General features: G+C 41.4%; 1 protein-coding gene and 1 pseudogene across 1 annotated transcript; one reads left to right on the top strand and one right to left on the bottom strand.

Annotated features, from left to right (window-relative positions):
- Positions 1–15822: 15822 nt before the first annotated feature.
- On the top strand, positions 15823–17035 carry LOC120024598 (annotated as a pseudogene).
- A 1792-nt stretch (positions 17036–18827) lies between these two features.
- On the bottom strand, positions 18828–58912 carry LOC120024369 (5'-3' exoribonuclease 2-like). Its single transcript, XM_038968597.1, has 31 exons — positions 58714–58912; positions 58059–58186; positions 57771–57882; positions 57538–57649; positions 57330–57388; positions 55087–55176; positions 54784–54856; positions 54538–54588; positions 53240–53397; positions 52274–52348; positions 51745–51878; positions 51571–51628; positions 51174–51281; positions 50842–50886; positions 50002–50145; positions 49710–49754; positions 49011–49099; positions 44632–44767; positions 42133–42240; positions 41960–42049; positions 41677–41749; positions 41386–41469; positions 37343–37440; positions 36921–37000; positions 36757–36813; positions 34962–35030; positions 31360–31494; positions 29556–29686; positions 24664–24727; positions 22191–22323; positions 18828–19173 (listed from the first exon to the last, which is right to left on the bottom strand). Exons 1-31 carry the CDS (start codon positions 58786–58788, stop codon positions 19111–19113), a joined length of 2877 nt encoding a protein of 958 aa, XP_038824525.1. The 5' UTR covers positions 58789–58912; the 3' UTR covers positions 18828–19110.
- Between the last annotated feature and the right edge of the window lie 13177 nt (positions 58913–72089).

Here is a 72089-nt window from a genome sequence, read left to right as displayed (position 1 = left end):
GAGACCCCTATGACGACACACCAAATGTGTTTGATGGATCGCGGGAAAAGAGCAGGAATGGGATTTTGTAGGCTACAGTCCAAGCTATGTCTTCCAATGGTGCGACTATCCAACTTGAATAAACGCTTGGAGGTAAGGACGACAGCAGTGGTGTAGTCTACGGCGATAGAGATATCACTTATTGTTGATATCTACATAGTGCATTGATGTGAATCACACTGCTGCTCTCATTTAGCTATTTGCGATTTACGGATTGTGGTTGTTGTGGATGGTTGTTCACAAATCTAAATGCATATTTGAACCCAATAATGGTTGAATTCAAGAAGTTTAACCTGCCTATCAATCATTGTTTTTGAAACCAGCGGACAGCCAGTGAAAATGCGCTCTTGCAGCAGCTGCATAGTGCGGATCCCAGCCTATGGAATACAAGTCTGGCTTCTATTACTGAGTCTAATTCATGCTGATAAAAAATACATCCATAGGCCTGATGGACACATGCTCAAACTCGCACTCTTTGGATAGACTTAATGGAGCAATCTGTCGTTGCTACAGTTTGTGGACTTATGAATTATATATATTAATGTAAAGATATAATTTAATCTTATGTATTAGAAATGTATGTATGTAGTAGAAAGCGATGGGTTAGAAGTAGCCTATATAACCAATCCATAAAGTAAAATGTAACATCCATGTACGGCCAGCTATGTAAACTTTTACATTTTATCCTGCAATAGAAGTCGTTCAATTGGTAACATACATGTTTGTCTTCTTCTAATGCCTCTTAAGGGGAAAGTAATCTAAAAGTAACTGAATGTAATCAGATTATGTTACTGAGTTTGGGTAATCCAAAAGTTATGTTACTGATTACAATTTTGGACGGGTAACTAGTAACTGTAACGATTTACATTTAGAAGGTAACCTACCCAACCCTGTGTATGGCTTATAGGATTGTATATGTATGGATATTAATACATTCTGAAGTTAAAAAATACGAAGCATCCTCTGTTGTAATTATATAAAATACCCATTTGACTTTCTCTATTCCTATGAATAATGTTTCCTGTTGCAACAAATTAATTATAGTCAATATAAACACAATTGAAACTACATTATTTCTCACTCAGTTTCTCACAGAACTGCATTGCTTATCAATTCACAATGAAACCCCCAAATATAGAATAGAGTGCAGCTGTGGATGTTTAGCTGCACAGCATGGAACATAGAGGGGATGTTGTGGCAGTGGTGGATGGAGAGCTGTGGACGTTTTTGTTTCTATTTCAGCTGTGTCAGTTTGGTCAGCTCATCTCTCAGTAAGGATAAGGAATAAGTATCTCTGAGGTTTTGTAAAGGCTGTCAATTGGCTCTTTTGTGACCCTTGTTGGACACGTTGTATTCCGTATGGGCAGCTGGCCTTGTGGAGGGGATGGGGAGGCACCCCTAATAAAACCCAACTTGTGTCTGCTTTCAAACATCCCATTGTTACCTCCCAAGGGGGAAAATAATTACAAATTCATGCAGCATCTTTTCAGGGAGGGGGTCCTTATCCTAAGGTTCCTCTGTGCAACCCCACTCTTTCCATCTCTCCCTCTCTCTCTTACTCTCTCTCTAAATATTTGTAACCAGTTTTCCAGATACTTTGTACATAAAATATCTGTACTCACTGTCGTCTTCTAAAACACATGTTGTAGTCAGTGGATAACTGTACAGTCTTGTCCCATCGCTGCAACTCCCGCACTTCAAGCACAACTTTGAAGTGATAAATAACACATAATAGGTTTATAAGCTATAATGTTACTCACATTCCTTAAAGAGTACCACAGTATGATTCATAATACCCATAAAACCCAGCGGTCAAACAGGGAAATGGTTCTAATCGTTTTTCCACCATAATTTTTTCCCATATGGGATTTTAGAAACACTTCAAATAGGGGCTGTGTTTCGTGAAGGCTTACCTTGGCGGGAAGTTTTGATAACCGTGTAAATCTCATTAGGACAAGGCAACTTTTATCAATATATTCACCTGTATTTACCCCCAAAATGAAATGTTAATTAGCTGCTAATGTGAGTCTCATAAAGAACTACAAATGCCAGGATGATCAGGACGAGACTGACGAATCGAGGCAAAGGTAAGAATCTCTGGATTAACCATCTAATGTTAGCTAAATGTAGTAATTAACACATTGGCTACATTTCTTTAAATGGACAATTCTGTGAACTTTCTTGGACACGTTTTAAATTGACACAATACCTGTTAGCAAAGCTGTCAGCTAGAGATGACATGTAGGAGCTTTCAGGGATGTCTGCGTTTTATAGGTATTATGACACCTCCACTGTGGGGCTCTATTAAGTCAACCAGCAGCTGAGCATCAAACAACTATGTAGTATTTTTAGCCACAAGATGGCAGTATATGCCTTAATGAAAAGGGATAAAGATGCCTACAGTCTTCACAGGGGTTTTGTATTATAACCACTGTATATCCCTTACCTGCTCGCAGAACCAATATTACACATATTTTGTAATTGAGCAGTTAATAATTGGAATCTAATTTATTTGCATTGAGCATTTTAGAAAAACGTTGTTTTTTTCGTCAGTTGTTTCAGGAAGGTGTAGGTCTTTAATTTAATTAAGAAAAAATGTATTGATCATATCTATTTAAATCTAAACATGTTTAGAGGTTAAGAGTTTGAATATCCATTGACTAGTTTAACAGACAAATGACAGTTAAACGAGTGTCTGTAAAAAGCTTGTTTTTTCCTTAACATTCACCTCATTCAGTTTAGAACAGGCAGCAGGGGCACATGGGAGAGCTGTTAGGGGAGTGATTTGTCCACAGAGGGGAGCAGTTGGGCAACAAAGGACCTTGGATAAATACACAAGAATGTTCTCATTTACTAGTGATATATTTGAACCTACATGCAGTAATGGAGGTGGAATGGGGGGGGGGGGGGGGGATAGTGACATGCAGTGACAACATCTGTATGTCTATTTGTTTCTTTTTGAGGGGTTGAAATAAGTTTCCGTTGGACATCCGTGTCCATTGGACAATAAGGTAATCTTCTTCTTCTTCAACCTGCTCCACCTCCAGTCTCACAGTTTCTTAGACCCTCTAGACAAGGCTCCTCCATCCAGATAATCTATAGCGCCTTCAGAATGTATTCATACCCTTTGACTTATTTCACATTTTGTTGTGTTATAGCCTGAATTCATAGATTTCTTTCTCACCCCATCTACACACAATACCCCATAATGACAAAGTGAAAACATGTTTTTATACATTTTAGCAAACGTAATGAAAACTAAATACAGAAATATCTAATTTACATAAGTATTCACACCCCAGAGTTAATACATGTTAGAATCAAATTTGGCAAGGATTACATCTGTGAGTCTTTCTGGGTAAGTCTTTAAGAGCTTTGCACACCTGGATTGTACAATATTTGCACATTATTCTTAAAAACATTCTTCAAGCTCTGTCAAGCTGATTTTTGATCATTGCTAGATAGCCATTGTCAAGTCTTGCCATAGATTTTCAAGACGATTTAAGTCAAAACTGTAACTAGGTCACTCAGGAAAATTAAATGTCGTCTTGGTAAGCAACTCCAGTGTATTGGCCTTGTACTTAGGTTATTGTTCTGCTAAAAGGTGAATTTGTCTCCCAGTGTCTGTTGGAAAGCAGACTGAACCAGATTTTCCTCTAGGATTTTGCCTGTGCTTAGCTCTATTCCGTTTCTTTTTATCCTAAAAAACTTCCTAGTCTTTGGTGATGACAAGCATACCCATAACATGATGCAGCCCCCTCTATGATAAAAAATATGAAGAGTGTTACTCAGTGATGTGTGGTGTTGGATTTGCCCCAAACATAACGCTTTGTGTTCAGAACATAAAGTTAATTTCTTTGCCATATTTGTGCAGTTTTACTTTAGTACCTTATTGCAAACAGGATGCATGTTTTGGAATATTTGTATTCTGTACAGGCTTCCTTCTTTTCACTGTCATTTAGGTTAGTATTGTGGAATAAATACAATGTTGTTGATTCATCCTCAGTTCTCTCCTATCACAGTCATTCAACTGACACTGTTTTAAAGTCACCATTGGCCTCATGGTGAAATCCCTTAGTGGTGGGACACCTGTATCTTTGTAGTGACTGGGTGTATTGATACACCATCCAAAGTGTAATTAATAACTTCACCATGCTCAAAGGGATATTCAATGTCTGCTTTTTTAAATCCATCCACCAATAGGTGCCCTTCTTTGCAAAGCATTGGAAACCTTCCTGGTCTTTGTGGTTGAAATTCTTTGCTCGACTGAGGGACCTTACAGATAATTGTATGTGTGGGGTACAGAGATGAGGTTAAACACTATCATGTTGAACACTATTATTGCACATATAGTGAGTCCATGCAACTTAGTATGTACATTTTTACTCCTGAACTTTTATTTTACCAGTTACAGTCTTGTCCCATCGCTGCAACTCCCGTACAGACTCAGGAGAAGCAAAGGTGGAGAGCCTTGCATCCTCCGAAACACAACCCTGCCAAGCCACACTGCTTCTTGACACACTGCTCGCTTATCCCAGAAGCTAGCCGCACCAATGTGTCAGAGGAAACACCATACAGCTGGCAACTGATGTCAGCTTGCAGGCACTCAGCCCTCCACAAGGAGTCACTAGAGCACAATAGGACAAGGAAATCCCGGCTGGCCAAACCCTTCCCTAACCCGGACGACGCTGGGCCAATTGTGCGTCGCCTCATGTGTCTCCCGGTCACAGCCAACTGTGACACAGCCTGGGATCAAACTCAGGGCTCTAGTGACGCCTCTAGCACTGTGATGCAGTGCCTTAGAGAGCTGCGCCACTTGGGAAGCCACCTCCTGAACTTATTTAAGCTTGCCATAACAAAGGGGTTGAATACTTATCGACTCAAGACATTTTAGCTTTTCATTTTTTATTAATTTGTAAACATTTCTACAAACATAATTCCACTTTGACATTATGGGTTATTGTGTGTAGGCCAGTGATACAACATCTCTGTAACACATTTTGGGGGGAAAACGTCAAGGGATGTGAATACCTTCTGAAGGCACTGTACCTCCTGACAAAACTACAAATGTAGGATATTAATTTAATCTGTCTTTAGTTGCTGAGAAATGCAAATTTGTAGTGTATTCAAGGTTTAAAAATACTTTTAAGACTTTGTAATTTCAGACTTGATTTGCCCTAACAAAAAATGTATCAATCCCTACAAAAAATGTCCATTAATTATAATCCACATAATAATTCCCAAATCCTGTCGATTCAGGATTATTTTCCCTATGTAGCAAACTGGCTCAATTTAAAATCCTACATCTGTAGGAACTCCAGTCCTGACTGTAACTCTTCCACATATTCAGCATTCTTTACTTGTTGATTTAAACCATAACCATTTCAAGTGTGGTTTTCCCTTCTTTATAGAACATGATTGAGGTTGTCAAAGACAAAGCACATGTTTTTGTGTTAATTTCTTTCCTACACAGTGGGGGGGATGAAGAAGTGACCTTCGGGGAAGAAGTGAAACACCTACTATACCTCTGATATATGATCCAGAATGATATCCACATTGAAACCATACTATGTCCTTTGTGTTATGCTCATCCTTCGCAGGAAGAATAAATAACATATACGCTAGATAATGACTTTCCTCATAAGGATACTAGTCGTGCCTTATCCTATAGAACTGTCATACAGTGATATTCAATGGTTGATTTGACAACCCTGAGCTGAAGGACCATTGTATCCCAGTAAAAGAATGCTGCCTGCAGACTCCAGTAGCCTCCTTCAACCTCAGATCCTCAGGAAGGAGCATTGTGAACCGTCATCCATCCTCCCCTGGACAATGGATAGTCTCCCTTGTTTCCTCAGTGCACTCTCCACCTCTTTCATACCCACAGACAGACATGCTCTGTGAGCCTGGAGCAGCACATGGTTTGCATCCCAAATGGCACCCTATTCCCTACATTAGTGCACTACTTTTGACCAAGCACTACTTTTGACCAGAGCCCTATGACCTCTGGTCAAAAGTAGTGCACTATATAGGGAATAAGGTGCCATTTGGGACGTACAAGAGTTTCATTCCCTGCAGCCAGTGGCACAGATGTTAATCCCATGGCACAGTGGCACTCTGGAAATCTTGTCTACTCGTCTAAGCGTGGCCTCGCCTGGCTGCCTGGCTGCTGGTCGTCCACTCCCTCTCAAGAGCTCTTCACTAGCAATCTGACCGACGCCACAGTCCATACAGGCAAACGGATATGTCACGAATGGCACCCTATTCCCTACATAGTGCATTACTTTTGACAAGAGCCTTATTGGCCCTGGTCAAAAGTCGAGCACACTAAATAGGGAATAGGGTAACATTTGGGATGTAGCCTGTCTCACAACAAAACACGACACAACAAAACACGACACAACACTCAGGGGCTCCTGAGTGGCGCAGCGGTCTAAGGCACTGCATCTCAGTGCAAGAAGCATCACTGCAGTCCCTGGTTCAAATCCAGGCTGCCTCACATCCGGCTGTGATTGGGAGTCCCATAGGGTTGTGCACAATTGGCCCAGCGTCGTCCGGGTTAGGCTGTCATTGTAAATAAGAATTTGTACTTAACTCACTTACCTAGTTAAATAAAGGTTTCAGTAAAAAAACACAACAGCCCCAGGCTTTTATTTTGGACTGAATATACCTAGGTAGCGATGTAGGAGAATGTTCGCCTCTTGTTCATCATAAAGATGTCAGTGCTGTAACTTGCATGTAAGGTGAACTACACTGCTCAAAAAAATAAAGGGAACACTTAAACAACACAATGTAACTCCAAGTCAATCACACTTCTGTGAAATCAAACTGTCCACTTAGGAAGCAACACTGATTGACAATAAATTTCACATGCTGTTGTGCAAATGGAATAGACAAAAGGTGGACATTATAGGCAATTAGCAAGACACCCCCAATAAAGGAGTGATTCTGCAGGTGGTGACCACAGACCACTTCTCAGTTCCTATGCTTCCTGGCTGATGTTTTGGTCACTTTTGAATGCTGGGGGTGCTTTCACTCTAGTGGTAGCATGAGACGGAGGCTACAACCCACACAAGTGGCTCAGGTAGTGCAGCTCATCCAGGATGGCACATCAATGCGAGCTGTGGCAAGAAGGTTTGCTGTGTCTGTCAGCGTAGTGTCCAGAGCATGGAGGCGCTACCAGGAGACAGGCCAGTACATCAGGAGACGTGGAGGAGGCCGTAGGAGGGCAACAACCCAGCAGCAGGACCACTACCTCCGCCTTTGTGCAAGGAGGAGCACTGCCAGAGCCCTGCAAAATGACCTCCAGCAGGCCACAAATGTGCATGTGTCAGCATATGGTCTCACAAGGGGTCTGAGGATCTCATCTCGGTACCTAATGGCAGTCAGGCTACCTCTGGCGAGCACATGGAGGGCTGTGCGGCCCCACAAAGAAATGCCACCCCACACCATGACTGACCCACCGCCAAACCGGTCATGCTGGAGGATGTTGCAGGCAGCAGAACGTTCTCCACGGCGTCTCCAGACTCTGTCACGTCTGTCACGTGCTCATGTGCTCAGTGTGAACCTGCATTCATCTGTGAAGAGCACAGGGCGCCAGTGGCGAATTTGCCAATCTTGGTGTTCTCTGGCAAATGCCAAACGTCCTGCACGGTGTTGGGCTGTAAGCACAACCCCCACCTGTGGACGTCAGGCCCTCATACCACCCTCATGGAGTCTGTTTCTGACCGTTTGAGCAGACACATGCACATTTGTGGCCTGCTGGAGGTCATTTTGCAGGGCTCTGGCAGTGCTCCTCCTTGCACAAAGGCGGAGGTAGCGGTCCTGCTGCTGGGTTGTTGCCCTCCTACGCCTCCTCCACGTCTCCTGATGTACTGGCCTGTCTCCTGGTAGCGCCTCCATGTTCTGGACACTACGCTGACAGACACAGCAAACCTTCTTGCCACAGCTCGCATTGATGTGCCATCCTGGATGAGCTGCACTACCTGAGCCACTTGTGTGGGTTGTAGACTCCGTCTCATGCTACCACTAGAGTGAAAGCACCGCCAGCATTCAGAAGTGACCAAAACATCAGCCAGGAAGCATAGGAACTGAGAAGTGGTCTGTGGTCACCACCTGCAGAACCACTCCTTTATTGGGGGTGTCTTGCTAATTGCCTATAATTTCCACCTTTTGTCTATTCCATTTGCACAACAGCATGTGAAATTTATTGTCAATCAGTGTTGCTTCCTAAGTGGACAGTTTGATTTCACAGAAGTGTGATTGACTTGGAGTTACATTGTGTTGTTTAAGTGTTCCCTTTATTTTTTTGAGCAGTGTATTTAAATCACTAACTGAACGATTCCTATAAAATGTTTGAAACCCTATCCCTCAAAATAGTATCTTAAATAAGCACTTGTCTTTTCTTTTTGCACTGACTTTACTGATAACAACTTTATTGAGGAAAAATGTACTTACTATGACTGTGATATGTGGTTGTTTCACCTAGCTATCTTAAGGTGAATGCACTAACTGTCAGTCACTGTCGATAAGAGCATCTGCTAAATGTATTTTGTCCATAGATTTCATAGATTAGTGGGTAAGAGGTCAACGATTACCCTCCCCCCTCTTCCCCTGGCTGGGAGTTGGTTGCTGGGCTGGCCAGGGCAGGGCAGGAGCCAGGTGGTCTGGATCCCTCCTGTGAGTGGCTTGAGTGGCTGCCTTTCCAAGAGCCCCGGAACACAGCTGCTTGTCCTATGACTCTTCAGAAGAGCAGGGGATTAAATGGAGAAGAGAGAGAATGAGGGACAGAGACAGAGAGACAGAGAGAGAGATAGAGTAATAGGTAGAAATTGAAAAACAAAATGTATACGTGGCATGTGGCTCTCCCAACTTCTGTCAAGGTTCATGAAAGGTTAGCTTAGCGCGAGGAAGTTAACCTTAAAAACCTGGACAAAATGGAAGTAAGAAATTATATTTTTCCTACAGCTTCATTTCTAGAAACTCTAATGGTATTACGTGGGGAGTCACACAAGGTAGGTAGGGGCAACACAGAGAATGGCCCCGACGAGAAGATCTCCGGATGCAATTAACAAAATAGTAGTCAGAGTTTATTCAGCAAGGGTGCATGTCAGGAGACCACTCCTCCATATAAGACCGACACAAAATCAATAAAGCTTACATCGGGAGTGTTTATGATCATTCTCTCACAGGAGGGATAAACTGTGGGTGATGTTCTGCCAGATGGGTGTAAATCCACGTTAACTGTCTTTTCACATCATAATGACTGTGTAGTGTTCTCCTTAACACAAAAGAGAACACACAACATGATTAGTCTCGTAATATCCCAATATCAATACGTCGTTTCAAATACTGCATTTTTCCTGATCCGCAGAGGGCAATCTTCTTCAGTTAGCTGGGACAGAGATGTGGGTGATTTCGATGAAAATGCAATCACTCTCCTGAGTGTTTATGTGGTTTGCTAAATGAATTGTGACGTGCGCTGCAAAGAATAGGCGCGAGAAAATCAATTTAATTGCGATACCTAAACTGCAAAGTGCCACTTATCTTTATACTCGCTGTTGGGCACTTTGTGGCTTGTGCTTTTCATTACGGTCTACTAGATAGTAGCATAAAATCATATTACACGTGAATAACCTGATTGAAATAGTGATACTATCTATCACATTACACAGTCATATACAAAATAGCAGAATTTTCACATCCTCAGCATATTGTACTAAGCTCATAAGGCATTTTTAAGGTACATTCTTCAAGAATCAATGGGTATATCCTACATTTCATTACAATAGAACAGTAGTAAATCTTATAATCTATTCCTGTAATGCTCCTTACACAGTATGCTATGGCCCAGCTGTGTGATTTGAAGTGAACGGCCGTCATATTACACATGGCATCTGCAAACTAAATTGGCTAGCATGATACAATGGCTCACATCAAAGGAACCATCACAGTTAATTTCAAGTGCATGCACAATACACCAGGCCAAGGATCAGCCATGTCCAGCGAAGTAGTCTTCTTCATAGAATATAAAATCTTCCTTGTTCTTGGTGGACGTCTTTGCATATTCATCTATTTTCAAGTGGCCCTTAAATTATAGACAGCAGATTCATATTCATTGGATCTTTGTTTTAGTACAGATGTTTTCATGCCAATAATTGATAACAAATATTTCATTACTATAGCTCACAAGTCCTTTTGGCAATAGTTGACAGAATCACAATAGGACATGGTTATATATACATATATAAACATTTACATTCATATAATTAATCATTTAAGCCATTCAATGGCTTAATAAAGACATTGAAATAGGTGGTATGGAAAAGATATAAAGTCCCCATTCCCTATCATATCAGTAGTGATGCTTTTCCTCATGGTGTAAAAAAAAAGACTAAACATAGGCTATCAAAAGAGCTGTTGTGCAGTTGTGCTGCGATGTATGGTGTCCCAAATTTGGGGAGCAATATATGTAGAAATACCATGGACCTAGAAATGGGTCTTTATCTCCTTTTGGAGTTACCATGCTAGCCTGCCAATAGAATACCATCACATTGATGTGTGTGCCCTTGAGATGATTGGACCTGATATTGTTAGGTGTATCATAGAAACACCTTAGAAAGATGACCTTGAGATATGCTAGCTACATACAGGCTATATACTAGGCGTATATACAAGGCGTATACTAGGCTATAAGCCTATAATCATTATTATCCTCATCATTGGTATGTCTACTAGTCTAACAGCTTACTATGGCATTTGACCAATTTCGCTTCGAAAGGAAATATTTTGCTTAGTTTGCTATAAAATGCGCTATAAAAATAGAACCTGAAAGTTTCAGGTGTGTCGATAATGCACGTATTTCTTGGTGCAGGTGTATCAATTTTAATTTCTGCAACTGCTAGCCTACAGAAACACCATTCAACTCTAAATTATTATATACGATAATGTATTTGATATCGGCTGCTGATATCCTTTGATTGCACTATAATCAATACAGTTGTCCACACCTGGACAATATAGCCTACTGCAGAGTCCAACGCTAAAGCCCCAGTCCCCAACATATTAGCATTTCATTCCCTAAGAAACATGAATTGAAAGACAAAGAATACTGGAGCAGATGACAGGGTCTTGAGGAGGCTCACACTTGTATCACTTGGATATGTGTACAATGCAGACCCACGTACCTAGACGACTGCATGCGAAAAATTTAACAGTTTGGTGCACTAATCTGCCAAAACAATCAGCAGTTAATAAAAGGGTCAATCCATAAAATACACATTGGTAAAATCAAAATACAGTAAAGCAATAAATTAAAGCCCTCCATGAGCAGAAAGCTTGAGAATAATCTTATATTATACTTATACTAATATGTCTATATTTCGCTTTTAATTCGCCTTAAAGTAGTAAGTATATGCTACATATAGATGCCGCTTGAATTTCCGGATAGCACATAGTAGTCGATTATGTCTAGAATACAACTTTTTCTTAAAATGCTCTTTTACACGTTACCCAAGTGCTTCCATTAAATCAATTAAACATATTACAAAATATTTGTGTGGTATCTTATTAAATAGCCTGTTATCATGTTAAAACAATACTCTATTATACATAACTAAATTGAATATCAATTATAGGTCTATCTTCTTGTGATTTTGGTGCACTGCTGTAAGTAATTCTAACTTGTTTTCTCAGGTGGTCTTTGGTGACAGGTTACAATACGCGACAGGTCAGGTTACATTTGATTGCAAAGCATAAATGACTAGGCCTGACATCTCATCGTGCCATGATATTTCTCCTGAATGTCAAAATTAAGATTACGTTCAGTAGACTTTACTAATTTCACAACTGTATCAAGTCAATTCATATTCCAATTGTTGATTTATGCATTTAGGCTACCATGCTCTTTAGACCACCAACGAGATTTTGCTCGTGCATGCCCCCAAAAGCAATTTTTATAGGGCATAGACTACCTACCTACAAGAGAAGCCACCATGTGCCTGCAGTGGAACCTAATATTTAAATCTGACCTCTCCTCTTGTGAAACATATTGTCATTATTTACAATATTGTCAGACAGTGTAGTCGGCAAACATAGCCTCTAGGCCCTCCGTTGAGCAAATACCCAGGGGGTTTGGTGTAATTCAAATGAACTAATCGTTCATAAGGGATTGACTAAACAAAGAGAGCAGACATACAGGTTCGTCTCGTGCACAAGGAATGACGTCCCAACACGATTCGATAAGATTAGTAGTTTGTAGCACAGCTGCATAACTTAATATAGCTGCCCTTTGTCTTGCAAACAGGACTTCCATTTCTGTAAATGTCTCTTCTGCAGGAAAACGAATAGGCGCCAACTGTCCAGCAACATTCTGAAACCGTCGAACCGTGTAGGTTACAAAATATACTTCGGTAAATCATTTCTATCCATCTTGTTTCTTTCTTGTTGACCTCGACGTGACATGAAAGTTGAGATCATAGCTTTTCGTTTAGTTGAATTGGGTTAGCTAACAAGCACGGACTCCGCACAAGCTCATTTGCTTCACTTACATCTCCGGTGTATTAGCAGGAACGGTTCAGGACCCGGCCTTCACTCTAAGCGCACAAACCCTTTACTGACCTCTCCAAATCTCTCATGTTATTGAGCCAGTGATTCCGAAATGCATCAAGTGCCCCATTGATGGCAAATATGCCATCCCTCTACTGCAAGACATAGGGGTATTTTCAAATATAACCTCAAACGAATTGCATGCGTTTTTTGTTTATGATCCTAAAATATTTTATATGCATGTATAACCCCATAGAAAATGTGTAGGGTGTACTTTTATGGGGGATAGGGGATAGGTGATGCACAAGTATTATATAGAGGTAATAAATAGCATAATATTTGAACACAATTCAAATATCATTTAGAATTCACAATAATTCGCAATTTGGTTCGTTTCTGTCACCTCAAGAAAATCTGTCATTGTCGGAAAGCAAAAATTATGTAAAAAATAAAGGCCTATAATTTTCTTTTGGGGGGGGGGGTCATTGTTCTGCTTAGTGCTAGAGTGTCTCTTATTTTCTTTCCCAATCAAAATGTCTGTTGTGTTTTGTGCTATATTAGTTATGATGAAACAGACTATTTACATCCAGTGTCGATGCATCTAATCAAAAGTGAAATTGAGTTTACTGTTTTGGCCTATAGCTAGTATATACACAATTACCTAAAACAGTTTTTGGATTGTTTAATCATTTGAAATGTCTAGGAAAGTAATAGGCCTATATCGGCCATAGGTAGTCTATGGGCTATATTTTTGTAAACGATTATGTAATAATACCTTTCTATACAATTTGACCTATTTTGGGTTTAGCGTTTTGCTTCATAGGATGCTATTACATTATGTCAAGAATATAGCCAACTTGATACACCATAATCAGCTCAATATTCTATCGGTTTCTATTAATAATTGCCACACAAACGATTAGGTTACGGAACACCAATCTATCATAATAATTGCAGTCTAATTTGACCGGCTTCATTCATATTGATCAGGTATTCATGATAAAAAGTTATCAGTCAATAGAAACATGATTAAGACAAAAACAATTTACCTGCAATTCAATGGACCCGAGCTGAAAATATTATTTGTCACCTGCTGTAAGCCAGCACATGCGATAGGCTATTTGAATAATATTTTGTGTGAATAGGCATATGTATTGATAGCTATAAATGCATTTTAATGTAAATACCGAAGTCATTCGTTTTTTTCGTTGTCGAATGCTTCTCTATGGAGCCATGATAATAGGAGCGCGCACGTTGGAATGAAAGTAGTGAGAGCGCGGTGGTCCCTAGCCATACCCTCTGACTGAAAGGTCCACGAGGTTGAGAGGTTTGGTTATTTACATACAGAAACACACTGCGCGGTGATGGGTATCTGCGGTAATAAGGCTACTTCTGGTAGCCATCACAGCACAATTGGTTTATTATAAACTATGAAACAACAGGTGCATAGCCTACACATGAAAAGTAGAAGAATTTATCCAATCTGTACATTTGAATGAGATTTACGCTACAATTGTGCGAGGCAAACCTTGATGCAGGTCTGAGCAAAATTAGGAACAATGTTATCGAAATTAAATACTCTGGGCTTATAGCCAACAAGGGAACAAGAATAGAACAATATGCTACACAGAATAGGTATGCATTCGACAAGACAGAGAAGAGGACATTTATCAAGAAAACGTTTTTTTTTAATTGGAAAATTAACAAAACCAAAACCATGAGTAAAGAGTAAACAAGATATGTTTCAATAGGCCAGTCAGTATCTAGCAAACGTGACTGTTCTCAGCACTTAACCATTCTACGGCCTTGCGATCTCTTTCTGCTACAGGGACTTCACCGCTATGTGCACAGAATTTAGAAATGATCTATGAAGTTTTAATTCACTTTTATAAAGATTGACAAAAGAGAACATTAGGTGAAGTTAACAGACATTTTATTTAACTGAAATAAATTCACCTGTTATTAAGTCAATAATAGCCTGCACCAAAGACATTCCTGGTATAAAAAAAGAATTAGGCAGTTTTATAGTGAGTGACTTGAAAGTCACGAAATCACCATTACATTTGACCCTTTTCAAATGTTCAGATTAGCCTACTCGCATAGCCTACCTCTGAAGCATTCGATGAGTTAAAACAGGTGAACTAGAAATCGTCTACCTGAGATAAAATGACCATTATAGATCAAAGTCTAAATGACAATGAGTTATTAACAACATTAGCATGCTACTGGTGATCCATCATTTTTGTTTTAGAAAATATAAGGCCTTAATACGCATTTAATTGTCTTAGATGAATCTTGCTCACATCAAGACTGGATTGACATTGATTCGCGTTCTAGGAGGATATTGTGCTATATATTCTATTCATGAGCTGTCCAAAATTAAATGTAGGCCAATTCCAAATTATAAAAGTACCAGGATTACTGGAATACAAGTCAACAAGTGGCATTTGTCTGTCTTCCAATGAGTGACTCGTTAACCGCAGTGAACACAATGTCACTGGAAAACATAGGTAGTCTGTTTTTATTTCTTCACATCCACACATTTTAACATATCCATCCATTGTATTGTCAGAATGAAATGTAGTAAAGAAGAAGCAAAAATACATAACAGCTCATAAAAACGATATGGTGTAATGCACCCATTTGTCAACATGAGAAATCACACACATAAAAATGCAAATTGATCAGAATGTGGCAGGTTGGATGATGAACTAGTGTCTTCATTTTTGTGCCCGATTCTCCGTCTCGTGTCTGCTCCAAGAGCTCTCGAGTTAATAAAAAGGTTGCCATTTCATTAGGCTATGGCAACAGCGTTACCTAACTTCAACAACACTAGCTCGAGACCAAATAAACTTTTAAAATACGTTTCAAATCAAGTCCATATCCGAGGTATTTATGAAGTTGACGTTTAAAATTCAAACCATCTAGACGGCATCTTGCTGATCTTAACTAAAAAGTAGCATTTCCCTCAATTACCCCGGTAAAATGTCAATGGCCATTGTTGGATCGTTTGGCTCGTTGCTCCGCCCCTTGTGTTTGTCGTAAACCTGGCGCCTGGCTAGAGTAAACACAAGATAAGAGCGTCCAAGGCTCCCCTCCTTCTCCAAGGCGATCAATTGGATATCTCAGACGGACCCACAAGTACTCTATTACGTAGGTGTCCTGTGAGCAGTGAGGGGACAACAGCACCAGTCGGGCTTGTTCCGCGTTCAGCCATATTCACCTGCGGGCTAAACCATGTCCTTGAGCCCAAAGCACTCAACTCCTTTCTCAGTGACAGATATTTTAAGCCCGATCGAGGAGACCTACAGAAAGTTTGGAGGAATGGACTGTACAGGGAACCTCGCGTCTCCACTGGGCGCATATCGACAGACTCCGGTGTCTCAACCGGGACTGCAGCAGCACTCCATGGGCCATAACACCGGGGTGGCGAGCGCTTATCACATGCCACACAGCGTCTCCCAGTTTTCCAGCGCCATGGGTGGATACTGCAACGGCAGCATCGGTAATATGGGAGACCTCCCGTCGTACCAAGACACCATGAGGAACGGCGCAGCAGCAACTGCATGGTATAGCGCAAACACCGAACCCCGCTATCCAACAAGTAAGTTGAAAAAGCTCAGTCTTGTTTCTTTTCAATTAAATGCCAAAGACAATTCGTTTTCAATAAGACATTAAAATGAATGGAAACTACATTGTAATGGTGCATGATGCACAGCACTTAAATAAATTCATATTAGATGCAGTCTAAGTTAACAGCCTGTATCTGTGCGCTATTGCAGTTTCTAGATTCATGGGGGCTTCCAATGGGATGAACATGACCGGGATGGGGACGCTGGCAGGGATGGACGCCACCAAGTCCATGGTGACCCTACACTCTGCGCCCAGGAGAAAACGAAGGGTGCTCTTCTCTCAGGCCCAGGTGTACGAGCTGGAGAGGCGGTTTAAGCAGCAGAAATACCTGTCAGCACCCGAGAGGGAACACCTGGCGAGCATGATCCACCTGTCACCGACACAGGTCAAGATTTGGTTCCAGAATCACCGGTACAAAATGAAACGCCAGGCGAAGGACAAAGCCACACTGCAGATTCAACAGGAGAATGGCAATGTGTGCCCACAGCAGTCACCGAGGCGGGTGGCAGTCCCGGTTCTCGTGAAGGATGGCAAGCCCAGTCAGAACGGATCCAGCACACCGACGTCTGGGCATCAGCAGGTGCAGCAGCAGAACGTCTCTAGTGGAGCGATGACAGCTTCGGGCAGTGCGGTGGTCAACCACCATCAGAATCAGCTGGTGCATCATCCGTTATCCACTGCTGAAGAACTGGAGGAAATGTCCCCCAGTCCCCCTATTTTACACAGCCAGATTAACATGGCTCAGACAGAAGCGGCTCTCCTCGAGTATACCAATAACATGGTCAGTTCAAACCTGCTTTATGGCAGAACTTGGTAGAAGGAAGAAATTAACATTTTAATTCGGGAGACAATAACGTCAAGTGGATTTTAAGCCGGAAAGACATTGGTCGTTGATGACATTGAGGACAACAGAAGCACCAGCATTTCTTGACATTTTGGAGATGCATGGTGCACCTATTATTAATTAACAGTCGACAGTGCGTGTATACTTTTGATCAAGAGTATTTGATAAAAATGAGACTCCCAAGCGCTCCGTGACGGTATTATTCGGGTGTAAAAGGGAGTGAAGTTATTTGTTGGGATTCAATTCTTTAAGGACATATCAGTCCGAAGTATTGTAATATTTCGATGAATGAACCTTAACTGTATATAGCTAACAAAAATATTTCATGTGACTATGATTTTTGTTTTTAAACGAAATATTTGTTAAAAAATTGTTTTGGTAAATTACAAAATGTGATTACTGCTGCATAGCGTAAATATATACAAATCACATTCCTGTTAAACTTTAACAATATATCGCTTGGCATGTAAGCATTACTGCTTATTTATGTTGATAGAATAATTATGAAGCACATTGACTGGAATGCATCGAATTTCACAGGTATAGCACAATGATTTCAAACAGATCTAATGTAATTAAATTATTCCAATGATATTGTACTTTACATTATAGCAATGTTTCAATTTGTGTTGTTTATTTCTTATTACCACCACACAATTATTGAAAAAAAACAGATTTAATAACTGTAAATTCCAATATTTTCTGCCATTACAAGCCATCCTGGTTAAGTGCAGGTAAACATTTAAGCACCTAGTCTATACAGCATGATAAAGTCCTGAAACGCAAGGCTATTTGCAGGAGATTAAATTGGACCTGTTAGGCTACTGTTTGGGCAGAAAAGGTCTATTATCAGGTGATAAAAGGTTAGAATTTCCAAACAACTGTAACTGCACTCAATTGTTTCAGATTGTCATTTCCAATAAATATAATTTCTTTGTTATTCCTGGGTTCTTTGTGACTTTGAAATACAGGCTAGCAAAAATGCTAATTAATGTGAGGCTAAATTAGCCTACTTGATAATATGACCCAAATTAAATAAAGGAATTGGCACATAATTGAGACAAATAATAATAATTTTGGTGGGTGCTTATATTTGTCCTATTTCACACATGTACATATTATTGCATGTGTGAATTGCATATCCGAACTCCCCCTGAGACATCTTCACACAGTGGGGTGAAGGCCAGGGTTTGCCATTATCAACGGCGACCCAGGAGCGATTAGGATTAAGTGCCTTGCTCAACAGCTAATAACAGATTTTTTCACCTTGTCAGCTCGGGGATTCAAACAAGCGACCTTTTCAGTTACTGGCCCAACGCTCGAACCACTAGACTACATGCTGCCCTGTACTGCATGATCCCAGTTTCAGCACCAAAACGCCAGCAAGCCGAAAAAGTACATTGTGCTACCTGCCCGCTAAAATACCATTCAGCCATTCATCTACCTATGAAAATGGACCGTGACGATTTAATTAAACAAGACAGGATATAAAATAGGATGCTATCGGTTAATTACATTATTACGCCTCAAAAACAAAGGCCTGATGCAACTGCCGTCGAGTTCACCTATCTAAATTAATGACTAAGGAATTAAGTTGATAAAAAACCTAAATAAACCCATTATCTAAAGTGTTTTTAACTCCTTAATGATTTAGGTATTTTGAGTTTACAAACAAATGAGAATTATTTTTTCTATGAATGCTCGACAAAAAAAAAGCTAGAGGTAGATAGAAATCATCAGAAATGTGATTCTAAAAACCAAAAGATGTAGTTGATGCAAAAAGCTGAATTTGGTTTTATTTCAGAAAATAGAGTAACTTGTACACTGAAATATGGAGCTAATCTTTCCAAATGAATTGACAATGACAATTGTCTTGACTGACTTGTATTTCACAAATTTTACAGGTATTCTTAAAAATGCATTACATAAAAGAACATTTTAGGTAGAATTAAAAACAAAAACATCTTACAAGTAAACAGCCTGAAAAAGACGTGTATTGCGAAAAAATTAAAAATTAAAAACCGCCTTCAGCACTACTAGGTCTGAATTTAACTCCAATTGTATTTTCCTTCTGGGGGTGGCAAGTGGTAATTCCGTCCAGAGTGGTATCCCTGTAAAACACAGAAAACAAGGGCCAAATCAGTCAGACGTGCAGCACATGAAATTTGAGTATGAAGATCAAAGATGTCAGACATTTCAACAGTTTGCTTCATACTAGTCTTCTTCTAATGTATATTTTGAGAGGCTGAATTAGTAGTTACCCTCTGTCTCCCTGCCATAGACAGTGCCTTGCAAAAGTATTCACCCCACTTGGCATTTTTCCTATTTTGTTTCATTACAACCTGTAATTTAAATTGATTTTATTTGGATTTCATGTAATGGACATACACAAAATACTCCAAATTGGTGAAGAGAAAAAAATTACTTGTTTCAAAAAATATATATATAAAAAAGAAAAAAAAGAAGTGGTTTGTGCATATGTATTCACCCCCTTCGCTAGGAAGCCCCTAAATAAGATCTGGTGCAAACAATTACCTTCAGAAGTCACATAATTTGTTAAATAAAGTCCACCTGTGTGCAATCTAAGTGTCACATGATTTCAGTATATATATATATATACACCTGTTCTGGAAGACCCCAGAGTCTGCAACACCACTAAGCAAGGGGCACCACCATGCAAGCAGCACTATGAAGACCAAGGAGCTCTCCAAACAGGTCAGGGACAAAGTTGTGGAGAAGTACAGATCAGGGTTGGGTTATAAAAACAAATTCAGAGACTTTGAACATTCCACGGAGCACCATTAAATCCATTATAAAAAAAATGGAAAGAATATGGCACCACAACAACCCTGCCAAGAGAGGGCCGCCCACCAAAACTCACAGACCAGGCAAGGAGGGCCTTAATCAGAGAGGCAACAAAGAGACCAAAGATAACCCTGAAGGAGCTGCAAAGCTCCACAGCAGAGATTGGAGTATTTGTCCATAGGACCACTAAGTCGTACACTCCACAGAGCTGGGCTTTACAGAAGAGTGGCCAGAAAAAAGCCATTGCTTAAAGAAAAAAATAAGCAAAAACGTTTGGTGTTTGCCAAAAGGCATGTGGGAGACTCCCCAAACATATGGAAGGTACTTTGGTCAAATGAGACTAAAATTGAGATTTTAGGCCATCAAGGAAAATGCTGTGTCTGGCGCAAAACCAACACCTCTCATCATCCTGAGAACACCATCCCCACAGGGAAGCATGGTGGTGGCAGCATCATGCTGTGGCGATGTTTTTCTACCGACAGGGACTGGGTAACTGGTCAGAATTGAAGGAACAATGATGGCACTAAATACAGGGAAATTATTGAGGGAAACCTGTTTCAGTCTTCCAGAGATTTGAGACGGACGGAGGTTCACCTTCCAGCAGGACAATGACCCTAAGCACACTGCTAAAGCAACACTTGAGTGTTTTAACGGGAAACATTTAAATGTCTTGGAATGGCCTAGTCAAAGCCCAGACCTAAATCCAATTGAGAATCTGTGGTATGATTTAAAGATTGCTGGACACCAGCGGAACCCATTCGACTTGAAGGAGCTGGAGCAGTTTTGCCTTGAAGACCGGGCACAAATCCCAGTGGCTAGATGTGCCAAGCTTATAGAGACATACCCCAAGAGACTTGCAGCTGTAATTGCTGCAAAAGGTGGCTCTACAAAGTATTGACTTTGGGGGGGGAGGGGGTGAATAGTTATGCACACTCACAAGTTCATGTTTTTGGTCTTATTTCTTGTTTGTTTCACAATAAAAAATATTTTGCATCTTCAGTGGTGTTCTTCAGAGATCAAATGATACAAACCACCCAAAAATCAATTTTAATTCCAGGTTGTAAGGCAACAAAATAGGAAAAATCCCAGGGGGGGTGAATACTTTCGCAAGCCACTATCATACGCATGCAAAATAACTGATCACTATCCACATAAACAATGTTCTGACTTAAAGTCATAAACAAACATCAGTAAACAAACATGTGCATAGTATAGGTAAGCGCTCCTAATGCTCTGGAGGCGCGCTCCTAATGCTCTGGAGGCGTGCTCCTAGTAAGGTGGACATTGTTGACGTCAATAATAGTTACTATCCAGGAAAAAGTTCCAAAAGGCCTAATTCCTGGTAAACAGGAGTTAGTGCACTAAAACAGGCAAAAGTCTCTTATTTCGCACAGGCTTTATTCCATGATCAAATTAACACAGGTAGGGCTGGGCGATATGGCCAAAATCTCATATCCTGAAATAGGTTATTTCATATCCCGATATACACATTTCCTGTAAATTCAATGAATAAATAGTATATATAAAATGACCACATGTAAAGGCCTATTTCTTATTACATTTTGAATTATACTCAACAAATAAAAGGTATTTGCATTTGGTACCTTGGGTCGAGTGTTAGCACCAACTCACGAAACCCCCGTTTCTCGACCGTGTAAATTAGGGCCATGTCTTTGCAGATGTAAGTTGTAACGGCAGCTGTTATCTCCTTCCATCTTCGTGATTCTTTGCCATATGGTGTACCGCGGGCAAAAGCCCCTTGCAACGTCTGAGTCGGGGGTTTGTTTTTAGCCCTCGACTGTACTTTTTTGGGTCTCATCCATAGACTCTCCGTACTGTTTCACATGATTCTTGCGTAGGTGGTAAAATAGGTTAGTGGTGTTCGAGTTTGTTGTCGGGACCGGCCTGCGGCATATTTTGCGGAGGTTGGTTTTCTGGTCTGTGTCAGGCTTTTGATACCCAAACCACGTCTATGCGACCGAAGTTGCCCCTCTTTTAGGTACGAGCTCCCTGTCTACGTGCCACGTTCACTCTCCTCCATGTTTGTTGGTGTTGCAAATGTCCTTCCACACAGCACGTGTGGAAGAACGCAAAGTGTCGTCCAATTGACAAAAAATATTGCTGTAAAGAGTGTGATTTGCGACACAACGAAATAAACGATAGAGCATAATAGGAAACGATAGCTGTTTTTCTATCGTCACACGATATAAATCGTCATATCGCCCAGCCCTAAACACAGGTATATTGACATTGAGGTCACGTCTTCCTCATTGTTGATGTCATATGTTAGTCCTAAATAAAGTCAGCTGAATAATGTAGTTACCGGTTGTCCTCCACGGTCTCCTCTGCGGTCATCCTGACCACGCTGCTGATGGTAGCCGCCCTGGCCCTGCCCCCCTCCGGGGCCTCCTCTCTGCGTCGACCGGTCCCAGCCATGCCCACCACCATACTGCTGCCTGTGTGGGTACAAACATTGTTGTTTTGGACTTTAATTACTTATTTAATTTGTTAATTTCTGGACTGTAGGGTCTACATCACAAATCAACTCTTAACTGCCATGTTATAGAAGTTGACTAAACTAAATCACCGCTAACTTGCAATAATTTAGATGTTATCAGAAAGTAAATTAGACAAACCAGAACTTAAAACAGCTAACCAATGAACCGTTCAAGTCATCATATCAGAATATAGTACAATAAAAAATAGTTTCATAGTTTGCCGTATTGCACATTGCTCTCCGTTAGATGTATTTTTAAAATCGGCATTAGCACAGTTTACATTTATTCAGAGGGACTTACAGGAGCAATTAGGGTTAAGTGCCTTGCTAAAGGGTACAGATTTTTCACCTAGTCGGCTCGGGATTCGAACCAGCAACCTTTCGGTTACCGGCCCAACGTTCTTAACTGCTAGGCTACCTGACGCCCTGCATGATTCAAATTTCAGCTCCAAGACACCAGCAAACCGAATAAGTAGATTGTGCCGATTCATATCTAAATTCTGACATCTGTATGTGCCTTAGCCTTTCAGTACGTTTACATGCACAGTAATAAGTCAATATTAAAACAAATGTCAGCAGGCTGAGTATGGCAGTCATGTAAACGCCTTACTCTGCTTATTTTAAATCTGCGCAAGGTCATAATCGAAGTAAGCACATGCCAATTAAAACACCTGGTTTCTGAGTAACCTTTCAAATTAGGACATGTAAAGGCCTTAATAAACAGAGGTCTAGTGGTGTATTTGATCTGCGCATGTGACAGCACCGGTAGTGCAAGCTTCCCTCTTATGCATGAGTGAAGTGAGATCGGAAAACTGAAAGCATGCACTTAGTTTTCATATAAACTTTATATGTCCGAATATGCTTCACAAAAAAAAGTTGTTCGCGATTTTCTGCATTTATCATAGTCCCCTCGTAGCCTGATTTCAGATGTGTCCTTGTGAACAATATTAGGGAAATTGCAAAGCTTGTAAACGTTTAAGTCAAACTATTATATTAATCTGACTATCCGCAATTGTTTTGTGTGCATGTTAGCGTACTCATAGACAGCTACAAACACATTAGCCATGCTGGGCAATTTAGGCTTCAGGCCCTCCCTGCTCCAGTCCTACCCATTATTCAGTCTAAATATGTCAAAGCGCCTAATCAGGAGCAAAAAAACCCCCCAAACCTTTTCCAGTTCTATTGATGCAGCTTTCAATTGACCATGGTGACCTAGCAACATCCCTGCTAATTAGTATCGACCTGGAGATTTAATTCAGAAGAAAAAAATGGCCACCCATTTCACATGAATAAAAGTATAAGAATATTAAATGTATGCCAAAGTATGAAATAAACCAGACATTTACAAGTGACTTGAATCGTGAATTGCACTCATCCCTAAAATGAGGACGCCACATTGCATGTGTGTGACGCCCACACCATCACTCCAAGAATAATGCCTCAGCAATGTGTCCATCCATAAGCCAAGCCACCATATTAAGTCTCATATTATTCACTACAATGGCCGAAGGAAGAAGTAGGAGCCGTCCTAGAAGGGGCCATCCCTCATTATTGAACCATGTCACATTCATCCCCAATGCCAGACTTAGCCGTGCACTGGAATCCGTAATCCCTCCTACAGGTTCCTTATGCATGTAATTTCAGTCCAGCTGGTATAAGTAGTTATAGAAACAGTTTTCAGTTCACCACTAATAACTAGTGACCTAAGGTGACAGAGAGCCACAATGGACCTGGAAGGCCTGAAAAGTTGAACCAAAGAAGCTGATTAGTCCTTCAAGAGGTCTGGAGAAAGAATCAATGACGGGTCTGTGCGGACACTGTGGCGCCGAAATGATACTGCCGGAGCAGTATTAGTGATGCCTCATTAAGTTGGCCAAACCTCCTCAAGAGAAATTTGTTTAGCGCTCCCAAATTCTTAATTCATCTCTAAGCCCCCCCCTGGTGAAGCCCAGTGGCCTCAACTAATAAAGCAAGATGTTTCATCTACCTGTACATTTAGTGTGACTCAGTGGTCCCCCACTAAAGCACTGGAACAGTTTCTACTAACCACATATTACGCTAAACCACATGTGTAGTAAAAAAAACAAATGTGTATCAAGGTCAACTTAATATGCTGCAGCGAGCACCCTTAAAAAAAAAAAAAAGTACTACATCGGTTTATAAAGTTTATATAAAATTCTACTGCATAGAACTTAGCATGAACTTAGCAGGCCAAGGAGGCCTGGATGAGGCCAAGGATGAGGGAATACCTTGTAAATACATGCCTATGTATAAAAATCAGACAAAGCCGTAGACTCACCTTGGATATTGCTGCGGAGTGTTGTATGGGGGAGGTGTCCCTAGAAGACCCTGCTGCCTAGAATCTGTGGGTGACAAAATACTTTTTAAAAAAAGGGCCCCAACACACTATTAAGTGAACATAACGAGCGCAACTCTTAAAGAGCAATACTTTAAGTTCATCTACCTAAGAATTTTGTTCTGATGAGTTGCCATCAGTGTAATTTCTACACACACACACACACACAATTGCATAGATAAAATCAGCTATGAGATTTATTTCAGCAGAGTGTAAATGCTAGATTGAAAAAATTAGACACCACTTAATAAAAAATAATAATAATAAGACAATCCCTTTGAGTGAAAGTTAAAAGTTAAAGCTGCTGCACGGAATGTTTGCCAATCAATAGGGAAACTCAGGTTTGGTATACAACACTGCGACAGCATGTCAAAATGTACAAGTTAATTAACCCAATTAATTTCAGCTTTAACCTCAATATCAAACCCATAAATTTCAATCTTAAAACTGATCCAAGAGATAAAACAATCCCAAAGATAAAATGAAGCCCATTGAAGCACTAAATCACAATAAGATTTGAGGTGGGTGGAAAAGAGAAAAAATGCTTCATTTGCATTCCTTCCTTCAGGAAAATGAAATAAGCATTCAGTGGGCAGCATTGTGGATGGCTCAAGTACCCCTGGTTCTAGCGCAGCGAGCCCCTTTGAGAGCCGCTTCTTCTAGATCCGCTGTTGCCAAGGCAATGACCAGCTGCAAGCCTGGGACTTGTTTGTTTATAGGGGCAGGCCTGGTGAGTGGGTGAGACAGGAGGAGAGGGGGCGGGGTGAAGGGTGTGATGAAAAGAACTTCAGCAAAGAAAAGCCAGTCATTTACAAACCTGGATTGGAGGCTGGTGTTAAAAGAAATTTGATAAGAGGTGATGGGATCCCTGGGAAATAAACAGGTTTGGCCTGGTGGTACAATACCTAGTGCTCAATGTTATTACATGTAGAGAGTTTAACATGGTCTGAGATGACCAAGAGAGAATATAGACTGGTTGGTCAGTCTGACTTATGGTGGAGTAAAGTAGACCACAAGCCAACATAACTGAGCAAACTAAGGGTTTCAGATGTATAGTTTTCAGCCACTTGAGAAACGTAGAAAAAATAACTATGTATAACCGAAAAATACCAACAATGCATAACTGTTTGTCCAGACGAAGTGATTAGGTTGGATCTGTAGATGAGTAAATCTTGACAGTTAATAATCTCTTGGACCAACACAACCTTATTGAGGACCACCCACTCTGGCCTGCGTCTTCTGTCCTACTCTGATGACCAGCAGGCAGTCACTCAACGGAGGAAATTACAAGTACACACCTGTCAATCTCCTTAATTAACAATGCTCTAAAACTCTAGAGCCCTGGGCCATGTGATACAAAAGACAACGAAGGATTACACCTAAAATCCCCCGGTACAATATACAGTCACTGTATTAACCCAAGGGATTACAACTAGCTCAAACCAACTCACATGTCCCCCAATACACATGTTCTTCCATTACTCTAGTAAACAGTTGGTCAAGTTCTAGGTCTAGAACTTAGTTTGGAAATAGAATTCCATGGGATAAGACCATTAAACAGAAACTTTTAAATGGTGTGACAAAGTTGCTGCTAACACAATGTGACTGGACGTCAGAAGACTAATGGCGACCAGCGGTGTCTCCCCGGTGGGTCATTACACAGCAGCCATTTTGAATAGGCACAACAAAACCACACAGCATGTTTCAGAGACAGCGCGTTGACACATCACCACATGGGGGTAGAGGTGCAGTCAAAGGGGAAGTTAACTTTGGTTTCAACCCTCCCTAGTCTACCACACATCCAATCAAATGGGATCCTCCCAGAAGGCTTTTATCAGAGGGGCCAGTGTGTCCAGAAGCACTTGACAATCTCATTACCACCCCCAGTCTCCCAGAGCAGCTAGCACCACTAATCAGCAAACGGGGACACCGGGAGGGACACAGGAGCCCCCCCAACCCAACACAAAGGACCCAGCCGGACCAGGGTGATTACTGACAACCTAGTGGATCCTCTCAGAGAGAGACAGTTAACAGCAACAAAAGCATGTCTTTGAACTCCGAGCACACTACCGTCCTAGAGTTGTTTTCTAGTCTGGTCTCAATAACTAGTCAGGCTAATTGTGCTGTTGGGACCGATAATGCCAAGTCTGCATGTATACAGTGCCTATAGAAAGTCTACACAGCACTTGAATTTCTACACATTTTGTGTTACAAAGTGGGATTAAAATGGATTTAATTGTACATTTTGTCAATGATCTATACAACATACTCTGTCAAAGCGGAAGAACAATTCTACTATATTTGAAAGACTAATGAAAAATAACATTAATATATCTCCATTAGATAAGAATTCACCCCAGAGTCAATACATGTTAGAAACACCTTAGGCAGAGTCTTCTTGGGTAAGTCTCACCTGTATTGTGCAAAAGTATTCTATTTAAAATTATTCACGCTCTGTCGAGATGTTGGGGATCATGGCTAGACAGCAATTTTAAAGTCTTGCCATAGATTTAAGCATATTTAAGTCAAAACCGTAACTTGGCCACTCAGGAACATTTTCTGTCTTCATGGTAAGCAACTCCAGCGTAGATTTCGCGTTGTATGTTATTGTCCTGGTGAAAGGTGAATTCCTCTCCCAGTGTCTGGTGTAAAGCAGACTGAAGCAGGTTTTACTTTAGAATTTTGACTGCGCTTAGCTCCATTTCTTTTCATCCTGAAAAACTCACTAGTCTTTGCCGATGTCAAGCATACCCATAATATGATGCAGCCACCACCATGCTTGAAAATGAGGCAGTTAAGTTACTCAGTAATGTGGTGTTCCCCCCCCAACATAAGGTTTGCATTTATGCCCAAAAGTGTATTACTTAGCTATGTTTTTTTACAGTATTACTTTAGTGACTGGCTGTATATTTTTATTCTATAGATTTGCATTCTTTTCACTCTAATTGAAGTCATTACTGTGGAGTCCCTACACTCTCATTGAAGTCATTACTGTGGAGTCACTGCAATGTTGTTAATCCAGCCTCAGTTTTCTACCGTCACAGTCAATGAACTCTGTAGCTGTTTTTATAAAATCCCTAATGGTCTCATGGTGACATCCCTAAGCAGTTTCCTGCCTGTCCTGCAGCTCAGTTCAGATGCACGGCTGCATCTTTGATTTGTCTGAGTGGTTTAATACATCAGCCACAGCATCATTTCCATGCTTAAAGACATATTCAATGTCTGATTTATTGTTACCCATCTATCAATCACAGCAGTTTCTTTATGAGGCTTTTGAAAAGCTCCCTCGTCTTTGTAGACGAATCTGTGCTTGAAATTCAATACTTGACTGGGGAACCTTACAGATGTATGGGGAAAGAGGAAGGGGGTAGTCATTAAAAAAGTAATGTCAACCCCCATTATTTCACACAAAGTGAATTCATAACTTGATTTGTTAAGCCAGATTTTACTTCTGAACTAGCTCAATTTTGCCTAAACAAAGGGGGTGAATACTAATAATTTTTGTATTAATATAAAAATATATATTTTCACTTGACATGTGTATTTTGTGTAGATCAATGACCCCAAAAAATGACAAATCTATTTAAATCCCACTTTGTATACAACAAAATGTGAAAAGTTCAAGGGGGTGTAGACTTTCCATAGGGAATGTGGTTATTAATCTCATTAAATATAACAATTCATAATCATGAAACCTGTACATAAATTAGTTGACCAAAATGTCTAGATTCTCTTATTACGGATGGGCATGGGAATAAATACTACAATTATTTCATGCAAATTGCTCTTACTGACATAATGTGTAGGCCATCTGGTTATTCAAGGAAAGTGTCAAAGGTACAGTAGTTGGTGAAATTAAGCAGTTACAATTCACATCAACTAAATGTTAATATCAAGCCGCCAGAAGTGTAGAAATAATTACATCTCTTCAGGAGGACTAGAAGAACATGAATAAAAAAATCCCACCGTCACGTAAAGTGACAATTTGAAGAGAAACAGGCCCACAATCACAGATGGGCCAGAGTATTAACCCTGATTGCCTTAATCAAAATAACTCTCATATAGAAAAAGAGAGGATGAAGTTCGGTCCTACACTGCTAATTGGCAAGTTTACCATCAGGAATAAACAGCAGAGGCCAGGGGAGGCACTGGCTGCCACAATCCGAAGGAACCAAGGCTTATTTGCATCAAGTGCCACCATAATAGTCTCGACTCCCCCACAAGCTATCAGCAGACAGATGAGATTATTCATCCATTTGCAAATTGGCACATCAAAGTCAAATTGGAGAACCGAGCCAGCATCCCAAATGACAACCTATTCCCTATATAGTGCACTACTTTTGATCGGAGCTCTATGGGCACTATATAGGTCAAAGGTAGTGCACTATGTAGGGAATAGGGTGCCATTTGTAACACACACCTGCTGTCAGAGGAGCATGAGGCAAGGGCCCAACCAGGAGCCTCTGATTAGGGGCAGGGAAACAGAGAGAGAATGTCCCCCCTCCATACGTAGGTTACACCATTCTAACTTCCCAGTGTTGAACAAAGGGCCATTTAATTGTATAATATAGTTATTTTTCTTTTCAGAAGAGGTACGATATCTCAGCCAAGGAGAAAGGAAGTGAAATGTTGCCGCAAGTAAGGAATGATGAAACAAAAGGCCTTATCGGAACGGAGATTACTGGCCGTCTGACAGCCTTTCTATTGCCTATTTCAGATGGAGAGAGAGTTACTACTTGACACAATGTAAAGGCTATATTTTAGTTGATCAGAAATGCAGTAAAGGTGTGTTTGTCTGAGGCCTGCCCGGCCTGTGTGGGTGTAGGAGGTCTTACGTTGGAAGGGTGGGAGGTGACCAGCACTGCCGCTGTGGGGGGGCCTGTTGTAGTTCCCCTGGTGGTAGTTGCCAGGGGGCGGAGCGTTGCTGTACTGCCCACCTCCCTGCTGCTGTCTGTTCATGCTGTGACTGAAAACAACAGAACACGCAGAGTAAGTCACAGACGTTAAACATCAGTTAACGGCTGTTCCATACACACTTCTATAAGTGCCAGCTGGCAGCCAAATAGCTGACTACTAACCCTTGTGGCCGGGTAATTAATTGAGGAAGACATTTGGGTCCGGATGCCACGCCAAGTGCACCTAATACGGTGGCTACTTTAGATTCAGGAACACACCAAGTCTGAGGCATTAAACATCAGCTAGCGGCAGAAATCCTACACATACAGAACACATTTCATAAAACATTCCTACTGAAATTTTGTATATTATAGACATGACTGCTAATACTTACCATTTCCTGTCACAGCTACACACAAGCAACCCCCCCCCCCCCCAAAGTAGTAGTACCCACAAAACACCAACGTCAACAGTGAAGAGGTGACTCCGGGATGCTGGCCTTATGGGCAGAGTTCCTCTGTCCAGTGTCTGTGTTCTTTTACTCATCTTAATCTTTTATTTTTATTGGCCAGTCTGAGATATCGCTTTTTCTTTGCTACTCTGCCTAGAATGCCAGCACCCCGGAGTCGCCTGTTGATATTGAGACTGGTGTTTTGTGGGTACTATTAAATGAAGCTGCCAGTTGAGGGACTTGAGGCAACTGTTTCTCAAACTAGACACGCTAATGTACTTGTCCTCTTGCTCAGTTGTGCACCGGGGCCTCCCACTCCTCTTTCTATTCTGGTTAGAGCCAGTTTGCGATGTTCTGTGAAGGGAGTAGTACACAGCGCTGTACGAGATCTTCAGTTTCTTGGCAATTTCTCGCATGGAATAGCCTTCATTTCTCAGAACAAGAATAGACTGACGAGTTTCAGAAGAAAGTTCTTTGTTTCTGGCCATTTTGAGCCTGTAATCGACCCACAAATGCTGATGCTCCAGATACTCAACTAGTCTAAAGAAGGCCAGTTTTATTGCTTCTTTAATCAGAACAATAGTTTTCAGCTGTGCTAACATAATTGCAAAAGGGTTTTCTAATGATCAATTAGCCTTTTAAAATGATAAACTTGGATTAGCTAACACAACGTGCCATTGGAACACAGGTGTGAAGGTTGCTGATAATGGGCCTCTGTAACGCCTATGTAGATATTCCATTAAAAATCAGCCGTTTCCAGCTACAATAGTCCATTACAACATTAACAATGTCTACACTGTATTTCTAATCAATTTGATGTTATTTGAATGGACAAAAAGTGCTTTTCTGTCAAAAACAAGGAGATTTCTAAGTGACCCAAAACTTTTGAATGGTATGTGTGTATGTTCGTGCACACACAAGTCCAGAATCAGCCAGATGTTCAATTTCCCAGGTTCCTTAAAGGTGCAATCCGGGATAGGTACATTCATTTTTCGACTTCATGAACTTTGAACTTGGTTTAACAATTTACTTTGTTAATGTAACAGTAAACACGGTATAGTTTAAAACATCCCTCAGCTGTTTATCAAAAAAAGCATGGGGGGGGGGGTGTGCATTGTTTGAATTACAGACTGTAGATTTAAATGATAATTCAGTCAGACGTTCTCAGAAGGCTAAGTAAAATAAAAGAGCTTAGATGGCATAAATCAAAAGCTGGGTATTTAATGGCGACTGTTGAAGGGACATCATAAAAGTCGGTCAATGCTATCTAGTTTGAAGTGGTGTGCACGTACCCCAGGGCCCTGAAGGCTGACTGGTCAAGGTGGACCTGCTGCCTGTTGGAGTTGAAACCCAGTTGGGGCCTCCAGTTACCCCTGCCACGGTTACCTCTCTCCCAGTCCCCAGGCTTCAGAACCTTCTCAGGCATCCTGAGGAAAGATTTTTGTAAGTAACATTTTTAGATTTTTCAAACAAATGAACAGTAACAAACAATCAACACCATACAATGTCAGAGCTCCATGAACAAAAAAATAAAGACAACACACATTTTAGACCCCACATGAGAAAATACAGCACATTCGGAAAGTAGTCAGACCCCTTCCCTTTTTCTACATTTTGTTACGTTACAGCCTTATTCTAAAATGTATTAAATTAACCCCCCCCCCTCAATCTACACACAATACCCCATAATGAAAAAGTGAAAATAGGTTTTAAAATGTTAGCACATTAACTTAAAATAAATAACAGAAATACCTTATTACATAAGTATTCAGACCCTTTGCTACAAGACTAAAAATATCAGCTTGGGTGCATCCTGTTTCCATTGATCATCCTTGAGATGTTTCTACAACTTGATTGGGGTTCACCTGTGGTAAATTCAATTGATTGGACATGATTTGGAAAGGCATACACCTGTCTATATAAGGTCCCACAGTTGACAGTGCATGTCAGAGCAAAAACCAAGCCATGAGGTCGAAGGAATTGTCCATAGAGTTCTGAGACAGGATTGTGTCAAGGCACTGATCTGGGAAAGGGTACTAAAACATTTCTGCAGCATTGAAGGTCCCCAAGAACACAGTGGCCTCCATCATTCTTAAATGGAAGAAACTTCTAACCACCAAGACTCTTCCTAGAGCTGGCTGCTCGGCCAAACTGAGCAATCGAGGGAGAAGTGCCTTGGTCAGGGAGGTGACCAAGAACCCGATGGTCACTCTGATAGAGCTCCAGAGTTCCTCTGTGGAGATGAGAGAACCTTCCAGAAGGACACCCATCTCTGCAGCATTCCACCAATCAGGTCTTTTATGGTAGAGTGGCCAGATGGAAGCCACTCCTCTGAAAAAGGCACATGAGAGCACACTTGGAGTTTGCCAAAAGGCACCTAAAGGACTCACAAGATTCTCTGGTCTGATAAAACAAAGACTAAACTCTTTGGCCTGAAAGCCAAGCGTCTCATCTGGAGGAAACCAGGCATCACCTGGCCAATACCATGCCGACAGTGACGCATGGTGGTAGCATCATGCTGTGGGGATGTTTTTCAGCGACAAGGACTGGGAGACTAGTCAGGATCGAGGGAATGATGAACCCAGCAAAGTACAGAGAGATCCTTGATGAAATCCTCCAGAGCGCTCAGGACCTCAGACTGGTGTGAAGGTTCACCTAACAGGACAGCGACCTGAAGCACACAGCCAAGACAACGCAGGAGTGGCTTCGGGACAAGTCTCTGAATGGTCCTCGAGTGGCCCAGCCAGAGCCCGAACTTGAACCCGATCAAACATCTCTGGAGAGACGTGAAAATAGCTGTGCACCCCATCCAACCTGACAGAGCTTGAGGGGATCTGCAGAGAAGAAGGGGATAAACTCCCCAAATACAGGCTTGCCAAGCTTGTAGCGTCATACCCAAGAAGACTCGAGGCTGTAATCGCTGACAAAGGTGCTTCAAAGTAGTACTGAGTAAATGGTCTAAATGCTTACGGTTATGTGATATTTCAGTTTTAGATTTTTAATACATTCGCAAACATGTCTAAAAATATGTTGTTGTCTTGTCATTATGGGGTATTGTGTGTAGATTGATGAGCAAATAAAACAATATATTTTAGAATAAGGCTTTAACGTAACAAAATGTGGAAAAAGTGAAGGTGATCTGAATACTTTCCAAATGCGCTGTACGTCCATGGTATCACATCAGGTAAAGATTGTTTTTATTTGAAGTCCATCAGGCCTTGCCAGACAGTGACGTTAAAGTGAGTGACTCATTCACTTAGCTCCCTAATTTGCTTACTGGTTGACTTTTTAGCGATTATCTACAGATAAATTATGAAAACATTCAAAGAATATGGTGAATCCTTCACCGCAGGAACAATAGGTAGGCTAGTGGAGAGATATCATATTTTGCACCAGAGTGAGGCTAAAAGAAACCAGCTTGAATTGTTAAGCCAATGATACTTATATGGTATATTCAAAGATAGACATATGTCAAGTGTTCACAACGGACTAGTCAACTGCTGCTTTCTGTGTAGCAAAGCCCCTGTCAAAGGCCTGCTTCATTCATGCCTGTATTGCAGATGGCTGAGAAAACGCCTCAAAATGAAGCTTGAAGCCTGTGGAAGTCAGCAGACTGCTACAGGATTCTTTGAAGGCCCAATGCAGTCAAAATTATTTTTTTCTTGTGTTTTATATCATATTGTACAACAGCTGATGAAACACTTTTGCGCCCCTTGGGCGGTAAGTTGGTCTGTTGATATCCCTCTAGTGGTGTAGGGGCTGTGCTTGGACAAAGTGGGTGGGCTAATATCCTGCCAAGATGGCCCTGTCCAGGGGTATCGTCGGACGGGGCCACAGAGTCCCCAGACCCAACCAGTCTCAGTCTCCAGTATCTATGCTGTAATAGTCTATGTGCCGGGGGGCTAGGGTCAGTCTGTTATATCTGGTGTAATTCTCCTGTGTGAATTCTCTGGTGTCCTGTGTGAATTTAAGTATGCTTCCTCCAATTCTCTCTCTCCCTCCCCACCCGGAGGACCTGAGCCCTAGGATCATGCCTCAGGACTACCTGGCCTGATGACTCCTTGCTGTCCCCAGTCCAACTGGTCGTGCTGCTGCTCCAGTTCTGCCTGCGGCTAAGGAACCCTGAACTGTTCACCGGACGCGCTACCTTGTCCCAGACCTGCTGTTTTCCACTCTCTCTCCCTACCACAACTTCTGTCTCGACCTCTGAACGATCGGCTATGAAAAGTCAACTGACATTTACTCCTGATGTATTGACAGGTTGCACCCTCTAAAACCACTGTGATTATTATTTGACCCTGCTGGTCATCTATGAACGTTTGAACATCTTGAAGAACAATCTGGCCTTAAATGGCCATGTACTCTCATAATCTCCACCCAGCACAGCCAGAAGAGGACTGGCCACCCCTCAGAGCCTGGTTCCTCTCTAGGTTTCTTCCCAGGTTCCTGCCTTCCTAGGGAGTTTTTCCTAGCCACTGTGTTTCCACATTTTCGTTGCTTGCTGATTGAGGTTTTAGGCTGGGTTTCTGTATAGCACTTTGTGCCCTCTGCTGATCTAAAAAGGGCTTTATAAATACATTTGATTGATTAAAAGTTCTTTTTTTTTTTTTTCATCTGTTTTTTTCCCCCGGTTTAAAATACAATCTAGCATTAGAATGTACTAGACGGCCACCAACATAGAATAGAGATTGTTTGGCAAAAATGTCAACCTGGGGGGGAGCCTGGCTGGCTACATGTGTTTGTGGAAAACACTGAGAATATACACCAGGTGTTATACACACAGTAAGATTATATACAACACCGATGCAATGGGAACATGTTAATTATAAAAAAATATGTATTATAATAACTATATATATATATATATACACATTTAAAAAAGCTATTAACTTACTTAGCTCCAGGAAGAATGACAGCCTTGAACACAAAGGTCTCTCCGTACTGTGGGTCCTTATATTTCACTCTGCCAAGATAAAAAGGAACAATTTACACATTTATAAAACTGCATTTTTGCTACAATTGATTTTATGAATTATTAATGTGTTAGTTTATATCGGAACGTAACCTGTATTTAGCCTTAGTGAAAACAGAAAAAATTATTTTCGAGAACATGGATCCCTAAGACTACAGGCAAAGCTGACCCCAAACCTTGCATTGGCAATATATTCAATAACCATCCTGTCCCAAGGAGAAATACAGTGAGCCATGGTATTATCATCCTCCGATAATCCAGCGCTGGTCATAGAAAACGGTATCAATTCAAATTTGGCATGAGTCTTGTTCCAGCTCAGTGTGAATGAGGGACACGTCTTCAAAACGGCCCCCTATATCTGGTCAAAAGTAATGAACTATATAGGGAGCCATTTGGGACGCAGACCCGGTGTGAATGAAAGAGTCTCAGCTTCTCTTAGAACTGACCCCCCAGAGGGCCAGCAGGTCATTTCATCTAAGGACCCAGTGACAGTTGCAGCCCTCTTGTGGTAAATGAGAGTCTGAAGTCGACCATTGTAGCAGAAAAATTTGAATTTAGTTTCACACAGAAGTTGACCTTCGACTTCGCCTCCTGGTCGAGATCAATCACGAAGTGTTAGGCAGGAATGTGAACTTACGACTTAACACTAAGGATTGTCAACTTGCCCTTCCGGTGAAAATTCTTATGGAATTCAGCCTGTGTACAGCCAGATATGGTGAAACATTCAAGTATGAATCAATTGTAGCTTCCATCTAATTTAATTGTGGCAGATAAAAGGCTGTGCGTGATGACATAGGGCACATAAAAAAATCACTTTTGTGGTTATAGTCCCATGTACCGAATACAAAATTACAAGTTAAATGGGTTTCCATCACATTTTCAACTCTACTGATGGTTCTCACAAAAAAAGGCTTGCGTTATATAGCGAGTGTACCCACTCTGGTATTGGCATGTGTGCTCTAGCCAACAGCATGCAGGGCAGATGCAGTACTCTATCTACGCCGCTGTTGGCTACAGCATATGTATAGCCTACATGAGATTATTATGGACAAAAGAGCAAGAATATTTTTGTCAAAAACGGCAGCCAAGCGTCGATGAACATGTCAGCAGAATAAGACCCTCAATATTTATTGAAAAAGAGCGTCAAGCTCATCACCTTACACTTTCTCCACCCTGTGAAGTTCATAATTTATTTAATTTGTAGCCTAATAAACTGCATACTTTCCCTAGTGGGAGGACCACACAACATGTCATCACGTGACTCCAAATTTACTTTGTCGACATTTGGAAAATGTACATAAAAAGGTTCTGTTTCCATCAAGCCTGTCAAGACATTTTTTATCCTACAATTACTTAACTCACATAAAAAAGGTTGGATGGAAACCTGGTTAATGGGACTATGGAAGAACAAATATTGGGCCGCGGACCAGACTGAACACCATTTTGGTTACGTATACTGTTAACTCGAAATGACACAACGACAAGGTTCCAGTTTAACAAAGTTTACTATACTATATGAACACACTACAAGGTAGCCATTACACTCCAGGCTAGGTCCATCAACCACTAGACTTCCTGCGCATGCGCACTCTTGACTGAGTGATAGCCCCGTAATAACAGAAATACAGGGATACTTAAAACATGAACTTAACATATACCCCCTGGGAACCACCAACTGAATGAACAGAGGTTGTGAGGGTAAAATATGAGTCCTTACCCAATGGCAGTGTTCTGTGCAATGTCCCGCAGCATGGGGATGGGAGACTGCACTGGCCTAACAAATGAGGTTTCACAGTCATAGGTTAGCCAGGATTCTCTCCACAGAAGGATAGATAAATGGTAACTTCTAAAATGTATGATAATAAAATAGATATTCCTTACTTATCTGGTAGGATAGGGTCTTCGTCAAGATTTAATGTACCTTGAATTCCATGGCATAGTTCTGCTGGCATCTCAGTGCCCTGAGGAAAACACACACAGCAATGTTAATATCATACTATATTTAAGCAATAAGGCCCAAGGAGGTGTGGTATATGGCCAATATACCACGGTTAAGGGTTGTTTTTAAGCACAACGCAACGCGGAGTATATATATTGGCCATATATCACAAACCCCTAAGGTGCCTTATTGCTATTATAAACTGGTTAACAATGTAATTAGAGCAGTAAAAATAAAATGGTATACGGTCTGATATTCCACGGCTGTCAGCCAATCAGCATTCAGGACTCGAACCACCCAGTTTATAATACACTATACAATAAACTATTAATTGATCAGGCTGCAGGGACATGGCTTTACATACCTCATGAGATTCTCCATGGTACAGTTCCTGGATGAAGTCACAGCAAGGATGAGACTTCCCAACAAACAGCATATCACTGCCAAGGCTGTTCCTCTTGTCTGAAAGAAAGAGAGAAAACATCAGCTGGAGTGACTGACAGTCAATATTCAAAACGATTCCTAAAAGGGAGTTCTTTACATAATAAAACTATTGATTAGAACTAACACCAAGGTCATTCAAGATACACATTGCTATGTGAGTTCAATTAGTAATTTCACAGGTGGAGTACTTCAGTAATAAAGTAATGTTATACAGGTCATTCAGAAAGTATTTGACCCTTTCTCCACATTTTGTTCAGTTAGAGCCTTATTCTAAGATGGATTAATAAAATATCTACACACAATACCAAAAGTTGGCCAATTTAAAATAACAGAAATACTTTAATTACATAAGCATTTAGACCCTTTGCTATGAGACTCGAAATTGAGTTCAGGTGCATCCTTAAGATCTCTCCACAACTTGGAGTCCACCTGTGGTAAATTCAATTGATTGGACATGATTTGGAAAGGCACACACCTGTCTATATAAGGTCCCACGGTTGACAGTGCATTTCAGTGCAAAAACCAAGCCAAAGGCCTCCCGGGTGGCGCAGTGGTCTAGGGCACTGCATCGCAGCGCTAGCTGTGCCACCAGAGACTATGGGTTCGCGCCCAGGCTCTGTCGCAGCCGGCCGCGACCGGGAGGTCTGTGGGGCGACGCACAATTGGCCTAGCGTTGTCCGGGTTAGGGAGGGTTTGGCCGGTAGGGATATCCTTGTCTCATCGCACACCAGCGACTCCTGTGGCGGGCTGGGCGCAGTGTGCGCTAACCAAGGTAGCAAGGTGCACGGTGTTTCCTCCGACACATTGGTGTGGCTGGCTTCCGGGTTGGAGGCGCGCTGTGTTAAGAAGCAGTGCGGCTTGGTTGGGTTGTGTTTCGGAGGACGCATGGCTTTCGACCTTCGTCTCTCCCAAGCCCGTACGGGAGTTGTAGCGATGAGACAAGATAGTAATTACTAACAATTGGATACCACGAAATTGGGGGTAAAATTTATTAAAAAAAATAAATAAAAAAAAAACAAGCCATGAGGTTGAAGGAATTGTCCATAGAGCTCCGAGACAGGATTGTGTCGAGGATCAAATCTGGGGAAGGGTACCGAAAAGTTTCTGCAGCATTGAAGGTCCCCAAAAACAGTGGCCCCCATCATTCTTAAATGGAAGAAGTTTGGAACCACCAAGACTCTTCCAAGAGCTGTCTGCCTGACCAAACTGAGCAATCAAGGGGAGAAGGGCCTTGGTCAAGGGGTGACCAAGAACCCGATGGTCACTCTGGCAGAGCTCCAGAAGAAACATCTCTGCAGTACTCCACCAAATCAGTCCTTTATGGTAGAGTGGCCAGAAAGAAGCCACTTCAGTAAAAAGGCACATGACAGCCCGCTTGGAGTTTGCCAAAAGGCATCTAAAGGACTCTCAGACCATGACAAACAAGATTCTCTGGTCTGATCAAAAGATTGAACTGTTTTGCCTGAATGCCAAGTGTCACGTCTGGAGGAAACCTGGCACCATCCCTACGGTGAAGCATGGTGGTGGCAGCATGCTGCGGGGATGTTTTTCAGCAGCAGGGACTGGTCTGGATCGAGGGAAAGATTGTACTTTTTTTTTTTTATTGAACTTTTCAGGGATCCCTTATCCCTGAAAAGTTTGGATGAATAGCGTGCCCTGAGTGAACTGCCTACTACTCTCCTACTCCCAGATGCTAATATATGCAAATTATTATTACTATTGGATAGAAAACTCTGAAGTTTCTAAAACTGTTTGAATGATGTCTGTGAGTATAACAGAACTCATATGGCAAGCAAAAACCTGAGAAAAATCCAAACAGGAAGTGGGAATTCTGAGGCTGGTCGATTTAACTCATCGCCTTTTGAAATCCCAGTGGGATATGGATCTGTTTGCACTTCCCACCGCTTCCACTAGATGTCAACAGTCTGTAGAACGTTGAATGAAGCTTCTACTGTGATGTTGAGCCGGGTGGGAGCTGTTTGAGTCAGTAGTCTGGCAGAGAGCCAGGTCCTGGTCACGCGCATTCCACATGATATCGACTTGCGTTCCATTACTTCTATTAACACAAAGCAATTCTCCGGTTGGAAAGTTTTTGAGTATTTATAATAACAACATCCTAAAGATTGATTCTATACTTAGTTTGACAAGTTTATTCAACCTGTAATATAACTTTTTGAAGTTTTCATCCGAAGTTCGCCTGGACCTGCACGGGCGTTTGGATATGTGTACTAAACGTGCTAACAAAAGTAGCTACTTGGACACAAATAATGGACATTATCGAACAAAACAATAATTTATTGTGGAACTAGGATTCCTGGGAGTGCATTCTGGTGAAGATCAAAGGTAAGGGAATATTTATAATGTAATTTCGTATTTCTGTTGACTCCAACATGGCGGAGAAATGTTGTTGCTATCTGAGCGTCGTCTCAGATTATTGCATGGTTTTCTTTTTCCGTAAAGTTTTTTTGAAATCTGACACAGCAGTTGCATTAAGAACAAGTGTATCTTTAATTCTATGTAAAACATGTATCTTTTATCAAAGTTTATGATGAGTATTTCTGTTATTTAATGTGGCTCTCTGCAATATCTCTGGATATTTTGGCGGCATTTCTAAATATGGCGCCAATGTAAAGTGAGATTTTTGGATATAAATATGCACATTATCGAACAAAACATACATGTATTGTGTAACATGATGTCCTATGAGTGTCATCTGATGAAGATCAAAGGTTAGTGATGAATTTTATCTCTATTTCTGCTTTTTGTGACTCCCATCTTTGGCTGGGAAAATGGCTGTGTTTTTTGGACTTGGCGGTGATCTAACATAATCATATGTTGTGTTTTCACTGTAAAGCATTATTTTTTTATTTTTATTTTTTTATTTTTTTTTAAATCGGACACGATGGGTAGATTAACAAGATGTTTATCTTTCATTTGCTGTATTGGACTTGTTAATGTGTGAAAGTTACATATTTTTTAATTTCCCGCGCTGCCTTTTCAGCGGAATGTTGTCGAGGGGTTCCGCTAGCGGAACGTGTGTCCTAGAAAGGTTAACTAGGCAAGTCAGTTAAGAACAAATTCGTATTTACAATGATGGCCTACACCAGCCAAACCCGTACAACGCGAGGCCAATTGTACGCTGCCCTATGGGACTCCCAATTACGGCCGGTTGTGATACAGCCTGGATTCGAACCAGGGTGTCTGCAGTGACGCCTCTAGCACTGACCACTGTGCCACTCAGGAGCCCCTAGAGAGCTCCTTGATGAAAACCTGCTCCAGAGAGCTCAGGACCTCAGACTGGAACGAAAATTCACCGAAAAGGACAACGACCCTAAGCACACAGCCAAGACAATGCAGGAGTGGCTTCGGGACAAGTTTCAATGTCCTTGAGTGGTCCAGCCAGAGCCCGAACTTGAACACGATTTAACATCTCTGGAGAGACCTGAAAATAGCTGTGTAGAGATGCCCCCTATCCAACCTGACAGAGCTTGAGAGGATCTGCAGAGAAGAACGGGAGAAACTCCCCAAATACAGGTGTGCCAAGCTTGTAGCGTCATACCCAAGAAGACTCGAGGATGTAATCACTGCCAAAGGTGCTTCAACAAAGTACTGAGTAAAGGGTCTGAATACTTATGTAAATGTAATCATTTTATTTATAATACATTAGCTCAAATTTCTAAAAACATGTTTTCGCTTTGACATTATGGGGTATTGTGTGTAGATTGATGAGGGATTATTACTTTATTTAATCCATTTTAGAATAAGGCTGTAACGTAACAAAATGTGGAAAAAGTCAAGGGGTCTGAATACTTTCCGAATGCATTGTACATTCATCTTCTAAAGTTGTGTTCGTCACACTTGAAATATTTAATGAATAAAGTACTGTAACTGTACTACTGTGATACATATTCTGAAGGAGTCGTTTACAATGGTGGATTGAAGTTGAAGAATCCCATTACTCACTTTCCTCTGGAGAAAGGTTTGGGTAGACTTCAGCCAGGGCTGCCCTCAGCCTGCGCTCATCCACGAAGGGAAGCAATGCAACACCTACACACAGAGGGGTAAACGCATTCAATCAAATGTATTTTATAAAGCCCTTTTTAAAATCAGCAGTAATGCTTTACAGTTACCAGGCCTGGACCCCAAAGAGCAAGCAATGCAGTGAGTATATCATTCAGGACATAAACTAACCACCTGCATTCACTGCCATGTCAAGGTGTTCCGTTTAAATAGTCCATTATTCTGTTGACTTACCCTGCCAAGCGTATTTCTTTCCATTCAAGTCAATGGCAAAGTCATCAGGGTAGAAGTCAATGATGGAGGATTCCTGTTGGAGACGAAGCGACAGGTTAAGAAAACATGAGTGACAGAGCAGTTAAATCAACTTCTATGATCATAACATTGGTCACACTTTATTTGGATAGTCCCCTACATAGAAAATCTATCAGTTCCACATCTATGGTCCCTTATAGATTAGCTACATATGCTCAGACTACGCTGAAAAATAGTTAACATTTTAAAATGAAGTGAAACTTACTGGGTTGCTCATGAGTGACCGCCATGTTTGGGGCAGGAAGTTTCCACTGGCGGCAGGGAAGACACCCATCAGCTGTTCCAGGGGCTTGAACTGAAACGCAGGAACATTAGACCACACAAAACAGGCAGGCCTAACAATGGGAGAGAGAGAAGCCTGACGTCCTCCATTCTTACCGGCTTGGTCCCAAGCTCAAAGTCGGTGAACATGCCTTTGATGTCTTTGAAGTCCGAGGCAAATGGGGCGTAGTGGAACGGGAAGTACCACTTCCAGGACGCGCACCCCTGTCAATCAACACAGTTAATGAGACGACCAGGAGAAATGATCCTCCAATAACGGAATTTCCACTGACAGTGATTCAATTACTAGCTAGCTAGGGGTTCACTTATTCCAGATTTTACTTTACTTTTCATGTATTTACATAAATGACTGAATTCAACATTAGGAAAATAGTAAATCATTACTTTGATTTATTTGCGTAAATAACTGACAATTCAACAGGAAACATTTGAATAGATAGCCTACTAAATAAGAATGCCCAGGGATGAATAAATATCCCCTGGCCTAGGCCTACAGATGCGGTCAAATATATTGCACCCTTGCAATTTACAATGTAGTGCATTGAGGGCAAAGAAACACTTGACTCAAACCACATGCATTCAAATTTGGAATAATTGAGTTCAGGCCATTGATGAATTTGAAGTTTAAAAAAAATCTCAATATCAGTTTAGATGTTTTCTTCTTGGTCCTGTGCAGTTGTAAATCAAACAAATACATGTGTGAACAGCAAACGTTTTCTCAATTTCAATTCATTTTGAGAGAAAAATGGGGAGCCTATATGACCCTCTAATCTAGGTGACACTTGCCTGTGACTTAAAATAATTAAATGTCAGATTGCATACTTGGAAAACTGGTAGGCGAAGTAGAGGTCGTTAAACCATAAAGTTGAATCATTGGAAGGAATGGTGCAAATGGCTTGGAATTGGGTTTGGGAAGTCCGCCAACTGGCAAACGTACATGTCCCAAAACACTTTCCAATACCAGAGTTGATCAGGCTGTTAAGTGTGTCTTGTTGTCCCACTCCTCTTCAATGGCTGTGCAAAGTTGCTAGATATTGGCGGGAACTGGAACACAGTGCCGTACACGTCGATACAGAGCATCCCAAACATGCTCAATGGGTGACATGTCTGGTGAGTATGCAGGCCATGGAAGAACTGGGACATTTTCAGCTTCCAGGAATTGCTTACAGATCCTTGCAATATGGGGTTGTGCATTATCATGCTGAAACATCAGGTGATGGTGGCGGATGAATGGCACGACAATGGGTGTCTGGATCTCGTCACGCTCTCTCTGCATTCCAATTGCTATCGATAAAATGCAATTGTGTTCGTAACTTTTGTCTGCCCATACCATAACCCCACCACCACCACGGGGCACTCTATTCACAACGTCGATGTCAGAAAACCTCTTGCCACACAACTTCATACACGCTGTCAGCCATCTGCCCGGTATAATTGAAACCGGGATTCATCCGTGAAGAGCACACTTCTCCAGCGTGCCAGTGGCCATCAAAGGTGAGCAATTGCCCACTTAAGTCAGTCAAGTTAAGACCCTGGTGAGCAGGACGAGCACTCAAAAGCTTCTCTGAGACTTTCAGTTTGCACAGAAATTCTTCGGGTGTGCAAACCCAGTTTCATCATCTGTCTGGGTGGCTGGTATCAGACGATCCCGCAGGTGAAGAAGCAGGATGTGGAGGTCCTGGGCTGGGGTGGTTACACGTGGTCTGCAGTTGTGAGACCAGTTGGACGTACTGCCAAATTCTCTAAAACGAAGGTGGCTTATGGTAAAGAAATGTACATAAAATTCTCTGGCAAAAGCTCTGGTGGACATTCTGGCAGTCAGCATGCCAATTGCACGCTCTCTCAAAACTTGAGACATTTCTGGCATTGTGTGACAAAACTGCACATTTAAGAGTGGCCTTTCATCCCCAGCACAAGGTGTACACGTGTAGTGCTGTTTAATCAGCTTCTCGATATGCCACACCTGTCAGGTGGATGGATTATCTTGGCAAAGGAGAAATGCTCACTAACAGGGATGTAGTGCTTTTGGTGGATCATTTATTTTAACTCATGAAACATGGGACCCACATTTTACATTTTTGTTCAGTGTATATTCAAATTATATTTGTGCAGGGGCAGATTTTTTTTATTTTTTTTATTTTTTTCAACCAAAGAATCCAGGCTTGAAACACTTATCCTTGGCTAGTGATTTACCATTTCAAAGTCACACCAATGGTTGACTGTTGGCTGGATGGAATGCTTTCAAAACTCGATCTTATTGGTCTATTAATACATTTACTGCATGGTGATGTCACCATGGAAGGCTCAAACTCCATCCCACCAAAAAAGGATAAAACTTTTCAAACAGCTCTTACACTAAAAGAGTATTATCATAATTTTCACAATATTATTCCAACCTCAGTGTGGGAATATTTATTTTTTATTGCACTGGGCCTTTAAAGGCAATTTTGTCGAGGCCATTATGTTAATTCTCCACTGTGCATGTTAACTTTTTCAAGTAAGACCTTGCAAGTAAGCATTTCATTAGATTGTGTACACTACATTGTATCCTGTGCATTTGAAAAATAAAAGTGGATTTGAATCAGAGTGGCATACCTGGTAGTAGTATCGGAGTACCCAGCAGAGACCCTCCACGTAGGACTTCACCACCTTTTTGCGGAAGTCATCGTCAGTCGCGTCAACGTCAAACTTGGTTTTGTAGTATCTTTGCTTCCAGCCATCCTCCCACAACCTAACACACATGGACAGTCATGTTCTATTGTAAGAGTGGGATGACAAAGCTATCTAAACAGCCAGCAAGGACAAAAGACTTGGGCCTCCTCAGAGTTCTATTGATTAGAAGGCCATACTCAGTCTTGCATGTCTATCACAATTCTGTGTAACATATACTATATGCAGTGCATTCTGAAAGTATTCAGATCTTGACTTTCTCCACTTTGTTACATGACAGCTTTATTCAAAAATTGATAAATTGTTTCCCCTCCATCTACACACAACAACCCACAATGAAAAAGCAAAAACAGGTTTAGAAGTTTTTGCAAATGTATAAAAAAAAGAAACTGAAATATTACATTCACATACATTTGAAGTCTGAAATTCACATACACTTAGGTTGGAGTCATTAAAACTTGTTTTTCAACCACTCCACAAATTTCTTGTTAACAAACTATAGTTTTAGCAAGTCGGTTAGGACACCTACTTTGTGCATGACAAGTAATTTTTCCAACAATTGTTTACAGATTATTTCACTTATAATATACTGTATCACAATTCCAGTGGGACAGAAGTTTACATACACTAAATTGACTGTGCCTTTAAACAGCTTGGAAAATTCCAGAAAATGATGTCATGGCTTTAGAAGCTTCTGGTAGGCTAATTGACATCATTTGAGTCAATTGGAGGTGTACCTGTGGATGTATTTCAAGGCCTACCTTCAAACTCAGTGCCTCTTTGCTTGACATCATGCGAAAATCAAAAGAAATCAGCCAAGACCTCAGGGGGAAAACAATTGTAGACCTCCACAAGTGTGGTTCATCCTTGGGAGCAATTTCCAAACGCCTGAAGGTACCACGTTCATCTGTACAAACAATAGTATGCAAGAACAAACACCATGGGACCATGCAGCCGTCATACCGCTCAGGAAGGAGACGCGTTCTGTCTCCTAGAGATGAACGTACTTTGGTGCAAAAAGTGCAAATCAGAACAACAGCAAAGGACCTTGTGAAGATGCTGGAGGAAACAGGTACAAAAGTATCTATATCCACAGTAAAACAAGTCCTATATCGACATAACCTGAAAGGCCGCTCAGCAAGGAAGAAGCCACTGCTCCAAAACCGCCATAAAAAAAGCCAGACTACGGTTGCAACTGCACATGGGGACAAAGATCGTACTTTTTGGAGAAATGTCTGTCCTCTGGTCTGATGAAACAAAAATAGAACTGTTTGGCCATAATGACCATCATTATGTTTGGAGGAAAAAGGGGGAGGCTTGCAAGCCGAAGAACACCATCCCAAACGTGAAGCATGGGGGTGGCAGCATCATGTTGTGGGGTGCTTTGCTGCAGGAGGGACTGGTGCACTTCACAAAATAGATGGCATCATGAGGCAGGAAAATTATGTGGATATATTGAAGCAACATCAAGACATCAGTCAGGAAGTTAAAGCTTGGTCTTCCAAATGGACAATGACCCCAAGCATACTTCCAAAGTTGTGGCAAAATGGCTTAAGGACAACAAAGTCAAGGTATTGGAGTGGCCATCACAAAGCCCTGACCTCAATCCCATAGAAAATTTGTGGGCAGAACTGAAAAAGCTTGTGCGAGCATGGATGCTTACAAACCTGACTCAGTTACACCAGCTCAGGATTCAATGTCAGGAATTGTGAAAAACTGAGTTTAAATGTATTTGGCTAAGGTGTATGTAAACTTCTGACTTCAACTGTAAGTATTTAGAAACACCTTTGGCAGCGATTACAGCCTCGAGTCTTCTTGGGTATAAACAATACAAGCTTTGCACACCTGTATTTGAAGAGTTCCTCCCATTCTTCTCTGCAGATCCTCTCAAGCTGTCAAGTTGGATGGGGCGTGTCACTGCACAGCTATTTTCAGGTCTCCCCAGAGATATTCGATCGGGTTCAAGTCCGGGCTCTGGCTGGGCCACTCAAGAACATTCAGAGACTACTCCTGCGTTGTCTTGGCTGTATGCTTAGGGTCGTTGTCTTGTTGGAAGGTGAACCTTCACCCCAGTCTGAGGTCCTGAGCGCTCTGGAGTAGGTTTTCATCAAGGATCTCTGTACTTTGCTCCGTTCATCTTTCCCTCAATCCAGACTAGTCTCCCAGTCCCCGCCTCTGAAAAACATCTCCACAGCATGCTGCCACCACCATGCTTCACCGTAGGGATGGTGCCAGGTTTACTCCAGACGTGACGCCTGGCATTCAGGCCAACGATTTCAATCTCGATTTTCATCTGACCAGTGAATCTTGTTTCTCATGGTCCGAGAGTCCTTTAGGTGCCTTCTGGCAAACTCCAAGCGGGCTGTCATGTGCCTTTTACTGAGGAGTGTCATCTGTCTGTCCACTGTACCGTAAAGACTTGATTGGTGTGGTGCTGCAGAAATGGTTGTCCTTCTGGAAGGTTCTCACATCTCCACAGAGGTACTCTGGAGCTCTGTCAGAGTGACCATCAGGTTCTTGGTCACCTCCCTGACCAAGGCCCTTCTCCCCGATTGCTCAGTTTGGCAGAGCAGCCAGCTCTAGGAAGTCTTGGTGGTTCCAAACTTCTTCCATTTAAGAATGATGGGAGGCCACTGTGTTCCTGGAGACCTTCAATGCTGCAGAAATGTTTTGGTGCCCTTCCCCAGATATGTGCCTCGACACAATCCTGTCTCGAAGCTCTACGGACAATTCCTTCGACCTCATGGCTTGGTTTTTGCTGTGACATGCACTGTCAACTGTGAGACATTTATAGACAGGTGTGTCTTTCCAAATCATGTCCAATCAATTGAATTTACCAAAGGTGGACTCCAATTCAATTGTAGAAACATCTCCTAGATGATCAATGGTAACAGGATGCACCCGAGCTCAATTTTGAGTCTCATAGCAGAGGGTCTGAATACCTATGTAAATACACTTTTTATTTTTTTATCTGTAATACATTCGCAAAAAAATCTAAAAACCTGTTTTCAGATTTGTAATTATAGGGTATTGTAGGGTATGTGTGTAGATTGATGACTTTTTGTAATATATATAAGGCTGTAATATAACAAAACATGGAAAAAGTCTAGGGTTCTGAATACTTAATAAAATCTCCAGACAAACATTGGCTGTAAAATGGTCCATTCTAAATTAGTCTGACTTTCAACATGGCACCGTCACAGGATGCCACTTTTCCAACAAGTCAGTTCTTCAAATTTCTGCCCTGCTAAAGCTGCCCCAGTCAATTGGAAGTGCTTTTATTGTAAAGTGGAAACGTCTAGGAGCAACAACAGTGTAGCCATGAAGTGGTAGGTCACACACAAGCTCACAGAATGGGACCGCGTAAACATAGTCTGCCCTCGGTTGCAACACTCACTAGATTTCCAAACTGCCTCGGAAAGAAACGTCAGCACAATAACTGTTCGTCTGGAACTTCATGAAATGGGTTTCCATGGCCGAGCAGCCGCACACAAGCATAAGATCTCCATACACAATGCCAAGTGTTGGCTGGAGTGGTGTAAAGCTCACCGACATTTGACTCTGGAGCAGTGGAAATGCGTTCTCTGACATGACTCACGCTTCACCATCTGGCAGTCCGACGAACACATCTGGGTTTGGTGGATGCCAGGAGAACGCTACTTGCCCCAATGCATAGTGCCAACTGTAAAGTTTGGTGGAGGAGGAATAATGGTCTGGGGCTGTTGTTCATGGTTTGGGCTAGGCATACTTTCGGTCATATAGTGCATTATAGCCAGTAGGAGACCATTTCCTCATCTTCCATACAGGATTTGGGAATTACAATAGTCCCTTGAAGACATGGAAGAGTAACTAGTTTGCTGCTTTAGGAAGCAGCTGAAAGGTTTCGACATTAGTGGATTGGCGATGCACTGCACACATAATGAAAGATGAGCAGCATCTGTCTAGCCAATCCTTCACACTGGCCCACAGGGAGAGCAGCCTTGTAACAGCAAAGCCTCCATGAATACCAATTTAGCCCAATGGATTCAACAGCCTTCGCGAGTACATCACAGAGGAATTTATGAGAATATGCCTCCTTTCCATATTAATAACTTGCAGGAGGGAGGGGGTGATAGGGGGTTTGGAGGTGGTAGGAAACCACAGAGGAGCTCCTAAGGGAACCATGCTGCACTGGAGAGGCATAAATCAGACCATCACACCCTTGCTGAGAGGCCTGCCTGGTTGGTTTGACTGACTGGCTACTTGGATGAGACTGTCCTGGTTGGTTTACTCCCTAGTTGACTGACTGTAGCGTAGCCATTTACCTGACGTTATCCTCAGGCTCTGGCTCGCTGTCACTGTCCTCGGCTTTCCGCTTCACACCATGGCCATCCTGCCCATCACTGCTTCCTGCCTGGAAAAAACACACATCCTTACAAATAATTATACATAAACCATCTGGCAGCAGATCGGTTTCCACCAATTGGCGACAGATTTTCATGCAAATATTCTAAAATCCACATAGAACAAATATGCACATGTCCCTCCAGAGGTGTTTCCATTAGACTTTTGTGCATAAATTACTTTGGCACTTAAGTTAATGTACTGAATAAAAACAGTTTCATGCATTTCCAGCTCTAACGATGGTTTTGTCAAACTTGCGATAAATAGCATACTTGCTCAATTATAAGAAAATAAAACATTCAGCTAGTGTGTGCAGACCTTCACCTTTGCCACACTTCATTCATGTGCAAATATCTCAGGCTATTTTTCTCATACATTTAAGTAACAAAGGCAGATTGAAGAGGCATTAAGAGCTTCAGAATATACATTAATAAAAAATAGAAACTAGCCCAGACCAGCATCAAAAGAACATGGAAATGTGTACTGCACTCACACTTGAGGTACATAACGCTTGAACATGGACAAAAGTCCTCCGCCACATTTGATCAATACAAGACATGTAAAATTCAAGACCAGTTTACAAATCACTATAAAACAGAAGGTTCTCAGTGGAGGCATACCTGGCCACCATTCTTCATCATGGCTTTTAGGGATTGCGCAGCATCCTGAAATAAAAATACATATTTAAATACCTATAAAATTGTATAAGTGTCCTATATCGCCCTAACACCTCAACATTCGTATAGATGTTCACTGTGCGGAGACCTCGCGAGTAAGCATCTCATTGTACTGGGTACACTACGCTGTATCCTGTGCATATGACAACGTTGGATTTTAATTGTGGATAATAGGTGTTTTTTCCTTGCACCGTTGACCAGAAGCAATATCCCCCTGATAAGCCCCCCATCATACCTTGTTGTGCTGGTCCCTGCCCTGCATCCTCATGTCGAAGGCTTGGTGTCGGGCGTTCTGGACAACCCCAGGTCTGCCTCTGCCGCCAAGGGCCTGGGGGGCGAACTGACCAGCGGTCATGTAGGCTGGGCCCTGCTGCTGAGCCTAGGAAGCACACAACTTATCATTTAGTTTAACAATTTGGGATACCTAGTCAGTTGTACAAATGCGTCATCCGCATTTAACCCTGATTCAGAGAGGTGGGGGGGATGCCTTAATCGATATCCACGTCATTGGCGCAGTTGTTGTCTGGTATTAACTGCCTTGCCCAAAGGCAGAATGACAAGATTATTACCGTGTCGGCTCAGGTAATTCAATCTAGCAAACGTTTACTGGTTACTGGCCTAACACTCTTACCCCCCAGGCTACCTGCTGCCCCCAGGCTTAATATGAGTCTGTGAAATTGGCCCATAAAGTCACAGGTTTCACAAATCTTGCACACACGTTTGGTTTCCTAGATCTAAAAATCTGCCATTGTCCAAAAAAGCAAGTAAGAAAACTGGCATACAATACAGCAGACCTCAAGGGCCACAGTTGTGCACCCCTGATTTAAAACATCTATTAAGGGAAGATTTCGAACAATACACAGCGCTACCACATTGACAGTATAAATCAGAACTAATGAAAAATAGTTTAATTGCCCATTGAAATAAATGGCCTTGCATGCATACTCATAATTCTAAGAAAACATGAAGGTAAGGAGTTAAGTTCATCCAAAACATATTGTCAAGGAAATGAGAATGCATTCACCCACAGTACAAAGTCAAGCTACAATAAAATAGCCCAATCCACTTCACTTACCTTCATTCTCTTCTTTTTGTCCTTATTCCTTCGCTTGAATCCCTCCTACAAGACAAACCCCATTTACACAAACAGTAAACTGGAAAAGTTACAGTAAATTACAGAACAGTGATTAACCGCGACTAAAATTGGCATCGGCTAAAATAGCGTAAATGACAGCTGAGTGTCTGACAAATACCCGCTCGAAAAGAGAATTTATGAAACACCCAAGCCATGATTCATGTAAATCCTTTGGAAAATCTCCCACCCCTCAGTTTAACAAAGGAAAAAAATGATCTATTGAAGAGGAAAAATTCCCTGCTGAAAGCTACTGCTTCCAGCTTCCATCTTACATCATCCTCTTTGCGCTTCTTGAAGATGTTGTCCTCAGCCACGCCGATGGCCTGCATGATCAACTCAACACTCTCCAATTTGACAAAACCATTCTCTGTGATGTAGCCCTGTGAGCAGAGAAAGACCACGTTAAGGCTATGAACAGACACCTGGGCAAGGAAGAAAGTCAGGACAGCTTTAAGGGCCGGTTTCCCAGACACAGATTAAGCCATAGTCCTGGACTAAACAACTATTCCAATAGAGAAATGACACAGAACATGTATTTTCATCCAGGACTAGGCTTAATCTGTGTTTGGCAAACTGACCCAAAAACTTCTGGGGTGGGGGATTCTAAGTAACGTCTGCTAAGAAACCATGTGAGACAGTCATAACCAAGCCAACACAGAGAACACTTACTCCAGTCTTGTGCACGACGTCTTTGTAGATGCCCACCAGTCGATCTATCGCACCCTCTCTGAAGGACACATGGAACATACCATCAACAACTGAAAAGTATGGAAACAGCAAGAATGTATTTTTGTCAAGGTGTTTTCAAGACGATAAGCGTCATCTCAGTTCCGTCAGGTTTACCTAATCTCTAAGGACGGTAAGTGAGGCAGGAAATCATTGCCAACAAAGAAGCACATGAAGACCCAGTCGTCGACAGTCCTCTCAAAGTCAAAGGGAAAGGGCAGACTGGCCATTGTCAGCTCTCGCTCCAGGTACTATAGGAAAAGGAAGCATGTCTTGATAAACGGATTAAAAATAACTCAAAAAAGGAGAAATGTCTCATTTCATTTCGATCTGAAATGTAATGTTCATTTCTCTACCATAAGCCGCCTGTCAGTAATAAAGCCCTTTTGTGGAGAAAAACTCATGCTGATTGGCTGGGCCTGGCTGCCAAGTGGGTGGGCCTATTGCTGCACCCCTGCCCAGTCATGTGAAATCCATAAATTAGGGCCTAATGAATTTTTTTCAATTGACTGATTTCCTTATATGAACTGTAACTCAGCAAAATCTTTTAAATTGTTGCATTCATATTTTTGTTCAGTATAGTTCCATGACCATAAATATAATTAATAGGCTTTTTGGAAATTCTAAGACGTCAGACAGAACGTACCTCACGCAAAACGCACAGCCTGATGAATATGAACTCCTGTTCAGAAGCCGGCATAGTGTCTGCAAACTCATCATGCTGCAATAAGAACACATTATTAGTCATCATTGCTCATAAAACGGAGAGCAAATGTAATGTACACTTTTTGGGGGCTGTTTACTGAGCACAGATTAAGCGTAGGCCTGAACGAAAAACCAAACTCAATAGAGAATCTCCATTGAAAATGCTTTTTAGTTTAAGACTAGGCTTAGTCTGCCTGTGAAAATGGCCCTTAGAAGGATACTTTAGGATTTTATCTACTTCCTCAGAGTCAGATGAACTTGTGATAATTCAATTTGTGTGTCCGTGTCCAGTATGAAGGAAGTTAAAGGTAGTTTAGCAAGCCAATGCTAAGTAGCATTAGCGCGATGATGAAGTATATGGGTATGTGGTAAATTCTCCATTGAGTATGGGGTCAATTCCAAATTTAATTTGAAAATCCAATTAAATTCTTGATTTCCCCCATGAAGTGGAGAACTTAAGTGGAATTAAATTAGAATTTATAGAATGAAGTTAGAATTTAAATGGATTAAAAAAAAATATATATATATAAAAACACTTAATCTTGGAATTGAAATTCAATATTTATAAATTTCCCAGTTAATGGTATGAATGCACATAGTATAAAACATTCACTGTAGGATTTGATTAGAATAATTTCAACCTGCATTCCTATATTTCCAGTATAGCTAGGCTGTCTCTAGAGTAACATGCTCAGACCCAAGGAAATTCATTCCAATTTATGGAATTGTTAGGGATAATATTGAATTGGGAATGTAATTATTGGAATTTCACCAACATTGGAATTCAGAGGAATTGGATTCTCAGAATTCAAAGACTGACCTGGAATTTGAATTTAATAAAATTTACAGGGAGAGAGAATTGAATGAGGAATTGACCCCAACCTTGATGGCTATAAAGTAAATTTACCTCTCCCTGTTTCTCCCTGGCCACTCCCTGGCAGTCCTTGATCTCATGGCCTTTCTGTCCACACATAGCACAGGGCCTAGGCTGGTTGGGCTTGAACTCTTCTCTGATGATGGTGAAATTGGGCTCGTGAGTGGCAAGACCCAGCATGATCAGGTCAGCTAGGGAAATATACAATTGGAAGTGAAGAGGAAATTCAGTAACTCTGTTAGGACAGTGGTAGTTGATGAAAAAGCTTCTTTGTTGTTCAAATGTAAAACCAACGATTAGCAGCCCTAGGCCTTGATCAGGGTTTTTGTGGAAACAGAAAATCTTGAAATACAGTGGAAGGCTGAAAACAGCTCTGAAGTACTGCGTTTTATACATGTACTGTCATCAGGAACAATGAACTCTGGTTTCTAAGGCTTTATGTTAATTAAATTACCTAGTCCCCATGAGCCACGCATGCATTATTATCTACATGTGTCATTAATATACACGTACAATAGCATGATTTATCCATTTGAGGGGAGTGAAGCTTCACCCAAAATGGCACCCTATTCCCAACATCGTGCACTACTTTTGACCAGAGCCTTATGTGCCCTGGTCAAAAGTAGTGCACTATATATAGGGAATAGGATGTCATTTGGGACAGACTGAATGCATCAGGCTCCTCTTCAAGCTAATTACATGCAATATTTTCCCTCTTTTGTCTACCAAGGGCATCATGAACCATTGAATGACTGAAGCTTTTATCTATCATGTCCTGCATAATTTCACCCATTTAAAACTAACTGGCCATTAATATAGCAGGACAATAAGGCCGGCAGTAAACAGAGAAGCCCTATCCTCTAACAAAATCCAAGGTTGGAGAGTTGCAACTAATGTTGCCAAACTTTTAAACAAGTGTAAGAACATTTTTTATATTCACTATATCGATAACCATTTAGCAAAGCATCGCCTGCAGTTACGGTGCATAACTAAACCCTTTGCCGTCGTCTTGGAAAAACAAACATATGTTATCACGGTCACCCACAGGTCTTTTGCCCATCTGGCTCAATAAGGTAACATTGTGTGCCCTACAATTATTAACAACTATTTATCAAATCCTGAATAGGTATCATTGTGCATTTAGAAGCCTTCTAGCTGGTTTGACAAGTCTTTCCCACAGTAAATGTGAGATCTAATTTGCATCATGTCTGCATTGATCATGCTCTCTCATAATTCATCAATACTATGAAGGATACACGAAGCACAGCTTTTTGGAAGAGTTGTGTTGGTTACTCATTACTACAGAGAGACCATTGTGGTGCAAAGCTTACCGTCAGCTCCACAAAGACAGTGGTGTGTGTTGGGGTCATGGTGGGGTTGAGCTGTAAAAAAAAATAAAAAAAATAAAAGATAAACGCATCATTACATATAGTTAGCTTACACACAATTGCAGAGCTTGTACTAAGATGGAAGGCCATTTGTGACTTTGTAATATGCCTGTGATTTCAGCCAAGTATGTCACAAATGACCTTCAAAATGGTCAACAAATTCATATTGAAAACTATCTTGACTCCTACCTCTCTGCCGTCTAATATAGTCCATGATCTTATGCTCCCCCTCACCAGGGACACTGGCATCAGACAAGATTACCTAGAATGAACAAAGAAAGTTGTCATTTGAGCAATATTGAATGCACATGACAGTGTCAGACCTGACCTTTGTATAATTTCCAAGAAAATATGTACTTCTTGACTGAGTAGAACAGACCAACACGTAAAAAAGCAAGCTTTGACGTGGTAAAAATTAAAGAGCACCAATGCATTAGAAATTGTCGTGGTCTTTTTCCACAGATACCATCACCTTTTCGGAATAATACCTACTGTAATGTTACGCCATCCAGGGTCATTACTGAGTCTGTCTGCAACGTAGTAACGGAGACACTTTGCAAGGTTGTCCATGAACTCTGTGCCCTAGAGATGATTTTCAAATGAACAATAATGAATTTCCAGACAGTATTCACAACTTTGCAGGTTCGCAAAAAGAGCTGGTCCAAAAGTACCAGGGGCAAGTTCTTCTGCACTGTTAAAGTAACTGTCCAGTGTTTCCAGATTTCTATGAAATACAACCTATAGCCAAATAATTCATATATATATATATATATATATATATAGTAATTAATTAGCTAGCTAGATATATATTTTACACACATACATACACACAGTACCAGTCAAAAGTTTGGACACACCTACTCATTCAAGGGTTTTCTTACTTTTTACCATATAGTAGAATAATAGTGAAGACATCGAAACTATGAAATAACACATACAGAATCCTGTAGTAACCAAATAAGTGTTAAACAAATCTAAATATATTTTATATTTGAGATTCTTCAAAGTAGCCACCCTTTGCCTTGATGATGGCTTTGCACACTTGGCATTCTCTCAACCAGCTTCAAGAGGTAGTCAAATGGAATACATTTCAATTAACAGGTGTGCCTTGTTAAACGTTCATTTGTGGAATTTCTTTCCTTCTTAATGCGTTTGAGCCAATCAGTTGTGTTGTGACATGGTAGGGTATACAGAAGATAGCCCTATTTGGTAAAAGACCAAGTCCATATTATGGCAAGAACAGCTCAAATAAGCAAAGCGAAACGACAGTCCATCATTACTTTAAGACATGGTCAGTCAATACAAAAAAATTAAATCTTTGAAGGTTTCTTCAAGTGCAGTCGCAGAAACCATCAAGAGCTGTGATGAAACTGGCTCTCATGAGGCCCACCACAGGAAAGGAAGACCCAGATACCTCTGCTGCAGAGGATAAGTTCATTAGAGTTACCAGCCTCAAATTGCAGCCCAAATAAATGCTTCACAGAGTTCATGTAATGACACAATCAACATCAACTGTTCAGAGGAGACTGTGTGAATCAGGCCTTCATGGTCAAATTGCTGCAAAGAAACCACAACTAAAGGACACCAAGAAGAAGAGACTTGCATGGACCAAGAAACACGAGCAATGGACATTAGACCGGTGGAAATCTATTCTATGGTCTGATGAGTCCGAAATTTGAGATTTTTGGTTCCAACCGCTGTGTCTTCGTGAGACGCAGAGTAGGTGAACGGATGATCTTTGCATGTGGTTCCCACCGTGAAGCATGGAGGAGGTGGTGTGATGGTGCTTTGCTCGTGACACTGTCTGTGATTTATTTAGTATTTAAGGCACTCTTAACCAGCATGGCTATGACAGCATTCTCTAGCAATACGCCATCCCATCTGGTTTGCACTTAGTGGGACTATCATTTGTTTTTCAACAGGACAATGACCCAATTCACCTACAGGCTGTGTAAGGGCTATTTGACCAAGAAGGAGAGTAATGCAGTGCTGCATCAGATGACCTGGCCTCCACAATCACCCGACCTCAACCCAATTGAGACGGTTTGGGTTGAGTTGGACCGCAGAGTGAAGAAAAAGCAGCAAACAAGTGCTCAGCATGTGTGGGAACTCCTTCAATGACTGGTGGAAAATCTTTCCAGGTGACTACCTCATGAAGCTGGTTGAGAACGCAAAGCTGTCATCAAAGCAAAGGGTGGCTACTTTGAAAAATATCAAATATATTTAGATTTGTTTAACACTTTTTTGTTTACTACATGATTCCATGTGTTATTTCACAATTTGTCTTCACTACTATTCTACAATGTAGAAAACAGTAAAAAATAAAAACCCTTCAATGAGTAAATGTGTCCAAACATACATACATATATACACACACATACATATATGTGAAATAATTACATTAAAAGCTACTTTTCTGTATTGGAATGATGTGGGCATACCCCAACAGAATGGTGTGGACATGTACCATATATTCATGCAAGAAGACCACTGATTGGTCAGGTCATCCTCAGGAGGGTGACATCATCCTCTATGAGGAAAGCAAGCATTTTTTTTTTTAAGTGTTTCTCTAATTTATGCTTTGGCCACAAATACGAGTGTATGATGACTCAACAACATTATCTGAGTAGGAGTTAATAGAATATTACATTTTTAAAAGTAAGACTTTCACTGAACAGTTACTTTAAAGATATTGGTGACAGAAACACAGCCTTAAAAAAAAGCCTCATACTTACTGGGGTGATACAGTTGCTGTCAAATCTCTCCTTGATTTCAACCGGTGGAAGATACCCTCCTAAATTGAGTAGACGGGCAATTTAAAAAATATATATATTTAGTATGCAATTCTGTTATGGAATATATTTGTAATTAAAAAAGTGTTTAACAAAGACTCCCATCTAAAGACTATTGGAAGGATAAGAAAACGTATAAAAATATATGCACCTCTCCCGAGGACCTCCTCTCGGATGCGGGATTTCTCCTCAACCAGTTCCACTCCTTCCTTGGAAGCACGGAATCGCCTGGAGCGCTGCTGGTTCATTTTGGCGCGAGGGGCCTGTTCAGAGATAAACAAGGTCATATGTATAACAAATTGTTTTGTACAGAACTGTAGAAAATCTAAATAGGGATTCATAGAAAATGTTATTCTCTCATGAAAAGAAAGCAGCAGAATTTACCACTCCATCAATAGCCATGTAGAGAACCCTTCTGGGTCGCACAATATTGAACAGCCGATCCATGTATTCAAAGATGGCGACCATCATTTCATCTTCATTTTTGGGTGCAGCCCTGTGAAAGTGAAGTAGAGTTTGAGGGTTTATACTACATTATCATCACAATTCAAGGTAATGTACAAGAGTACCACCAATACCATGGGTCCTGGTCAAAAGTAATGCACTATAAAGGGAATAGGGTGTAATTTGGGACAAATTCACATTCTATTTAATTATGTTAGTAAGACTAACTTGTCTTCAGGATGTGTACAGGGGTGAATGATCCCATTCATGTCCAAGTACAAATTGTCAAACTCCACTTCGTTTGGATTCGGTTTGCTGGTATCAACAGGAATTCGTACCCCATTACATTCCTTGGACTAGGAGTAAAAGATAAAAAATAATTAAACATTCTTCCTATTATCAAATGCACGTCTGTTTATGTACTGTTGCAATGATGCAACTAATATAAATAAGGTGGTTAGCGAGATTTAACGTTACTTGGTTATGCATTAGATTCTGTAACACGCCAAGTCAAAACATTGGCGGGCTGTCTCGCTTCTGCTTGTTCGCAAACCAATGGAATACCAACTCGACACTTGCGCAACACAGGCAGCAAGGCTCTGCACACGAGTTTCTGTGTCAATCACTGCAAGTAGCATAGCTAACGTTAGCTATCTAACTGCGTGCATCCCATACATTGTTGTTCATTCACTCGACAAATGATATAATCTGCTCTGCTAGCTCTGTCGTTGAAAAGAGAAAATTATGAAAACGAACTATTTTGATATCTAAAGTGCAATAAGGTTAGTACATGCTAGATGTACTAAGAAATAAAGGGCACAATTATTACACGGTCTTAAATACGCAACACACTAACGTTAGCTAGCTGCCTACAAACACGTACCCTCTCCTCAGTACAATGGACAACAATTGTAGAATATTTCCGACTCAACCAACGAAAAAATGCGGGGACTCCCATCTCCCGTAGTTTTACAATACGCTACACACAGCTATAAATTATTATATAGATTTAAAATTATTTCGTTTAAAAAAAAAAAGCCGTTTTGCTAGCTACGCGTTAACAAATAAGCTCATGGCAACGGTTGATTTCCGGGTTATGTTGTTTTCATCTTCCGGGAGCAATTGTGTACAGGACAGGAGTCAAACAGCGCCCCATCGCGAATTCAAACCACGAGAAGGCCGATGAGGTGTTCAATTCCGAAACGTTCAAATTCTGCGATCATAACAAAGTGAGAAGGTAGTATTTATTTACAACGTATCACTGGGAAATATCCACTTGGACGACCGTCCAACTGGTAATTACTAGTGGTAAACTCATCTATCATGCTGACTTCTGGTGCTCGTGGGAAATAGGACACTGGGAAGTGGTAAGTCCAACATGAGTGTGGTCAAGTACTTTTAAAGTCAGAACAATTATTCAACCAATAAGATTTTAGCTAGCTTGATTATCCATAGTTTGGTTGTAATTGTCAAAAACGGATTTGTCAAATCCAAAACATATTTTGACCAATGGGTCAAATAAGGCTAATTGTTTAAATAACCTCGAAGAAAACCAATATTCCAAACCTCATGCCTCTATCATAATCCGTTCAAAAGTTGTTTTTACCCTTGTAGGATGGCCAAAGTTAGGGTGTTAAAATCATTTTTATTTCAATGGAGGCCAGAGAAAATAATTGGTCAAAAATAATGAACATTGTGCAGCATCCGGTCAGCTAAACTGGATGCTGTGTGAGAATGAAGGCTGCCTGACAGGCTCACTTTCCCATTGAACTCCTCTTGTCGAATCCGCTGGACAGAAAACAATATAGAGGTAAGATAGATATGGATTGAGACAAAGCCTTTTACATTGAATTCAGCTCTTGTCATGCTAATTTTTCTTTTCGCAACCCACAGAAACAACTTCAAAGACGACCACCACAAAATGTAAAATTCTCAAAAGTTGTGGGTGAGAAAGTTGTACCTCTCCATCAACATTGCTCGGTACTTATTATCAGATGTATTAGGTTACGAAATCGGACTTTTTGCATATACTCTTAATGAAATGTTAGCGAGAGACCCCACTGAATGATTCAGAACATGAATAATCATTTGTCTTGGTAAAATTTGGAAATAGGAAACTGGGAAGTGGTAAGTCCGACATGATTGTGTTCAAGTACTTTTGAAGTAGATGGTGCCGGAGGGTAGGGCTGCCGTCTTATCGGCTCTTAACCAACCATGCTATTTTGTTTGTTTTGTTTGCGTTGTTCGTAACTTGTTTAGTACATAATGTTGCTGCTACCGTCTCTTACAACCAAAAAGATCTTCTGGACATCAGAACTGGGATTACTCACCTCAAATTGGACGAGGAGTTCTTCTTCAATGAGTCGGACGCAAGGGATATACTACGGACACCCGACCAGGCCCAGATCTGCTAGCTAACGTTCAATTGCTGAAAATAAATGGGACGAACTGAAAGCACGTATATCCTACCAACGGGACATTAAAAACTGTAATATCTTATGTTTCACCGAGTCGTGGCCGAACGACGACATTAAGAACATACAGCTGGCGGGGTATACACTCTGTCTGCAGGAAAGAACAGCAGCCTCTGGTAAGACACGGGGCAGGGGCCTATGTATATTTGTAAACAATAGCTGGTGCACGATATCTAAGGAAGTCTCAGGGTTTTGCTCACCTGATGTAGAGTATCTCATGATAAGCTGCAGACCACATTATCTACCGAGAGAGTTTTCATCTGTATTTTTGTAGCTGTCTACATAACACCATAGACCGATCTGGCACTAAAACCTCACTCAATGAGCTGTATTCCGCCATAAGCAAACAGGAAATGCTCATCCAGAGGCGGCGCTCCTAGTGGCCGGGGACTTTAATGCAGGGAAACTGAAATCAGTTTTACCTCATTTCTATCAGCATGTTAAATGTGCAACCAGAGGGAAAAGAATGCTAGACCACCTTTACTCCACACACAGAGACGCGTACAAAGCTCTCCCTCGCCCTCCATTTGGAAAATCTGACCATAACTCTATCCTCCTGATTCCTGCTTACAAGCAAAAATTAAAGCAGGAAGCACTAGTGACTCGGTCTATAAAAAAGTGTTCAGATGAAGCAGATGCTAAACTACAGGACTGTTTTGCTAGCACAAACTGGAATATGTTCCGGGATTCTTCCGATGGCATTGAGGTGTACCACACATCAGTCACTGACTTTATCAATAAGTGCATCGAGGATGTGGCAGGGCTTGCAAACTATTACAGATTACAAAGGGAAGCACAGCTGAGAGCTGCCCAATGACACGAGCCTACCAGACGAGCTAAATAACTTCTATGCTCAGTTTGAGGCAAGTAACACTGAAACATGCATGAGAGCATCAGCTGTTCCGGACGACTGTGTGATCACATTCTCCGCAGCCAATGTGAGTAAGACCTTTAAACAGGTCAGCATTCACAAGGCCGCTGGGCCAGACGGATTACCAGGATGTGTACTTTGAGCATGCGCTCTTGCAAGTGTTTTCACTGACATTTTCAACCTCTCCCTGTCTGAGTCTGTAATACCGACATGTTTCAAGCAGACCACCATAGTCCCCATGCCAAAGACATAAGGAACACCTATGTGAGAATGCTATTAATTGACTACAGCTCAGCGTTCAACACCATAGTGCCCTCAAAGCTCATCACTAAGGACCCTGGGACTAAACACCTCCCTCTGCAACTGGATCCTGGACTTCCTGACGGGCCACCCCCAGGTGGTAAGGGTAGGTAACAACAAATCCGCCACGCTGATCCTCAACACGGGGGCCCCTCAGGGGTGCGTGCTCAGTCCCCTCCTGTACTCCCTGTTCACTCATGACTGCATGGCCAGGTATGACTCCAACACCATCAATAAGTTTGCTGATGATACAACAGTGGTAGGCCTGATCACCGACAACGATGAGACAGCCTATAGGGAGGAGGTCAGAGACCTGACCATGTGGTGCAAGGACAACAACCTCTCCCTCAATGTGATCAAGACAAAGGAGATGATTGTGGACTACAGGAAAAGGAGGACCGAGCACGTCCCCATTCTCATCGACGGGGCCATTGTGGAGCAGGTTGAGAGCTTCCTTGGCGTCCACATCACCAACAAACTAACATGGTCTAAGCACACCAAGACAGTCATGAAGAGGGCACGACACAACCTATTCCCCGTCAGGAGACTGAAAAGATGTGGCATGGGTCCTCAGATTCTCAGAAGGTTTTACAGCTCCACCATCGAGAACATCCTGACGGGTTGCATCACTGCCTGGTATGGCAACTGCTCGGCCTCCGACCGCAAGGCACTACAGAGGGTAGTGCGTACAGCCCAGTACATCACTGGGGCCAAGCTTCCTGCCATCCAGGACTTCTATACCAGGCAGTGTCAGAGGAAGGCCTTAAAAATTGTCAAAGACTCCAGCCACCCTAATCATAGACTGTTCTCTCTGCTACCGTACGGCAAGCGGTATCGGAGCGCCAAGTCTAGGTCCAAGAGGCTCCTAAACCGCTTCTACCCCCAAGCCATAAGACTCCTGAACAACTCCTCCCCCCACACACACACACGCTGCTGCTACTCTCTGTTATTATCTATGCATAGCCACTTTAACAACTCTACCTACATGTACATAATTAACTCGGCCCCCCCTGCACATTGACTCTGTACCTGTACCCCCTGTATATAGACCTGCTATTGTTATTTACTGCTGCTCTTTAATTATTTGTTATTCTAATCTCTTACTTTTTTTAGGGATTTTCTTATAACGACATTTCTGGTTAACCCTCCTGTTGTGTTTGTTTCATGTTAATTAATTCTGTGTTCCTGCTCCAAAATGACTGCCCCATTGTAGCTGATTATAAATCCATAATAATACATATATTTTCATCTAATGTTGTGTTAAATCTTTTTATCAACTGAAGTTATTGTGAACATTACAAGTTTTGAACTTCTATTTGCTATTCATGGCCTGTAGGGCTCACTGACCTGAGCTCATACAACAATTTTTTTGAGTACAAAAAGCATAATGTATGAATTATTTTGACTATAACAAATACTCAGATGAAACATATTGTGCTATTTACCACAGGCTACTTTGTCAAAGTTTAACAAGGACTCTCTCTCAAAGTTTAACAAGGACTCTATGATCAAGAGCCTCACATACAGTATATCATTTGGTCATTGTGCTGCCATAGAATGAATTGTGTGCAAGGCCTCAAAAAAGCTTTATATACCAGAGCTGTGAGAAAAGTTCTATATATTATTGAAACAATGTTGCGATTGTTTGTGAGAATACCAACAGGTGTGGTTCCCGTTGGGGAAAGATCATATTTGGGAAAGGTTCCCATGGGGGTTGACATGGAAGCCATGAAGGGGAGTGAGGTGTGTGTGTGCTCAAACATACATGCATGTGGGGGTCTGGGAGAGGAAGTGTGTCCATCTGATGAATGGGCATGTGCCTGAACTCAATTTTATACACAAATTTTAGTCTTACCCATTAATTTCTAATGACCAGTCATTTTTGACCTGGAACACCACAGGTGTACAAAAGTTAAATAAAACACCCAAAATGTTATGAATATCATCACTTTGTATTTTGTGTGTTCAGATGCCCTGTGTGGACTAAGTCGTGGAACCTTATGACAATCAGATTAAATTAACTACGTTTTTTAGAGAGATATCTTGCAAATCGGTCCAATTCGACCATTGGACTCTGGAGCAGTGGAAATGTGTTCTCTGGAGTGATGAATTACGCTTCACCATCTGGCAGTCTGACGGACGAATCTGGGTTTGGCGGCTGCCAGGAGAACGCTACCTGCCCGAATACATAGTGCGAATTGTAAACTTTGGTGGAGGAGGAATAATAATCCGGGGCTATTTTGTCATGGTTCGGGCTAGGCCCGTTAGTTCCAGTGAATGGAAGTCTTAATGCTACCGCATACTTGTGGTAACAGTTTGGGGAAGGCTCTTTCCTGTTTCAGCATGACAATGCCCCTGTGCACAAAGCAAGGTCCATACAGAAATGGTTTGTCGAGATCGGTGTGGAAGAACTTGACTGGCCTGCACAGAGCCCTGACCTCTACCCATCGAACACCTTTGGGATGAATTGGAACACCGACTGCCAGCTAGGCATAATCGCCCGTGCTTCTACACCTGCATTGCTTGCTGTTTGGGGTTTTAGGCTGGATTTCTGTACAGCACTTCGAGATATTAGCTGATGTACGAAGGGCTATATAAAATAAACTTGATTTGATGATTAGTGCCCTACCTCATTAATGCTCTTGTGAGGGGGGTGTAGGTATGACAATGAGTTATATGGAGAGGTGCGTGAGTTGGACCATATAGGGCCCCACAGTGGATGTGTCATAATACCCATAAAACCTAGCCGTCAAACAGGGAAATGGTTCCAATCGTATGTCCACCATCCTTTTTTCCCACAGGGAATTTTAGAAACACTTAAAATAAGGGCTGTGCTTCATGTAGGCTTACCCCGGCGTGACGTTTTGATAACCATTTTAAATCTAGTTTTATAAATATAAAAGGAAAACGATTGGAACCATTTCCATGTTTGATGGCTAGGTTTTATGGGTATTATGTGGTACTCTTGCTGCCCTGCCTGAGCATTTCAAAATGTAATGAGTACTTTTGGATGTCATGGAAAATGAATGGGAGTAAAAAGTGCATATTGTCTTTAGGAATGTAGTGGAGTAAAAGTTGTCAAAAATATAAATAGTAAGGTACTGATACCCCAAAAAACAACTTAATATTTAACTTAGTTACTTTACACCACTGCTATACACTGTCTTAACCGGTTTAAACACAATTGCAGGCAACAGTACTTTTCAGTAACAACACGTTTGTGGCATCTTTTCTTCCGTTACACGCACTTGTTCGGAGACGCAGATAGCTAATTAGCACAGGTAGTCTCCTCTATCTTCTGTCTGTCTTCTATAAACAGGCGCTGTAACATGGAAATATGGCATTGTGGAAACCGTAACCCTTTAAAAGGTGTGTAGTAATTTAGCCTATTGTTTTTATTGAAATTGTATTATGGCTGATATGAAAGTCAAGTTCCAAAATGTTTCCAAAACTGTATCGCGGGCCAGGAGTATTTGCGTTTAAAAATAGCTTCAGTGCTCCCATCGGGAGCTTCGTGAATAGACGGTATTCGTGAATAGACAGTATGAATATACCGTCTATGAATGGATAGATATCCATAGGACATCCACAATGTGAGGATTCCTTATTTTGTCTAGTCATTGAGCACCCACTCTCAACTTTGGTTTGTGGGCTAGGTCAGGCATTTTGCAATATTTCCTTTAATATTAATTGCTTTGGTCCCTTTTCGTTCAGGTTTGAGAAACGTTGTCCTATATATTTTGAACATATTTAGCATTAATGTTCTTCAGAGAACAAAAAAATTACGTATACCATGATTATAATAGTGCTTCTCATCTCTATTCTGAATGGTATTCTGAATGGAAATGCATCTGTATTAAGAAACATTCTATAATTTGCGTCACGTAGCCAACTCCTAACATATAAAAAGTACATTTATGTCATCTTTGTCAAGATTAAGGCAATTGAGACATAAACAACATTTTGAAGATGATGATGATGATGGACCAAAACAATATAATCCAGATGTAACTGGAAAATGAATGTAGAATTATCATTCAAGATTTTGTGGTAAAAGTGCAATACACTATTCCTCTGTATCTAGGGTTATAATAATAACATGTTACACCAGGATAATAGCTGCAATAGCAACACATTTTAGATAGAAAATGGGGGCTCCTCTATTCTGCATGGCCTCCTTCAGAAGAAAAAGTCCATCAGCTGATCTACTTCAGACAGCACCGGGCTGATTTCAAGACAGTGCTATTACCACAAAGAGCTACTGATGGAAAACACTTGCATACTCCAATTTCCCATTTCCATAAACATTCATTTTGTAGGGAATTTGATTAAATCTTACTCAGCCAATGATCTGAGTGTCTGAGACGGACACACACTGAGAGGAATGGGGGAATATGATGCAAATCACTGCAGGCATTTCAGACTCCGTGTTCTCCAACAGGTCATGTATATTTCATCGGGCCAGGCTTGGTTGGTCCAGCTTTTTAGATGTTCAAACTAACATGGATAACTTAATCTGTTAGTGACAGATAGTATTAGGTTGCGTTTACACAGGTAGCCCAATTCTGATATTCTTTTGCTAATTGATCTTTTGACCAATCAGATCAACTATTTTGCCAATAAGTGGGCAAAAGACCAGAATTGGGATACCTGTGTAAACACAGCCTTAGGGGGCAACAGAGGTTTTCTCACATATATGCTAAAAAAAAAAGAAACGTGATAATGGGGAATAGTATCGCACTGATAAATTAGAATTCACATTTTAAGATAGATTTTAAAATATACATTTCTTCCCCGGGATAAAACAAAGTCTGGGACCAAAAGGCTCTTGACAGCTTCTACCCCCAAGCCATAAGACTGTTGAACAGTTAATCAAATGGCTACTTGGACTATTTGTATTGTCCCCCTTTTTTTGTTTTTGCACTGACTCTCTTGCACTGTTTCTATGCACACCCACTGCACTCTACCCACACACTCACAAATAATACATTCACACATACACACACACACGCTCGCACATACAAAACACACACTCACTGCATTCTACCCACACACTCAAAAATACTACATTCACACACAGTCGTGGCCAAAAGTTTTGAGAATGACACAAATATAAATTTTCACAAAGTTTGCTGCCTGCCTCAGTTTGTATGATGGCAATTTGCATATACTCCAGAATGTTATGAAGAGTGATCAGATGAATTGCAATTAATTGCAAAGTCCCTCTTTGCCATGCAAATGAACTGAATCCCCCAAAAACTTTTCCACTGCATTTCAGCCCTGCCACAAAAGGACCAGCTGACATCATGTCAGTGATTCTCTCGCTAACACAGGTATGAGTGTTGACGACAAGGCTGGAGATCACTCTGTCATGCTGATTGAGTTCAAATAACAGACTGGAAGCTTCAAAAGGAGGGTGGTGCTTGGAATTATTGTTCTTCCTCTGTCAATCATGGTTAATTACAAGGAAACACGTGCCGTTATCATTGCTTTGCACAAAAAGGGCTTCACAGGCAAGGATATTGCTGCCAGTAAGATTGCACCTAAATCAACCATTTATCGGATCATCAAGAACTTCAAGGAGAGCGGTTTAATTGTTGTGAAGAAGGCTTCAGGGCGCCCAAGAAAGTCCAGCAAGCGCCAGGACCGTCTCCTAAAGTTGATTCAGCTGCGGGAACGGGGCACCACCAGTACAGAGCTTGCTCTGGAATGGCAGCAGGCAGGTGTGAGTGCATCTGCACGCACAGTGAGGTGAAGACTTTTGGAGGATGGCCTGGTGTCAAGAAGGGCAGCAAAGAAGCCACTTCTCTCCAGGAAAAACATCAGGGACAGGCTGATATTCTGCAAAAGGTACAGGGATTGGACTGCTGAGGACTGGGGTAAAGTCATTTTCTCTGAATCCCCTTTCCGATTGTTTGGGGCATCCGGAAAAAAGCTTGTCCAGAGAAGACTAGGTGAGCGCTACCATCAATCCTGTGTCATGCCAACAGTAAAGCATCCTGAGACCATTCATGTGTGGGGTTGCTTCTCAGCCAAGGAAGTGGGCTCACTCACAATTTTGCCTAAGAACACAGCCATGAATAAATAATGGTAAAAACACATCCTCCGAGAGCAACTTCTCCCAACCATCCAGGAACAGTTTGGTGACGAACAATGCCTTTTCCAGCATGATGGAGCACCTTGCCATAAGGCAAAAGTGATAACTAAGTGGCTCGGGGAACAAAACATTGATATTTTGGGATCATGGCCAGGAAACTCCCCAGACCTTAATCGAATTGAGAACTTGTGGTCAATCCTCAAGAGGCGTGTGGACAAACAAAAACCAAACTCCAAGCATTGATTATGCAAGAATGGGCTGCCATCAGTCAGGATGTGGCCCAGAAGTTAATTAACAGCATGCCAGGGCGGATTGCAGAGGTCTTGAAAAAGAAGGGTCAACACTGCAAATATTGACTCTTTGCATCAACTTCATGTAATTGTCAATAAAAGTCTTTGACACCTATGAAATGCTTTTAATTGTACTTCAGTATACCATAGTAACATCTGACAAAAATATCTAAAGACACTGAAGCAGCAAACTTTGAAAATTAATATTTGTGTCATTCTCAACTTTTGGCCACGACTGTACACACGCTCGCACACACAAAACACGCACACACGCACACATGCATATTGATACCACACACACACTCGCACATAGACACACTTTCACACTCATCACATACGCTGCTTTATTCTGTTTATTATCTATCCTGATTGCCTAGTCACTTTTACCCCTACCTACATGTACATATTACCTCAACTACCTCGTACCCCTGCACATTGAATCGGTACTGGTACTCTGTGTATATAGCCTCGTTACTGTTATTTTATTGTGTTACTATGTTCTTTTTTTATTCAGCAAATGTATCATACTTTTTATCTCTAAATTGTTGGGAAAGGGCTCGTAAGTAAGCACTTCACAGTAAAGTCTACACCTGTTGTATTCGGTGTATGACAAATACAATTTGATTTGAGGTGATCAATTTATATCAACAATTTGTTAAAGGCAGTTGTTGCAAGAGAATCATAAAGTTGTTGGTACTTTCAACAAAACACTTGATAATGCACTTTACAGAGGGCAGAGATACTTGTACTTCACAGATAACCTTATTATGAGCAAAATATCACGCAGTCAAAATACAAAGGCAAAAAGTAACATGTCCATGACGAAGTTCTAGAGAAATGTTATAATTTCCATTAGATAATAACACAGTGGTGTTGCTCTCAGTGACCCAACTGGTTTGGATTGCCATGGAGACCGTTTCCAAACTGATGTCAGACAGAGGGAGAGGGCCCTCCTCTGGTTCTTCTAAGTCATTGTAACCAGTGGAATGTCAATCCTATAGTTTAGAACCATGTCCACCTTCGCCTCCTCTGTGATTTGGCCTTTCCCTTCTAATTTCTAGAGACCCAAAACACTTGGAGGAGAGAAGTCCAGGCAGAAATGACTGCGAGCGGCTTTAACTGGTAAGACCTGGAAAAACCTGCCCCCAAACTGAGTGAGATGGAGGACATTTGTCAATGGCCTACGCTCCTTGTAGGAGCTAAGGGCTTAAAGGGTGACTGCACTTCCTGATTTGGCCTCATTTTTAGGATTGCACATTAAGAAATGCTAGTGGCCTTGGCTGAAGCCAAACCAGAGTTGTCTTGGAGGTGTGGTTTGTTGCATAGAAATAGAATGACTAGAATGGGCATCCCCATTCAATTCAATGATGGCATAATGGTTGTACAGGCGACCATTGCGAGTGTACCCATAGGAGCAAAGCAGGAAGTGAAACCAGGCAGTTTACCCATCAATCTTGAGCTTAAAAATGTAAATATTTTTTCAAACTGTACACCGGTGTTATTAAAAGTTGGTACAGTGGGGTCAGCAAAAAAATGTATACTTACATTTTTTGGAGGGCGGGGACAACATAAAGAGTACAGATTATTGTATGGGGCAATATAAACACTTTTTTTTTTTTAAAGATAATTAGAAAAATACAATTTTATTGAGTAAATGTATTTATTGGTTTGTTTTAATTTTGACTTGAGATGAAAATGCAATGAATTGAAGGTTGTTTGTTGATGTAAAAATTTTGGGGTGGGATTGCATTAAATACTTGGGGTCCCCAGACATTCTGGCAGAAAAAATGGTTCCCCCGCTGAAAAAGTTTGAGTACAACTGTGTAAAGTACACAAATGTAAAGAGAACTAGATAAACAATTATTCCTCATTGTACAAAACGACAATAGCAATACACTTTTAACTAAATCAACACAAACAATTTTTATGTCTCTGTGTCCAGTATGAAGGAATTTAGATTTCGTTTCGTAAGCCAATAGTATTAGGGCAATGACTGGAAGTCTATGGGTATCTGCATAGTAGAGACAAAAAAATGGTATCCACGAGTTCATCTGACTTTGGGGAAGTAGATAATCCTTAAGTATCCCTTTAGTCATAAATGAAAGATGAAGATTCAGTTCTCACATACTATGAGTTATAGCAAAATGAGCACATAGAAATATTTTTAATCCACAAAGCATGTAACACTAGATTCAATGAAATGCAATGCAGTGCCCAATGCCTGGATTCAGTCGAGTGCAGTGTTTTGGCCAATAAGGCTTCACTTTGCCCCCTGAACTCATTCTATATTCATAACAAGAGACATTTGGACAATACACCTCTCAAAGGCTGCTGAATAGGTTCAATACTCATGTAAACAACTCGAAACCAATTACTTAATGAATCGGACCCTCCCAGAGTGAGCAGCCTCACAAAGAATGGTACATGCATTGTATTTGGCACCGAGTCCTCAAATTTAGGCCATGATCTCACAGTTTCAGTCGTGGTAAAAACAACAACAAATAATAATATCCCTGATTCTTAACACGTTGGCAACTCATACACAGGACTGGCATTTTCAAGCATCTCTCAACATGACTTTTGATAACCCATGAACTTGCTAATAGTATACCGAAGTGATCACACACACACACACACATTATACCTTTTTCTTATACAGTACTTGTTATTCAACACAGAACACACAAACCAAGTCAACGCATAACCAAAGTAGCAAGGACAATTCAGTGAACCTTTGTATAATCTGTATTTTAAGTTTGGAAAATACAATACAGTCTACACACATCTGTTTCTGCTCATTGTTCCGCCTAGATAAAGAGAACCATAGGTAATGTTTCATTGTGACACACACCAGAACCATGTTTCATTGTGACACGTACCAGAACCATGTTTCATTGTGACACGTACCAGAACCATGTTTCATTGTGACACGTACCAGAACCATGTTTCATTGTGACACGTACCAGAACCATGTTTCATTGTGACACGTACCAGAACCATGTTTCATTGTGACACACACCGCAGTTGTAGTCTGCTTTGTTTGAACAACAACTAGCACAAAACAACTTTTTAATGTTTTCAGTTTCAAGGAACTGGTGAAAGGTAACTTTGATCATACCTGCACAGTCTTTTTAATACATCACATTCTACTTTTCATTACCATGGCAACAAGATATACACTACTGTACGGGTTAGACATGCTAAACTGTTGCATATGACATTCTTAAATACAGTGCTTGGATTCCAACATTTCTTGACGTTATCACGTGGAGGGATCAGAAGAAGATCCATCAAAAGAAAGAAGAAATTATGCTCTTTTCACAAATGACCCATTCTAGCCACAGTTACCTCTACAATAGGTCTGTAGGAGGAGAGGACGGTGTAGGTCTGTAGGAGGAGAGGACGGTGTAGGTCTGTAAGAGGAGAGGACGGTGTAGGTCTGTAGCAGGAGAGGACGGTGTAGGTCTGTAGCAGGAGAGGACGGTGTAGGTCTGTAGCAGGAGGAGAGGACGGTGTAGGTCTGTAGCAGGAGGAGAGGACGGTGTAGGTCTGTAGCAGGAGGAGAGGACGGTGTAGGTCTGTAGCAGGAGGAGAGGACGGTGTAGGTCTGTAGCAGGAGGAGAGGACGGTGTAGGTCTGTAGCAGGAGGAGAGGACGGTGTAGGTCTGTAGCAGGAGGAGAGGACGGTGTAGGTCTGTAGCAGGAGGAGAGGACGGTGTAGGTCTGTAGCAGGAGGAGAGGACGGTGTAGGTCTGTAGCAGGAGGAGAGGACGGTGTAGGTCTGTAGCAGGAGGAGAGGACGGTGTAGGTCTGTAGCAGGAGGAGAGGACGGTGTAGGTCTGTAGCAGGAGGAGAGGACGGTGTAGGTCTGTAGCAGGAGGAGAGGACGGTGTAGGTCTGTAGCAGGAGGAGAGGACGGTGTAGGTCTGTAGCAGGAGGAGAGGACGGTGTAGGTCTGTAGCAGGAGGAGAGGACGGTGTAGGTCTGTAGCAGGAGGAGAGGACGGTGTAGGTCTGTAGCAGGAGGAGAGGACGGTGTAGGTCTGTAGCAGGAGGAGAGGACGGTGTAGGTCTGTAGCAGGAGGAGAGGACGGTGTAGGTCTGTAGCAGGAGGAGAGGACGGTGTAGGTCTGTAGCAGGAGGAGAGGACGGTGTAGGTCTGTAGCAGGAGGAGAGGACGGTGTAGGTCTGTAGCAGGAGGAGAGGACGGTGTAGGTCTGTAGCAGGA

This window comes from Salvelinus namaycush, chromosome 29 (genome assembly GCF_016432855.1).
Source record: "Salvelinus namaycush isolate Seneca chromosome 29, SaNama_1.0, whole genome shotgun sequence".
Lineage (NCBI taxonomy): Eukaryota > Metazoa > Chordata > Actinopteri > Salmoniformes > Salmonidae > Salvelinus > Salvelinus namaycush.
The sequence above is the reverse complement of the archived record's forward strand: the minus strand, read 5'-3'. Positions and strand labels throughout refer to the sequence as shown.

Bases quoted from the DNA above. Each gene is read 5' to 3' on its own strand.
- LOC120024369 (XM_038968597.1), bottom strand. From the start codon at position 58,788: ATGGGAGTCCCCGCATTTTTTCGTTGGTTGAGTCGGAAATATTCTACA. The intron at 50,887-51,173 runs GTAAGATGGAAG...TTTGTCTTGTAG, and splicing joins AGAAGCGCAAAGAGGATGAT to GAGGGATTCAAGCGAAGGAA. The intron at 37,441-41,385 runs GTGAGTAATGGG...TCTTTCTTTCAG, and splicing joins AAACCTTTCTCCAGAGGAAA to ACAAGAGGAACAGCCTTGGC.